This window comes from Scyliorhinus torazame, unplaced genomic scaffold, assembly GCF_047496885.1.
Source record: "Scyliorhinus torazame isolate Kashiwa2021f unplaced genomic scaffold, sScyTor2.1 scaffold_1054, whole genome shotgun sequence".
Taxonomy (NCBI): Eukaryota; Metazoa; Chordata; class Chondrichthyes; order Carcharhiniformes; family Scyliorhinidae; genus Scyliorhinus; species Scyliorhinus torazame.
The window spans coordinates 1-70,344 of record NW_027308781.1 but is presented as its reverse complement, the minus strand read 5'-3'; the positions used below and the strand labels follow the sequence as shown (position 1 = coordinate 70,344).

General features: G+C 48.2%; 1 protein-coding gene across 1 annotated transcript; it reads left to right on the top strand.

The window, feature by feature from the left end:
• Window positions 1-27,752: 27,752 nt before the first annotated feature.
• Window positions 27,753-64,425, top strand: LOC140406948 (sodium channel protein type 2 subunit alpha-like; the record flags this gene model as incomplete). The annotated part of the gene is made up of 3 exons (XM_072494788.1): window positions 27,753-27,830; window positions 29,795-30,247; window positions 64,299-64,425. Coding segments are annotated over exons 1-3 (658 nt in total), but the record flags the coding sequence as incomplete, so codon positions are not given.
• Between the last annotated feature and the right edge of the window lie 5,919 nt (window positions 64,426-70,344).

The window sequence follows — 70,344 nt, the reverse complement described above, 5'->3', positions numbered from 1 at the left end:
GGGAGAAGACAGAGAACTCCTTCTCCCTCGGATGGTTGAACCCCCACATGTCTATCCCCCTCACCTGCTCCAGAAAGGTGTTTAGTTCCCTTGCCATCACCGATTGTTTCCCTGATTTGGGACTGAATTTGTCCGTCCTTGGGTCATGTACACAGTTGAAGCCTTCCCTCCCATGATGAGTCGGTGGGTGTCTAGCCCAGGGATTTCTGCCATGGTCTTTTTGATGAGGTCTGCATCATCCCAGTTAGGGGCAAACACATTCACAAGCACCACCAGTGGCCCCTCCAGGACACTGCTGACCATTACATACCATTCTCCCGGGTCCGGCACCGTATTCGTCACTTTAAAAGTCGTTCTTTTACCAAACAGTATGGCTGCCCTCCACTCTCCCTCATACTATAGCACACTTGGCAGATCTGTCCCATCCAGCTCTTTCTCACCCTCAGTCGGTCCTTCTCCCTCAGGTGGGTCTCATGGAGGAAGACTATGTCGGCCCTCAGGCTTTTCAGATGGGCGAAGACTCTGGATCTTTTCACCGGGCAGTTAAGTCTTCTGACGTTCCACAATGTCCGGATAAATGCGGATTGTATGTCCCTCCCAGCTATAGGACCGCATACTTCTCACCCAGTTCAGAATTCGCTCCTTGTCCTGATTGTGGAGTTTTGCGATAATCCCCATGGGGGGGGGGGGGGGGCGGTCTCCTGCTTTGAGCCTTTCCTGGAGCGACCTGTGACTCTGGTCTACCTCTGGGGATTTGGGGAAGGTTCCCCCCCCCCCCCCGCCCCCCCCCCGATAGATTCCCAATGGTCGTTACACCTCCCGAGATCTAACCAGATCTTGGGGAGGTCGCCCAGGCAATCGAAATCTCCAGGTGACCGGTCTCCGTGCAGGGGCGCACCTGGCACTGTTGGTAAGGCACCCTGCCAGTGGCACCTGGTACCCTGGCAGTGCCACTCAGGTGCCACCCCGGTCACACTGCCAGGTGGTCAGGGTCACTGCCAAGATACCAGGCTGGCATTTTGCCTGTGCCAGGGTTAGAACATAGAACATACAGTTCAGAAGGAGGCCATTCGGCCCATCGAGTCTGCAGCGACCCACTTAAGCCCTCATTTCCACCTTATCCCCGTAACCCAATAACCCCTCCTAACCTTTTTGGTCACTGAGGGCAATTTATCATCGCCAATCCACCTAACCTGCACGTCTTTGGACTGTGGGAGGAAACCGGAGCACACGGAGGAAACCCATGCAGACACGGGGAGAACGTGCAGACTCCTCACAGACAGTGACCTAGCGGGGAATCGAACCTGGGACCCTGGCGCTGTGAAGCCACAGTGCTAACCACTTGTGATACCGTGCTGTCCACGGTTAGGGCCCGGGGTGCTCTGCCCCTGTGAGGTGGGGTGCGTTGGAGCCCCGAGGACTCCCTTTTCGGTGAGTTGGGGTGTAGGGGGGGGGGCTGTCCGGCGTTCCGAGAGATTGGGGTGCGATTTTAAAATGGCATTCCAATCTCTTCCTGCACTGAGGAATTCCGCAGGAAATGACGCTGAGCGCGGCCTTGGCGGAACGTTCCCTCGCACAGGGAACGACCGAGCTAATCCCAGCCAGAACGGGCTCGGATTTTGTTTTTAGTTAGATCGTGCCCAATATTTTTCTTTGTGGTCGTTATAAATGCGACCACAAAGAACTGTTTTTAAAAAATGATTGTTTAATGAATGCAGCGAGCAACTCGAATTTTCTTGTTGATTCCCAAATAGGAATTGAGGCCTCGGGGAGAAATTGCATTCCCAAAACTGGAAGAGATCTGGCCAGGAAACAAATTTGTGTTTCCACCGTCACTCCAAGTGATTGACAGCAACACAAAAGAACATTCTCCCAGTGGGACTGGTGCCACTGGAGTGTTGTCAGGTGCTGCTATGGCACCTCCCGACCCAAAGCCTTGACAGCTGTGAAATGCATGGATTGTGACCAGGGGAAATGGACCAGAATGGATTGAGGCAGAGACAGCAGCATATGGCACAGCAGAGCTGGAGGCTTTGCACGTAGGCTGCCTCGCTGTGATGAGGATTATTTGCGAGGAATTAATCTCTTGATTTTGTCTGAAACTTTAACAATATTTGATGCCCATAGATTCCTGAAACGGCTTTCAGAGGAGGAATTTATGGGTGTACACACCTTGATTGCCACCCTAAAAATATCTAGGGTGCACTCTTCCCAAACGGAACAAAGTCCCCGAGCGAGCGTGTTTAGCCACGTGTTCCCCGGCACTCGCAGTGCCGAGGAAGACATGGCTATTCAACGCAACACCTTTGAATAATGGGCCTGAACCGGGAACGCGCAGCCGAGGCCACACACAGCCCCGTTTTTTACAATCCGCCCGCCGGAACTCCCCGTTGCAACGAGAGATGGGGACGCCATTTTTAAATGCCGTCTTCATCTCCGAGGCCCCTAAACGACGCCCTGGCCTCCCCAATCCCCCACTGTCACACCCCCCCCCCTCCCACCACCCAACCCAAATGCAACATGGGAGGGTCCCTGGGCCCCCCCCCCCCCCCCCCCCGCAACACCCACACCGGGCAACCCCGGCCCGGTCGCATGCGTGCAAAAAATGCCACCATGGCACTGCCACTGCCAGCTGGCAGTGCCACCTGGGCACCTTGGCAGTGCCAGGCTGGCACACAGGTGGCACTGCGAGGGTACCCAGGTGACACTGGAGTGCTTCACAGAGGGGGAATCGGAAAATACACACTGAACTAAAGTGCCGGGTTTTAAGCGGCTTCTTTCAGCAGTCGAGGGAGTTGGAGAGGTGGAGGCATTTCCAGAGCTTGGAGGCCAAGAAAGGGAAGGGTGAGTCAGTTGGGGGAGTGGGGTGGGGGCGGTGGTAGGAATGGACAAGTAGCTAATGGAGGAAGAACAAAGCACATGGGAGGGAGCAGTGGGGAGCAGCCGAAAGTTACAGAGATAAGGAGGGGTGAGGTTGTGAAAAGAGCAAAGGATATCTAAATCGGAGGAGTTTAGGGTCTGAGATCCAATTTAAAGCAACAAAGTTTTTTGAAGACTAATTAGCAAGGAAGAATGCAATTGGACGAGAAAGGGTGCAGAGAAGATTCGCCAGGAGTGTTTGAGCTATGAAGAGAGGCTGGTTAGGCAGAGATATTTTCTTTGGAGCAGAAAAGGCTGAGGGGGGACCTGATTGAAGTGTACAAAAATATGAGTGATATACACAGGGTGGCTAGGAAGAAACCCCTTTGTAGAATGGTCAAAGCCCAGGGGACGTAGATTTAAGGTGAGGGGCAGGAGATTTTGAAGGGATTTGAGGAAAAGCCTTTTCACCCAGAGGGTGGTGGGAATCTGGAACTCGCTGCCTGAAAGGGTGGTAGAGGCGGGAACCCTCACAACATTTCAGAAGCATTTTGATGCGCACTTTGATGCACTATCAATTACCACAAAGACGCGAGTAGTGGAATAATCGAGGCTTTATCGAGCAAAGATGTTGTGCCTCCTGTAACTGGAACCAGAATGGCTGCAGCATCGGAGAGCACACACATTTATACGCCGTCTACTGGGCGGAGCCAGCGGGCAGAGATTTACCGTTGTACCTCTACTATACAGGCAGTGCCATAATACATGTAATATACCCACACACTTGAAATGCCCTAGCGTACCAGGCTACAAACCAAGTGCTGGAAAATGAGATTAGAAAGGATCGGTGCTAGATGGGTGCTGCAGACATGATGGGCTGAAGGGCCTCCTGATGGGCTGCTCTGTGGCTCTATGGCTTTATTTAAAGGTGCAGTGGTTTTGTGGATATGGAATGACTAAAGGATGGAAAACTAGTGCTGGACAGCTGTTTGTCAGGCTGGAGAGGGGTTAAATGTGGAGTCCACCAAAGGATCAAGGTTCAGATTTCTACTCTTTTTGATAGGTAGTACTGAGTCTCTTTTTAATTCATTTTTATGGGATGCGGGCATCACTGGCTAGGCCAGCATTTGTTTCCCACCCCTAATTGTCCGTGAGAAGGCGGTTTTGAGCTGCCTTTGAACCCCTGCAGTCCATGAGGCGTAGGTACACCCGCAGTGCTGTTAGGGAGGGGGTTCCAGGATTTTGACCCAGCGACAGTGAAGGAACGGCGATATATTTCCAAGTCAGGGTGGTGAGTTGGAGGGGAATCTCCAGGTGGTGGTGTTCCCGTGTGTCTGGACTGGGCACAACTTCAAAGCTTGAAGATGACACATAACTGGTACTTGTTGTAAACATGGAAGAGGATAGGAACAGATCTCAGCAGAGCATAGACTGGTGAATTAGGCAGGCATGCGGCTGATGAAACTTCAGTCAGAGAAGTGTGAAGTGATACGTTTTGGGAGGAAGAATAAGGAGAGAGAGAATGTAAAAAATCTTGGGCCATTTTAAAGTCGTTGGGGCGTACATACACATGTCTTTGAAGTTGGCAGGCTTTTAAAACGCCAGACAGGATCCTTGACTTTATAAATAGAGGCACAGAGTACAAAAGCTAGGAAGTTATGCTAAGCCTTTAACACTGGTCATGCTGTAGTATTGTGTTCAGTTCTTAACACTGAACTTTAGGGAGGGTGCAAAGCATTTCACTAGAATCTTCACCAGGGTAAAGATACTTCAGTTTGAAAAACCAAGGTTGTCCTGCTCAGAGAAGAGCAGGGGGAGATGTTTTTTAAAGTCTATTCATTGGGATATTCAATATTTTGCAAAAGAAATCCTCATCAAACAAACAAAAGCAGAAAGGTAGCTCTCGGTATCAATGCACAGCACTGGTTTAGCACAGTGGGCTAAACAGCTGGCTTGTAATGCACAACAAGACCAGCAGCGCGGGTTCAATTCCTGTACCGGCCTCCCCGAACAGGCGCCGGAATGTGGCGACTAGGGACTTTTCACAGTAACTTCATTGAAGCCTACCTGTGACAATAAGCGATTATTATTATTATTATTAAAACAATAGTCATTACACAAGTGGGAATGAACAAGACAGGATGATTCAGGGACAAAATTTCCTTCCACGGATAAATGACCCGTCTGCACCCAGACAGGACACGGGCAACAATTTAGACCAAGATCACACCCATAGTTTACAAACCGAATGACGGACAAAGAATACAATACCCCAATGTTCCCAGCGCTAAGGGGGAATCGACTAACTCTTACAGCGTCATTTGAACTCTTCTCCAGACCCAGACCAGAACGGGCCACCCTACACTTTCGAGATGGTTAAATAACAAAAACAAAGACAACACGACATCCTAGCACAACCCAATCGCAATGCTCAGCCTGGGGCCTCATCCGAGCACAACCCAATCGCAATGCTCAGCCTGGGGCCTCATCCGTGCACAACCCAATCACAATGCTCAGCCTGGGGCCTCATCCGAGCACAACCCAATCGCAATGCTCAGCCTGGGGCCTCATCCGAGCACAACCCAATCGCAATGCTCAGCCTGGGGCCTCATCCGTGCACAACCCAATCGCAATGCTCAGCCTGGGGCCTCATCCGAGCACAACCCAATCGCAATGCTCAACCTGGGGCCTCATCCGAGCACAACCCAATCGCAATGCTCAGCCTGGGGCCTCATCCGTGCACAACCCAATCGCAATGCTCAGCCTGGGGCCTCATCCGAGCACAACCCAATCGCAATGCTCAGCCTGGGGCCTCCCATTGAAGAAGTAAAAAGAGAGAAAAAATACGAGCCAACAGCAAGAATCTGAACTTCCACAATCCCATCTCCCAGCCCCAGATCAAAGGACAACACATATCAACGGGCCACCGGCACCTGTCCCCCCCCCCACCCCCACACCCCCAGAGGACAACAGGATGTCGGGGGCCCAGAACCAAAAGGAATATAAACTGGTCCCAATCGTAAAACAGGGCAAACCTACTCCAGGATGGTGGGCTGTCAGAGCGACCCCCATACCAGGGAGCACCATGGGTCAGAGGGACAGAGGCGCAGCTAAAAAAATAAAATAACTCTGACTGTGGGAGATCTTCCTCGAACCTAGTGAGGACAGAACTGACCTTACCACCCACACCCTCCACCCCTCCCCTCACTCCAGCTCTGCTCACCGCCCCCCCCCCCCCCGCACCAAAGCATATATATTAGAATAAAGAAACTGTGCACAAATTCCAAAATCAATATTCAGCTGAACATGATAAAACCTTATTAAATTAACTATGATGTGGAGATGCCGGCGTTGGACTGGGGTGAGCTCAGTAAGAAGTCTGACAACACCCGGTTAAAGTCCAGCAGGTTTGTTTCAAACACTAGCTTCCGGAGCACTGGAGCAGCGCTCCAAAAGCTAGCATTTGAAACAAACCTGTTGGACTTTAACCTGGTGTTGTCAGACTTCTGACTGTTATTAAATTAGGATAACCAACAGTGCATGACATCACACCCAAAATATTTACCTCACTGCAAACAGATAAATTGACATTAACAGACAACAGCATGATTATCAGGGAGTAAAGTTCAGGATAACAACTGAGGCAGTCATCAGGATAAAGAAACGCCACTGGCGCAGAAAGAAAGTGGGCATCCAGGATAAAGTAGGATCTGAAACGGGAAAAAAAGGATTCCAATGATCGGAGCACAAATTCCATTACTTCCAACATGCCGACTTGACTGAACCCAGGCGGTCAACTCCCTAGACTTCAGTAGTGGGGGGACGGCCTGGCCAGTTCGGGCGATCACATCACAGGAGAAAGACCACACAAACCCAGAGGCCGGAGGCCAACCTAACCCCAGGCCTCGCAGACAGGATTAAATGTGCTCCATTGAATTTGAGCTGCCCAGTCTCCAGATCGAGAACCCTGAAACATGGCCGCCAGATCTCAAACTCGGCTGGAAACTTCTCCGCCACCTGACTGGAGACACCAGGCACCACCGGAGACACCTCATCGGTCCCCCTTCACCCTCACCTGAACCCTTTAGGATAGCCATGCAACAAGAATCCAACCATGCTCTCTCTGCAACATGAACATCCGCGTGCGCCAACGCCTCCTCCATAAAGATGCCTCACAATTGGAAGCAGCCATCATCCGCCGATGTGAACTGCATCGTCAGAGCGGGAAACCCCTCAAAGACAGCTGAGCCACCAAAGACAAGGCCCCATCCCAACTCCCTCCCCTCATCATAATCGGCTATTCCCTCCTCCCTCATGTGTTTCCTTTTAAATGTATCTACACTATCCACTACAACCACTCTGTGTGGCAGTGAGTCCCACGTTTTCACCATTCTGTGGATAAGGAAGCTTACTCTGAGTTCCCTGTTGAATTCAATAATTTTTGCTGGGACAAGGGGAAAGAGAGGGCACCACTTAGCTCAGCTGACTAGACAGATAGTGTGTGGCTCAAATTAACACCAACAGCACCGGGCTCAATTCCTGTTCTGCCTGAGGGGGACTTCGGGCCTACCTCCTTCTCCTACCCATAGCGAAAAATCGTGGCACTTTCCTGTACTTAGGTGAAGAACTGCCAAGGACACGTCCTCGGGCACAGAAATCAGGACCAAAAATATGGGGGAAAGATTGGTGAGTGGGAATAATAGACTGCTCTTTCAAAGAGCCTGCACGAACACGATGGGTCAAATGGGGGAGGAGGGAATAGACCATAAATATCTGTACTCTCGGTGTGTTTTTGTGTGCATCCCTTAGACTTCAGGGGAGGAGGATGGGTGTCAGATTTATCCAGTGTGATGGGTGAGATGTTTCGCTGGTGTTAAGCTGTCCAAGGAAGTGAGAGTCAACATGGCCCAGGAATCATGTGAGTGGAGGGACCAGGGCCTGTATTTATATAGCATCTTTAATGCACTGAAGCTCCCCAAGGCACATCACAGGGCATTGAGCCACAGAAGGACAGGTGGCCAAAAACTTGGATTAATTGTTACATTTTAAGAAGGGCCTTCAGGCGAGAAAGTTAGAGGGGCAGAGAGATTTTGTGAGGGAATTCCAAAACTTCAGACTTAGGCGGCTGAAGGGATGCCAGCCAACGATGGAGCAATGAAAATCGGAGATGAACAAGAGGCCGGAATTCGGTGGACGTAGATATCTGAGAATGTTGAGGGTTAGAGGACGTCACAGCGAAGGAAAGGGTTGAGGCGAGAAAGGATTTGAAAAAAGGGAATGAGGGTTTTAAAATCGGAATGTTGCTGAGCTGGGAGTCAACATACCCCAGCAAGGGCAGGAGTGTTAGGCAAACGGTGCAAGTTGGGAGGTGGGTAGCTGTAACTGATCACTTACTGGAACTGACCACTAAAGACCATTGTTTCAGATTCAGGAGTGATTGCAAAAAATCAAAGTAACTGAAGGCCACCAGGGGGTACGACCTTTGGTTTCAATGACATATTCCAGGCCATGAGGATGTAGAAATATTTCTCCGTTGATTATGATGCAAGTATAATCTTAGGACAACTGTATAATGCTGATGCATGTCAACAGACTGTTGGCACAGCTGATACTCTACACAGGGGACAGTTGTGGTTTTTCTGTGTAGAGCTATGCTAGCAATCCCTTGTTCTGCTCAATATGTGGCACAAGAGAAGCTTGGCTCAAACCCAGGACAGCAGCTTCAATTTCACCCACTCCATTTGGACAATTTTGTGGACTGGCAGTCCAACAAAACTATTTGTAAATCCCGGAAACCGAGTGTTCGAGAAGTCACAACATTTTTCAATCATGTGAGCCTATCTCCTGACCTTGAGCTCACTTGTACTTGTTTCGTAACAGAGCATAACTTTTATTACTGTCAGGAAGTGCCCAGGGTCCCTTTTAACCTTCATCCAACTTGGGGCGGGCCGACAAAATTGAATTTCAACTTCAAGCGCAGACTGTTTCATGGGAAGAGGAGTAGGCCCTCAAGCCTCAATTGGATTCTGGCTGATCTGTAACTTAACCACCGCCTGGAGGTTCCCCTCCAACGCATGCACCATCCTGACTTGGAAATATATTGTCTTTCTTTCTCTTTCGCTCAGTCAAAATCCTGAAATTCCCTCCCTAACAGCAGGGTGGGTTTACCTACAATACATGGACTGCGGCGGTTCAAGAAGACAGCTCACCACCACCTCTTCAAGGGCAATTAGGGATGGGCAATAAGTGCTGGCCTAGGCGATGAAGCCCACATCCTGTGAATGAATAAATAAAACCTCCATCTACCCACTTTGGTTTAATATCCTTGCCTAATCTGCCAATCTGAGTTTTGAAATGTTCAGTTGACCCTCAGCCCCGTGCACTGTGGCGAGGAAGTTCCAGATTGCCACCTCTCATTGTGTGAAAATGTGCTTCCTGACATAGCCCCTGAACTACTACAATTTTAACCTTCGCCCTCTTTGGTACTGGGCTCCTCTCTGCCAAAGGAAATTGTAACACTCGATTCACTCCTTTAATCATCTTAATCACTCAGATAACATCTCAACCTGTCATACCCAAGAGAATATGTTTCGATATTTTACACCTTTTAACCCTCGTTTCTAATCTTAACTTGATTTTAACTGTGGTTAAAGATGTGCAGGTTAGGTGGATTGGCCACGCTAAATTGCCCTTAGTGTCCAAAAAGGTTAGGTGGGTTACTGGGTTGCGGGGATAGGGTGGAGGTGTGGGCTTAGGTGGGGTACTCTTTCCAATGGCCGGTACATACTCGATGGGCCGAATGGCCTCCTTCTGCTCTGTAAATTCTATAGTTCTATGTTAATTCTCCCCATGTTAAACGCTTTACAAAATGATAAAAATCAGGGGAAGCAAGTGGTGGCGTAGTGGTATTGTCACTGGACTAGTAAATCCGAGACCCAGAGTAATGCCCCGGGGACCCAGGTTCAAACCCCACCATTGTCTGGTTCACTAATGTCCTTTAGGGAAGGAAATCTGCCGTCCTTACCTGGTCTGGCCGACATGTGATTCCAGACCCAAAGCAATGTGGCAAATAGGGATGGGCAATAAATGTTGACCCAGCCTGCGACGCCCACGAACCATGAACGAATAAAAACAAAACGTAGCAAGCCAAGGCCAACTCGGTCCAAGGCCAACTCGAGATGGGTAACAAATGCTGACCTTGCCAGCGATGCCACATGAATGAATAAAGAAAGAAAAATCACGCTGATTTTGGGTGGATATCCATACTGCCCGTTGCGAGCAGGAAGAAATCACAGTGGGTCAGCTCTTGGCAGCTTGGTGCGGGTTCATAACCTGCAGTGTTATTGGGCTGTCATCAGTTTCTGACCCCTCAATATTTTGATCAGTAACTTAGTGCTTGCAGGTTGTTTCAATCAACAACGAAGCAGCTGAGAAGAGGGAGGGTTTAACTTGGCGGATTGGTACACAATATGGTGGAATTTTAAATACAGATGGAGGGTGAGAAGGTAAAATCAAACACTTGTGTTTTGTGCTTAAACAAAGGAGATTACAATGGGATGAGAGAAGAGCTGGCTACGGTAGAATGGGAGCAAAGATGTTATGGTGAAACAGTTGAGGAACAGTGGAGAACCTTCCAAGCGATTTTTCACAGTGCTCAGCAAAGTTTTATACCAACAAAAAGGAAGGATGGTAGAAAGAGGGAAAATTGACCGTGGATATCTAAGGAAATAAGGGAGAGTATCAAATTGAAGAAAAAAGCATACAAAGTGGCAAAGATTAGTGGGAGACTAGAGGACTGGGAAATTTTTAGGGGGTAACAGAAAGCTACTAAAAAAGCTATAAAGAAGAGTAAGATAGATTATGAGAATAAACTTGCTCAGAATATAAAAACAGACAGTAAAAGTTTCTACAAATATATAAAACAAAAAAGAGTGGCTAAGGTAAATATTGGTCCTTTAGAGGATGAGAAGGGAGATTTAATAATGGGAGATGAGGAAATGGCTGAGGAACTGAACAGGTTTTTCGGGTCGGTCTTCACAGTGGAAGACACAAATAACATGCCAGTGACTGATGGAAATGAGGCTATGACAGGTGAGGACCTTGAGAGGATTGTTATCACCAAGGAGGTAGTGATGGGCAAGCTAATGGGGCAAAAGGTAGACAAGTCTCCTGGCCCTGATGGAATGCATCCCAGAGTGCTAAAAGAGATGGTTAGGGAAATTGCAAATGCACTAGTGATAATTTACCAAAATTCACTCGACTCTGGAGTGGTCCCGACGGATTGGAAATTAGCAAACGTGACACCACTGTTTAAAAAAGGAGGTAGGCAGAAAGCGGGTAATTAACTTCGGTAGTAGGGAAGATGCTGGAATCTATCATCAAGGAAGAAATTGCAAGGCATCTGGATGGAAATTGTCCCATTGGGCAGACGCAGCTTGGGTTCATAAAGGGCATGTCGTGCCTAACTAATTTAGTGGAATATTTTGAGGACATTACCAGTGCGGTAGATAACGGGGAGCCAATGGATGTGGTATATCTGGATTTCCAGAAAGTCTTTGACAAGGCGCCACACAAAAGGTTGCTGCATAAGATAAAGATGCATGGCATTAAGGAGAAAGTAGTAGCATGGATAGAGGATTGGTTAATTAATAGAAAGCAAAGAGAGGGGATTAATGGGTGTTTCTCTGGTTGGCAATCAGTAGCTAGTGGTGTCCCTCAGGGACCAGTGTTGGGCCCACAATTGTTCACAATTTACATAGATGATTTGGAGTTGGGGACCAAGTGCAATGAGTCCAAGTTTGCAGACGACACTAAGATGAGTGGTAAAGCAAAAAGTGCAGAGGATACCGGAAGTCTGCAGAGGGATTTGGATAGGTTAAGTGAATGGACTAGGGTCTGGCAGATGGAATACAATGTTGACAAATGTGAGGTTATCTATTTTGGGAGGAATAACAGCAAAAGGGATTATTATTTAAATGATAAAATATTAAAACATGCTGCTGTGCAGAGAGACCTGGGTGTGCTATGCATAAGTCGCAAAAAGTTGGTTGACAGGTGCAACAGGTGATTAAGAAGGCGAATGGAGTTTTGTCCTTCATTGCTAGAGGGATGGAGTTTAAGACTAGGGAGGTTATGCTGCAATTGTATAAGGTGTTGGTGAGGCCACACCTGGAGTATTGTGTTCAGTTTTGGTCTCCTTACTTGAGAAAGGACGTACTGGCACTGGAGGGTGTGCAGAGGAGATTCACTCGGTTAATCCCAGAGCTGAAGGGGTTGGATTACGAGGGGAGGTTGAGTAGACTGGGACTGCACTCGTTGGAATTTAGAAGGATGAGGGGGATCTTATAGAAACATATAAAATTACGAAGGAAATAGATAGGATACATGCGGGCAGGTTGATTCCACTGGCGGGTGAAAGCAGAACTAGGGGGCATAGCCTCAAAATAAGGGGAAGTAGATTTAGGACTGAGCTTAGGAGGAACCTCTTCACCCAAAGGGTTGTGAATCTATGGAATTCCTTGCCCAGTGAAGCAGTTGAGGCTCCTTCATTAAATGCTTTTAGGATAAAGATAGATAGTTTTTTGAAGAATAAAGGGATTAAGGGTTATGGTGTTCGGGCCGGAAAGTGGAGCTGAGTCCACAAAAGATCAGCCATGATCTCATTGAATGGCGAGCAGGCTCGAAGGGCCATATGGCCTACTCCTGCTCCTAGTTCTTATGTTCTTATGCACTTTGTTGAACTACAAGAAACCTCTGGCTTGTGTAAAGATTCATTATTGACTTTTGTTCCAGGCCACTGAAATGGAGTTCATTGAAATGGCAGACATAAAGCCACATTTCCAACTGCATTTCTATACTGGCCTTAATGTCATATAACATCACAAGGTTCTTCAGAAAAGTAAAATTTGACATTAAAAATTTGGCACTTAACCAAGTAAAGAGACATTAGACCAGGTGACCACCACCTCGATCACACACATGGGTTTTAAGAAGGTTGGTCTGAAATGAAGAGGGGGTGGGGAGAGAGAGAGAGGTAAAGAGGTGGAGAGGTTGTGGGAAGGAATTCCTCGGCAGGAGTGGCCACCAGTGGCGGAGAGGTGAAAATCCAGCTTGGGCAAGATGCCAGGATTAGAGAACTGAAAAGTTCTTGGAAGTTTTTTTTAATTTCATTTTACCGGACGTGGACATCGCTGGCTGGGCCAGTATATATTACCCATCCTTAGTTCCCCTTCAGAATGTGGTGGGGAGTTACCTTCTTGAACCGCAGCAGTCCCTGAGGTGTACATACATCCACAGTGCTGTTAGGGAAGGAGTTCCAGGATTTTGACTCCGCGACAGTGAAGGAACAGCAATATCGGTTTGATTCCCGGCTTGGGTCACTCTCTGTGCGGAGTCTGCACGTTCTCCCCGTGTCTGCATGGGTTTCCTCCGGGTGCACCGGTTTCCTCCCACAAGTCCTGAAAGACATGCTGTTAGTTAATTTGGGAACTCTGAATTCTCCCTCTGTGTACCTGAACAGGCGCCGGAATGTGGTGGCTAGGGGATTTTCCCATTAACTTCATTGCAGTGTTAATGTAAGTCTACTTGTGACAATAAAGAGTATTACTATTACTATATATTTACAAGTCAGGATAGTGAGAGAATTAGAGGGCAACCTCCAGGTGGTGGGGTTCCCAGGTATCTGCTGCTCCTGTCCTTCTAGATGGTAGCAGTCGTGGGCTTGGAAGGTGCTGCCTAAGGAACCTTGGTGAGTTCTTGTAGATGGTACACACAGCTGCAACTGTTCGTTGGTGATGAAGGGTTTGAATGTTCGTGGAAGGGGGAGCAATCAAGCGGGCTACTTTGTCCTGGATGGGGTCAAACTTCTTGAGTGTTGTTGGAGCTGCACTCATCCAGGCAAGTGGAGAGTATTCCATCACACTCCTGACTTGTAGGGCTGGAGGAGGTTCTAAAGGGAACGGCGGGATGTGGACATGGAAGCATTGGGTAACAAGGATGAGGGTGCAAACTGAATTATCAGGGCAGAAGGGATAGCTGGGATAAACTGCATAATGTTGGACATTTCCAGCAGTTCAGTCTGTGCTTGAGGAAGGAAAGGCAGGATCGCGTGTGTTTTTTTTCTGACTGCTCCATCAGAACTGACCAACTGGTGAACTTTGATTGACTGCCACCTCTCGACACAAGATCGGAACAGATGGAAAAGACCATTCATCCCAATTGACCTCATCCATCCAGAATGCCAATGCCATCGGCTTCCCATTATAGCAGCAAAGATGTTTGGCTAATCAATCCAGTGTCCTGGACAGTGTGTCCTTGGTGGAATGCCGATCAATCTGTACCTCACAATGTGTACCAGAAAGAGAATGCTTCCCCGCAATTAGGCCATCGCTTCCCACCATGAATGCCGTGCCCACCTGTGCTGCTGATCTGGGGACGTTCCAGAACATTCTTCCTCTTGGGCCTCTGCCTACTATCTGCCCAAGGCTGACTGAGATGCTGTTTACTCCCTGACTTCATTATTACATTATCTTTATTTTTTGAGATTTATACACCTACTCACTGAAACAAGGACCAGCTGTTTGACCTTTCCTTGCTCTTCTAACTATAGGTCTCAGTCCCACTGAATTCGCATTGCTCATTTCTCAGTCTGAGCTGTCCCCAGTCATTTCACATCGCAGATCATTCCCGGCCCTGACAACCGTTACTTCATCACACCCACTGTGGGAGGAGTGTTTGTCATCAATACCAAGTTGTCCTTTAAAAATTGGAATGTTTAACATTTTCATGACTTAAGTGTGACTGAAAGCTGCATTTGGAACAATGCTCAGAGAAACAATAGATGTCACTGTCGAAACATTTTTGTTTCTGGACCTCTCAGAAGGTGAGGGCAGCACGGTAGCGTAGTGGTTAGCACAATTACTTCACAGCTCCAGGGTCCTGGGTTCGATTCCCGGCTGGGTCACTGTCTGTGCGGAGTCTGCACGCTCTCCCCCTGTGTGCGTGGGTTTCCTCCGGGTGCTCCGGTTTTCTCCCACAGTCCAAGGGTGTGCAGGTTAGGTGGATTGGCCATGATAAATTGCCCTTAGTGTCCAAAATTGCTCTTAGTGTTGGGTGGGGTAACTGGGTTATGAGGATAGGGTGGTGGTGTGGGCTTGGGTGCTCTTTCCAAGAACCGGTGCAGACTCGATGGGCTGAATGGCCTCCTTCTGCACTGTAAATTCTATGATTGCATAAATTGAATAGTTGGCAGATCTGAAACCTCCTGTGTGAGAGGTTGTGGAGTGGCGTTGCCTTCTGTCGACTGAGAGGGAAGATGTCAGTGTTCGCGGTTGGAACACCTTTGCTCTTTCTGTCACCCAGGCCCAGAGGCAAACTCCAACCAGAGTTTGGATGAGACTTTCAACCAGGGCCTGGTTTCCCCTCTCAGGTAGACGCAAGAGCGCCTCCTATCACGTGCCTCCTATCACAGGGAGTTCTCCCTCGTGCCCTTGTCAATATTTATCCTTTAATCAATGTCACTGAAACTGATGTTTGACTTGTTTACCTCAGTGTTGTAAATGGGAGTTTGAAAATTGCCTGCCACATTAGCTATATTGCAACAGGGAGGCCTTTTAACAATACTTCACTGGTTACAAACTGCTTAATGGTTTCCTGCTGCCATGAGAGGCATTATATAAATGCAAGATTCTTTTGTACAGCATTTTAATATGGTGAAACATCCCAAGGTGCTTTAATGGAGCGTTAAAAAACAGAATTTGACATCAAGCTGCATAAGCAGAAGAGCGAATAAACGTTTGGCCAAAGGGGTAGGTTTTACAAAAAATCTTAGAGAGTGATGGAGAAGCAAAGAGATTTAGAGGGAAAATTCTAGAACTTTGGACCCAGGCAGCTGAAGGCACAGCAACCAATGATGGCCTGATTAAAATTGGGAATGCAGACGAGGCCAGTATTGGAGAAATGCGGAGATCTCAGACTGTAGAGCCCGGAGGAACTTACAGAGATGAAGGAGGAGAGATGTCATGAAGAGGCTTGGAATCAAGATCCAGATTTTTTTTAATTGATGGGTTACAAGGCTGGGAGACAATGGAGATCAGTCAGCACAGGGGTAATGGGTGAACAGGACTTGTTGTACGTTAGGATGTGGGCAGTAGAATTTTGCGTTAGATTTTGGAATTTGGGAGTTGGGAGGTCAGTCACAAGGGTATTAAAGTAAACAGGTCGAGCAGTAGCAGAGGCACAATGGTTAGCACTGTTGCCTCACAGCGCCAGGGACCTGGGTTCGGTTCTGGCCTTGGGTGACTCTCTGTGTGGAGTTTGCACTTTCTCCCCGGGTCTGCGTGGGTTTCCTCTGGGTGCTCTGGTTTCCTCCCACAGGTGGATTGGCCATGATAAAGTTATCTGTTAATATCCAAAGATGTGCAGGTTAGTTGGAGTTACGTGGATAGTGGGGGGGAATGCGCCTAGGTAAGGGTGCTCTTTCAGTGGTTCAGTGCAGGCTATTTTTTAATATAAATTTAGAGTACCCAATTCATTTTTCCAATGAAGGGGCAATTTAGTGTGGCCAATCCATCTTTGGGTTGTGGGGGCAATACCCACGCAAACACAGGGAGAATGTGCAAAATCCACACGGACAGTGACCCAGAGCTGGGATCAAACCTGGGACCTTGGCACCGTGAGACAGCAGGGCTAACCCACTGCGCCACCGTGCTGCCCTCAGTGCAGACTTGATGGACCGAATGGCCTCCTACACTGTGGGCGTTCTATGGTTTGAATATTCCAGCAGCGGTTGAGCTGAGGCTGGACGGAATCAGAGACAGTACAGAGATGGAAGTCAAGGGCCTTGGTGATGAAGTCATAAGTTCATCTCGAGGTTAAATACAACACCATGATTGGGAAAGGCCTGGGCAGGGAGTTAGCACCTAAGGAATGAAATTTGCAGCAGAGACCAAAGACGAGGACCAGGGTATCCACCTCTCCCTCTTCCTCTTTCTCTCTCTCTCACTTCCTCACTTGCTGCTCGCATTCTCTCACTCACAGATACAATCTCAATTCTCTGTCTCTCCCACACTCTCACAATCTCGCTTCCTCACACACATTCTTTCTCCAACATTCACATTCTCCCTCTCTCCCACATACACTCACACTCTTTTTCTCTCTCTGTCTATCTGTCTGTCTCTCTCTCTCTCTTTCTCCATGCTGCCTTAAAAACCATCTGTCTACCCCTCTCTGTCCAATGTGGTTTGCTGGTGTCTATAGGGGTCAATGTAGTACTTCCCGGCAATGTACCTGTCCATTTTAGTCCATCAAGTGGTCACGTTCCCATTTGACTTTGCCTTGACATGAGGAAGGAGCACTTTCTCCAAACACAAAGTGGTTGCCACGGCGGTGTAAATCATCTCAAAGTGCATTGCTATTTCCACTCGAGTATTGCAGGCATGCGATGAGAGTGCCGAACAGCTTCTTACTGACAGATCAACAGTTTGGAATCCCTAATCTATCTTTGATGAGATAATAATGCAACCTGTTCTGAAATGGTGATCAAGGGCTGGACATAACTTTCAGAATGAACTGTTCCCTCTGCCTCAATATTATTTTTTTTAAATCTGGTTCGAAGATACTTGTTATTTTAGCAGGACATTTTCTGCCTTTGGGTACAGTCCCTGCAGCTGACTGTAAAAAAATGTTAATGGTGGGAGCGATAACATACTAACTGGAAAAGGGATATTTGCAGTGAACAACGGATTGTATTTATCCATCGCCTTTAATGTCGGACAAAGTCACAGAAATGTTACTGAGCGTCATAAGGAGTTGATGAGGGTCAGCACAGTAGCACAAGGGGCTAGCACTGTGGCTTCACAGCGCCAGGGTCCCAGGTTCGATTCCCCGCGAGGTCACTGTCTGTGTGGAGTCTGCACGTTCTCCCCGTGTCTGCGTGGGTTTCCTCCGGGTGCTCCGGTTTCCTCCCGCAGCCCAAAGACGTGCAGGTTAGGTGGATTGGCCATGCTAAATTACCCTTAGTGTCCAAAAAGGTTAGGAGGGGTTATTGGGTTACGGGGATAGGGTGGAAGTGAGGGCTGAAGTGAGTCGGTGCAGACTCGATGGGCCGAATGGTCTCCTTCCGCACTGTATGTACTATGTTCTATGAGAATTTTGGACAAAGGGATCATTTTAAGAAGTGTTTCAAAAGGGCAGGAGAGAAAGAGAGCGTGAAGTGTTCAATTCTTCTCTGTATGATTATGTGAGTCTGGTAACTGACCTATGCTCATTGTGCTTGATTGGTTAAGCCTGGGTGTGGACTCTGAGCAAAGAAAACCGTTATCACAGAAGCTACTAAACCTGTGCTGCAAGCATGAGGGCAGATATTTTGTGACTGCAGTGATATTTTTAAAAACCTGCTGCACACTTAGAAATTAGAGTCATCTCTGCTTTGCTCTGAGGTATATAAATACAACAGGAAGGTTTAGGAATGAAATTCCAGGGATTAAGGCCTAGACGGCGAAAGGTCTGGCTGCCAATTGCCAAACGATTAAAATCAAAGATACTCAAGTGGCCAGAATTGGAGGAGCACGGATATTTCAGCAGGTTTTAGAGTTGGAGGAGAATTACAAGGGAGGGAGCAGTGAAACCGTGGACATTTTAGATTAAGGTATTGCTGGACTATAGATCAGTGAGCACAGCTGTGATGGGGGAACAGGTCATGGGGGAATTTGGATACCAGTAACGGAACAAGGGCAGAAATGCCAAAACTGATTGAATGCTCAGATGTCTTATTGGTCAATAGTGTTAAAGGATGTGGAGCAATGGCAGATAAATGGAGTTGAGGTGCAGACCAGCCATGGTTTAACTGAATGGCTGAGGAGGCTTGAGGGACTGAATGACCTCCTCCTGTTCTCAATACCCCAATGTTCTGAGAAAGCAATTGAACAGTCACATGTAGAGAACCCCATACCGCTGCATGGTAGTGAATTGGATGGTGGCTCCATCCGCCGAAACCCCACCTACCTATTACTTAGCTTTAGCCTGGGCCACTGTGCAATTATGGGACTCCAGTGTCTACCCCTATGCCTGAAGCCATGGCCTTCTCCAGTGGTGCTGTCCAGCACAAGATCTGGTGGCCTCTGAATGCCCATTAGCTCTCGGTAGGTGAGCCTTCTGTTCACTGGGGTCTTGTTTCCAGGAGAAGGCTCACCATTGGCCTTTTCGCTGCCTGATTGGCAGTTGGTTCAGTGGGCCTTCCAGAAAACAGGCAGCATGGGTCTCCCACCAGCTCTCCAGCGGATAGGCAAGACCCCCAACATTTTAAGAAGATCCAGCCTCATGATTCAGAGACAAGAGTGCAACCCATTGAGCCATGGCTGATGTTAGGACAACAGGGAAGGATTCCTCCCAGATACTTCAAGGAACAGCCATGATTGAGGGAGTGCAGCGAAGGTTTACCAGACTGATTCCAGGGATGGCGGGATTGTCATATGAGGAGAGGTTGACGAGGTTGGGATTGTTCTCGCTGGAGTTCAGAAGAATGAGGGGGGGATCTCATAGAGATTTGTAAAATTCTAACAGGACTAGACAGGGTAGATGCAGGGAAGATGTTCCCAATGACGGGTGTGTCCAGAACCAGGGGTCACAGTCTGAAGATTCAGGGCAAACCATTTCGGACAGAGATAAGGAGACATTTCTTCACACAAAGAGTGGTGAGCCTGTGGAATTCATTGCCACAGGAAATAGTTGATGCTAAAACTTTGAATATATTCAAGAGGCGGCTAGATATAGCACTTGGGGAGAATGGGATCAAAGGCTATGGGGAGAAAACAGGATTAGGCTATTGAGTTGGATGATCAGCCATGATCGTGATGAATGGCGGAGCAGGCTCGAAGGGCCAAAAGGCCTCCTCCTGCTCCTATCTTCTATGTATCTTCTTGAATGAGAAAGCAGGCTTAGCAGGCCTCTGGTCCTGCCCCTATTGTTTATGAGTGCTGAATATACTCAACACCTGAGCATCCATTGACCCCTAGGGTAGAGGAATCCAAAGTTATGTTCTTAAATCCCAGACTCAACTCCTGAGGTCCTTCCTGATGTGACTCCTGGCTTATCATATAGTCTGCCTGGGTGCTTCCTCTGTATGCTGCTTGGGATTGGTGGGATCAGACACATAATTAATAAACCTGTCTGTTTCACAAATTGCCCGAATATTCCAAAAATACAACATGTAATGAACCAGACTGTATTGCGGCAAACATGAGTCACACCTTGGGCAGATTATATTAGTGTACAAATGAATGAAAACAGAATGAATCTCTGACCGCTCGCACAGGCTCACTCACACCTACATGGAACAATCTGTCTCCATGGCAACAAATTGCTAAATTAACACAAGGAGGGTAGTTGATGTGTTCTTTTCATTCTCAACTTCAAATGAGTTCCTTTGTAAAATGTCAGGGTTTATTCCTCAGTATTAGAATCATAGAATCATTGCAAAGGAAGATCCTGAAAGATTAATGAATGTGAAATGGATGCATATTCATATGGAATGCTACTGATATTTCAAATTCTCTCCTAAACTAGTGCTGTCCTGGGCTGCCATTCACATGCAGAGATTCTCAGGCACATATTTTCAATCCCTTCACCCATTTCCTCTCTGCCAACGGCACAAAGCCTGCCCTCGTCAGCGAAACCAGTGACGTCCGTTACGATATGCTTGTGTTCAAAGCCCGCCACAGCCTTTCCACCCTAGCACTCCAATCTCTCCCAGCCCTACAATTCTCCAAAACATTCTGCTCTCTTCCAAGTCTGGCCTCTGCAGCAACCCTGATTCCCATTGCTCCGTCACTGGAGCCTTCAGCTACCTGGGCCCTAAGCTTTGGAATTCCCTTTCTGAACCTCGACACCTCTTTCGATCTCTCCTCCTCCGAAATGCTCCTCAAGGCTTGCCACTTTTGAGCAAGTTTTGTGCTCATCTATCTAAATATCCGGCACAGTGGTTGGCACTGCTGCCTCACAGCACCAGGGACTTTGGTTCAATTCTGGCCTTGGGTGACTGTCTGTGTGGAGATGGTCTCCCCGTTTCTGCATGGGTTTTCTCCGGGTGCTCCGGTTTCCTCCCACAGTCAAACGATGTGGAGGTGAGCGGAATTGGCTGGGTAACGGGGATAGGGCGAGGGAGGCCTAGATAGGATGCCCTTTCAGAGGGTGGGTGCTGACTTGATGGGCCGAATGGCCTCCTTCTGCACAGTAGGCATTCTACGTATGCTTGGCAGCCCAGGCCAGCTCTAATTTAGGAGAGAATTTGAAATATCAGTAGCATTCCATATGAATATGCATCCATTTGACATTCATTAATCTTTCAGGATCTTCCTTTTGCAATAATGAGGAATTAATCCTGACATTTTACAAAGGAGCTCATTTGAAGTTGAGAATGAAAAGAACACACCAACTATCCACCTTGTGTTAATTTATCAATTAGTTGCCATGGAAACAGATTGTTCCATGTAGGTGTGAGTCAGCCTGTGCGAGCATGCCCTGCCGAAGCTGAGCTTACCTCACTTCCTGCAAGATCAGGGGGCCGTCTCTCAACCCCCACCGTGGTCTCCGGACCCCCCCCCCCCCCCCACCACCACCACCACCACCACCACCACCAATTCCAACTTACTTGTTAACGGGTCCACGAGCACCCCCTCACCCCATCTAAAAGAGCAGCCCCCCCTTTGGGCCCGATCTCCTGTACGGAATCCTGCCACCCTGGCAGGGCCCCTGCCAGCTTGCTAGGGTGCCCGGGTGGCACTGCCAGGGTAGCAGGCTGTCCGTGCTAAGGTGCCTGGGTGGCAGTAGGACTGCCAAGGTGTCACCCTTCTCAGAGAGGGACTATCTGCGTGGGCCTCCGATGGCCTAGGAGGCCTTCTCAGCAGCTGTTTTGCCTGATCTTTGTCTGGACCGGTACTAAATGGCATCATGGCGAGGCCTTCCAGGCCTGGGCCTTCGATCGCCGACACAGACTTATTTAAGTGAGGATAGCTGCTCACTTAAATATGCAAATCTGGATCCCACCTCTCGCGGGATTTAGCAGCATCGTCGCGTCCCGAGTCGAACGCGATGAGGCCATTCGATTGGATCCCAGAGCAATCCACAAGACTCTTAAGCCGACATTACTGTCACGATGATTCTTCCAAAATTTCTCCAGCCCCAGCACTCACACACAGCAACTTGTTTATGCAAATGTAACCTCTCTGATAAGGCGTCTCCACCTATTGCACCAGTTGATATTTAGCCCCGATGTCTATGATGTGTTGGGTGTTCTGGATCACATACAGGTCACCAACACTTGAAATAGTGCAACACTATTTTATTGAATCATTAACAGTTTAAACATGCTTAGACTGTGGGGTAATACGATACTAACTTTAACTAAGGACCTTTGCCTTGTCCTAACCAGTCGGTGTACTCGGCACATGGTGAATGTCTGTGTTGCAGGCTGTGAGCTCTGTCCTCCTAGCTAGCTGCAACTCAAATGAGCGGGAACTCTGATGCCCCCTGTCTTTATAGTGCGTGTGCTCTCATTGGTGATTGGCTGCGGTGTTGTGTATGTTGATTGGTCCCACTGTGTGTCCATCAGTGTGTGTCTGCACCATGATATACTGGTGTATATTATGACAGTCTATACATTGACATTTATTGACTGAACAATTTTGTGTGGATATCCTCTTTGCTTTATTGAGAGGCGGCCGACAAGGCAGCATTGAAACACAAAATAGGTTTCTTGAACTAAGGCGAACTATATACACTGGACAGCACAATTAATACACAGGCCTTGTTTCCACGACTCCCAGGCCTGAGGTTCTACCTCTCGCCGGTGTCCGAAGGATGGGCCTGGCTTCATTGCCGCCGAACGCTCCAAGTCATTGGACAGTGCCGCATCACCTGTTCCTCGTGAAAAAATGTTTGAAGGAAAACACCTTTGACCAAAAGACGATCAAGCAGTGGTCAGCACGTAATGTCCTCGAGGCCCTCAGGGAAAAGGAAACTGTGGAGGATGTTGGATGGTTCCCTGAGCAGACTGCCAGAGTCATCTGGCAGAACGCCTCATCACCAGAACTTTCAAACAAGCACCAAGACCTAGCTTGGCTGGTGGTGAGAAGGGCCCTCCCTGTCAGATTCTTCATGCACACCCGAAGGCTCTGCACCAATGCACGCTGCCCTCGGAGTGGCTGTGGGGGAAATGAGACGGTCACACACCGAGACAAATATCAACTGATGCTGGAAGGTCATCAACTCGGTAAAAGACGCTCTTTGGTCTGCCCGAAACTTGCTGATCTTCCAGTGCAAAGAATTGTCCTCGACCGAGTGTTGCAGACTGGAACATCCCAAGGTCCAGGACTACGTGTTGAGGGACGCACTCCAGCTTGGGACAGCTGTCGCCAAGGCACAATGGGGAAAGACCAGGGGCGTCATTCTCCGACCCCCCGCCGGGTCTGAGAATCGCCGGGGGCTGGCGTGAATCCCGCCCCCGCCGGTTGCCGAAGTCTCCGGCACCGGAGATTCGGCGGAGGCGGGAATCGCGCCGCGCCGGTTGGAAGGCCCCCCCCGCGCGATTCTCCGGCCCGGATGGGCCGAAGTCCCGCCGGCGTAAATTAAACCACCTACCTTACCGGCGGGACAAGGCGGCGCGGGCGGGCTCCGGGGTCCTGGGGGGGCGCGGGCGATCTGGCCCCGGGGCGTGCCCCCACGGTGACCTGGCCCGCGATCGGGGCCCACCGATCCGCGTGCGGGCCTGTGCCGTGGGGGCACTCTTTCCCTTCCGCCTCCGCCATGGTCTCCACCATGGCGGAGGCAGAAGAGACTCCCTCCACTGCGCATGCGTGGGAATGCTGTCAGCAGCCGCTGATGCACCCGCGCATGCGCCGCCTGGGGATGTCATTTCCGCGCCAGCTGGCGGGGCACCAAAGGCCTTTTCCGCCAGCTGGCGGGGCGGAAATTCGTCCGGCGCCGACCTAGCCCCGTAAGGTTGGGGCTCGGCCCCCAAAGATGCGGAGCATTCCCCACCTTTGGGGCGGCGCGATGCCCGTCTGATTTGCGCCGTTTTGGGCGCCAGTCGGCGGACATCGCACCGTTTCCGGAGAATTTCGCCCCAGGTCTTCCAACCAGTGTACACCAAGGGGCTGGTAACCGTTTAAAAACCCCCGGTCTGGGATGTTAACACTCAAATGTATAAAAGTATTGTCCCGCAGGGTGCAACATGACCGATGTAAATAGTTTGGAAAGAATTGAAATGTAAACATTGAAATGTGTGTAATGTCACCATTATTGAATTCAAGAAAGTCAAGTAAATCTGGACTTCTTGAGAAAATGTAAATATTATCATATTAGTGTTATGACAATTTGAAATTTTTTGTAATGTTTATTTTTAGAGATTTTATGAATAAAGTATTTTTTTTTTAAACTGTGACCAAACCCTAATGGCCTGATCCATGCCTAAACACCTTACATTCGCTCGCTGTGTCCTCATAGGCTCTAGGTCTGTCAGGTGGCCCGTGAAATATTGCCCCTTAAAGGGGCCAAGCTCCCACACTTTTCCATGGTGTTTCTCCATTTCAAGAGAACAAAGAACAAAGAAACGTACAGCACAGGAACAGGCCCTTGGGCCCTCCAAGCCTGTGCCGACCATGATGCCCTTGGTTACTGTTGAGAAGCATTAGCTTCTTCGCTCTGAACTGACTGACTGATTGGTCTCTTGTAGATGACTTTAGCTTTAACATGATGAGTTAGCATTGGGTTTCCCTCCTGGTCCAAGCTTTCCTTCCATCCCCCTCGTCAATCAGTGGGAATTCCAAATCCAGCCACAGAGCAGGGAAGCAGCCAAAATGAGACACTTCATAAAGCATTAATTGAAAATAAAACAAGAGATACATGGGGCGTCATTCTCCGACCCCCCGCCGGGTCGGAGAATGGCCGTTCGCCGCCGTGAATCCCGCCCCCGCCCCCGCCGAAGTCTCCGGTACCGGAGATTGGGCGGGGGCGGGAATCGGGCCGCGCCGGTTGGCGGGACCCCCCGCTGGATTCTCCGGCCCGGATGGGCCGAAGTCCCGCCCAGAAATTGCCTGTCCCGCCGGCGTAAATCAAACCTGGTATTTACCGGCGGGACCAGGCGACGTGGGCGGGCTCCGGGGTCCCCGGGGCGATCTGACCCCGGGGGGTGCCCCCACGGTGGCCTGGCCCTCGATCGGGGCCCACCGATCCGCGGGCGGGCCTGTGCCGTGGGGGCACTCTTTCCCTTCCGCCTCCGCCACGGCCTCCACCATGGCGGAGGCGGAAGAGACTCTCCCCACTGCGCATGCGCGGGAAACTGACAGCGGCCGCTGACGCTCCAGCGCATGCGCCGCATTTCCGCGCCAGCTGGCGGGGCAACAAACGCCATTTCCGCCAGCTGGCGGGGTGGAAATCCCTCCGGCGTCGGCCTAGCCCCTCAATGTTGGGGCTAGGCCGCCAAAGATGCGGAGCATTCCACACCTTTGGGCCGGCGCGATGCCCGTCTGATTGGCGCCGTCTTTGGCGCCAGTCGGCGGACATCGCGCCATTGGGGGAGAATTTCGCCCATGGTAACTGAAGCCGTTCCTTGTGACATTGGGTTAAGGGACGGTCAGCCATGTCCAATCACTAGTTATGGGAGTCTGTGTGCAATGTAGTGATGAACGCGTCACTCTTAATATCATCACATTAACTGTCCACTCAAAGACTAAAGATTTAATTGAGCTAAGAGGAGCTTTTCTTCTCCTTAGTAATAATTCCCGGGATAATTATGGAGGAGAGCGATGAATCATTCCATCTTAATTCAATAAAACACTGAACGCCCCCCCCACCCCTCCCGCCCATTCGCCTCTCCTCAATGCACCGTCCAATTCATTTTTTAATTAAGTCACCTCCATTGCAATCCATTCCCGGTATTAATTGCTGCCCATGACAGGAGTCTTAAATTTGCCCTTTTACGACTTTGAACCCGTGACCCCTCTCGCCCGCCTCGTGTTGTTGTCCTTGAAATAATTTCCTGGATATCGGACAATTCCTTTCCGTGGTCTGTTTGGTCAGACCCAGACCCATACGCTGATTCCAACACCAACTTTGACTTACATTATATTATAACACCTCAGAAGAAATCTCATGGAGCTTCACACTAAGGAATGTTAGCGAATGCAATTTTTTAAAGCTTTTTAAAAATGTATTTTTACGGGATGTGGGCTTCACTGGCTCGGCCGGCATTTGTTGACCATCCCTAATTGCCCTTGAGAAGGTGGTGGTGAGCTACTTTCTTGAACCCGCTACCGTCCCAGTTATGTAGGTACACCCACAGTGCTGTTAGGGAGGGAGTTCCAGGTTTTTGACCCAGCGACAGTGAAGGAACGGCGATATAGTTCTAAGTTGGGGTGGTGAGTGACTTGGAGGGGAACCTCCAGTTCCCATGTACCTGCTGCATTTGTCCTTCAAGTTTTCTAGTTGGTCGTGGTCATGGGTCTGGAAGGTGCTGCCTGGAAAGTGCTGACTAAGAAGCTTGCTGAGTTCCTGCAGTGCATCTTGTAGGGTGTACACACCGCCGCTACTGTGCGTCAGCGGCGGAGGGAGTGAATGCAGAAGGGGTGCCAATCAAGTGAGCTGCTCGGCAGCACTGTGGCGCAGTGGTTAGCACTGCTGCCTCACGGATCCAAGGACCCGGGTTCAATCCCTGCCCCGGATCACTGTCCGTGTGCAGTTTACACATTCTCCCGTGTCTGCGTGGGTCTCACCCCCACAACCCGAAGATGTACAGGGTAGCTGGATTGGCCACGGTAAATTGCCCCTATTTGGGGAAAAAATAGAATTGGGTGCTTTAAATTTTAAAAGATCAAGTGAGCTGCACTGTTGATGGCGTTGAGCTTCTTGAGTGTTGTTGGAGCTGCACTCATCAAGGCAAGTGGAGAGTATTCCACTACACTCGTGACCTGTGTCTAGTAGGTGGTGGACAGGCTTTGAGTAGTCAGGAGGTGAGTTACTCACCGTAGGATTCCTAGCCTTTGACCTGCCCTGATAGCCACAGTATTAATATGGCTAGTCCAGCTCCGTTTCTAATCAACGGTAACCCCCAGGATGTTGATCGTGGGGGACTCAGCGATGGTAATGCCATTGATTGTCTTGGGGCGATGGTTTCAGTCTCTCTTATTGGAAATGGTCATTGCTTGGCACTTGTGTGGCGCGAATGTTACTTGCCACTTGTCAGCCCAAGCCAGGATATAATCCAGGTCTTGCTGCATTTGCAGATGACTGCTTCAGTGTCTGAGGGGGTCACAAATGGTGCTGAACATTGTGCAGTCATCAGGGAACATCCCCACATCTGTCCTTCTGTTGGAAGGAAGGTCATTGATGAAGCAGTTGAAGTTGGTTGGGCCTCGGACACAGCCCTGAGAAACTCCTGCAGTGATGTCCTGGAGCTGTGATGATTGACCTCGAACCACCACAACCATCTTCCTTTGTGCCTGGTATGACTCCAACCAGAGGAGAGTTTTCCCCCTGATTCCCATTGACTCCAGTTTAGCTAGGTCTCCTTGATGCCACACTCGGTCAAATGCTGCCTTGATGTCAAGGGCAGTCATTCTCACTTCATTTTTGCAATTCAGCTCTTTTGTCCATGTTTGAACCAAGGCTGAAATGAGGTCAAGAGCTGTGTGACCCTGGCGAAACCCAAACTGAGCGTCAGTGAGCAGTTATTGCTGAGTAAGTGCTGGTTGACAGCACTGTTTATTTTTCTGATGATTGAGAACGGACCGATGGGACGGTACTTGGCCAGGCTGGCTTTGCCCTGCTTTTTGTGTGCAGGCCCTGGCAGTTGAAGTGATGGATTGATGAAAATGGTGGCCGCGCAAGGGGCCAGAATCAGAATGGGCTCGGCCGCCAATGGCTTCCGACTGTCACGGCCCCCAGCCGATGGTCAGCTGTGCCAGTGCTGTGCTCAGCAGGTTTGTGACCTCGAATCTACTTGTGAATACTTACCCACTGCCCACAGAAGATCACCTCTCCTCTTCCTCCTCTTCCCCCCTCCTCAGAGGTGAAGTGCGGGCCCTCAGTCTCATTGAGGGCTTCACATCTCCACATCTCAGCCGTGCTCGATGCTGTTATAGGCACGTGAGCCTAATGCCTCCTCAGTCTCTTGGCCTGACACTCTGGTATCACCATCTGTCCTTGACTGGTTACCCGGCGATCCAGCAAGTTCCAGGGTCAACTCCTCTGTCCAGTCTCAGAGACTAAATGTCAGGAGTGCCTCCACCAGTTTTCACCTCCTCCTGGTTATTGTGGGTCTGATTCAGCGGCAAAAGGAGGGACACAGATTTCCCAGCACAATGAGCACTTATTCAGGTGGGAGCCCATTGGCTCCTAATTGGGTGTCCCCAAAGCCCCCTCCATACATCCGCTCTCAAGGGACATGGTGGGCGTGAGTGAAGACAGATTTGGCTGTCGTCACAATGGAGCCATACGTCATAGGGTAGCTGGTGCTGACGCTGCTAGCTGCCAGTAACTGGTGGGTCACTCCCTCACCATTTCACACATCATCCAATTGCCAGTCCCAGAGAGGAGAGCGGAATGGAACACTCACCCAGGCAGAGTAAAGGGAGTCATTGACCCGTTTGTGGTACTCCACGTAGGATGGGGTGGATGTCTCCACGGCTGCTGACCTCCTCTGCCATCTCCGTCCCAGCTTTCTTGGCAGGTCGATGCCCTCCTCCTGCCCCAATGGAAGAGGACCTCCTGCCTTGCTCTTGCAGCCCAGAAGAGAGAGCGCGGGGAACGTGCACCTTCCCTCTGGCATGTTGGCTGCAGCCTCCCAGCCTGCTTCTTGAGGCCTCGGTTGAGACTCTAGTGTTTCTAAGGAATGTTGACCTCCGGCATAAGTCGGAGGGGTGCACACTGTAAGTAAAGGTGTCTTAACGATTAGTGAGATAGCAATTGTAGTCTTCAAGACAGGGTGGAATGCAGGGCTCGCAGGCTTTTCAAAATGGTGCTGACATCTGCCGCTGTGTCAGGTATGTCCTCAACTTTTGGAAGGACCCCATGTCTCCAGGACACTAATTAACCGGATGTCCACGATCACGGTCTGCTTCCCGCATTTTTCTCACGCAGCAATGGCATACATTCCATTGCCATCATTGAGAGTCGCGCCACATACACTAAATTTAGTCACAAACATTCCATTGCAACTGAAAGATAAGAAGAATCATGAAATCCTAGAATCTCCACAGTGCTGAAGGAGACCATTCGGCCCATCGAGTCTGCACTGACCCTCCAAAAAAGCTCCCTACCTAGGCCCACTCCTCCGCCCTATCCCAATAACCCCACCTAACCTGATCATCCCTGGACATTAAGGGGCAATTTAACATGGCCAATCCACCTAACCTGCACATCTTTGGACGGTGGGAAGAAACCGGAGCACCCGGAGGAAACCCACGCAGACACGGGAGAAAGTGCAAACATCTCATATACAGTCACCCAAGGCCGGAATTGAACCCTGGTCCCTGGCGCTGTGAGGCAGCAGTGCTAACCACTGTGATGTTAGACAGCACACTGGCTCAAAGTCAGGTCCAAATATAAATAGTAGCTAACCACTAATAAATTCAATAAGGAATTCCGGAGAAACATCTTTATCCAAGGAATGGTCAGAACGTGGGACTGGCTAGCTACCACAAGGTGCAGTTGAGCTGAATAGTGTAGTGCATTTAAAGGGAAGCGGAATAAAAACATGGCAGAGAATAGAAGGATACACAGAGTGGAGATGAAATGGGGGCTGGAGGAGGCTCATAGAGAGCATAAACACCAGAATAATGGTCATTGTCAGTTCTGTCAATTCCACGTAATCTCTCCAGTGACGTTCCAAGAGAAAAATGAAAGTAAGAGAAAACACTGATAACCTCTGCCCATTTTTTTCCAGGTACTCAACCTCTTCCTGGCCTTGCTCCTGAGTTCCTTCAGTGCTGACAACCTCAGCTCACCAGATGAGGATGGGGAAATGAACAATCTCCAGATAGCCTTTGCCAGGATCCATCGTTTCTTCAAATTCATAAAGAGGGCCATTGTGCATTTCTTCCAGAGCATCTGCAGGAGGAATGAGCCCTCGCCCGAGGGGAAAAACATGGTGGAGCTCCCGACCTACGTCTGCAATCACACCGAAACCGAGATGGTGAAAGAGTCGGAGAGGAAGGACGGGAATGGCACAGCCAGTGACGTTGGGAATAACGGGACGGCAATGGACACGAACAATGAGTCCACAGCTAAAAACTGCAATCTGGCGGAGAGTGTTCCCATCGCAGTTATTGAGCCAGAGTTAGAGTTCTGTGAAGAGGAGGAACAGAGCACCTTTACGGAAGTCGCTGTTAGTCAAGAGGTAAGAAAATGGTCTTCCTTCACTGAGGCTCTTTGATTTCTTCCGTTGTAGGAAAAAGGTGGCTTTGGGCCTATTGTTCCTGAAACTGGTCTTTTCTTGGGGAGAGGGCGGTTTCTCTTTCCCTTATATCAGGGTCTGTTGAAGACTCATTGATCGTTTTGATTCACCAACAACTCTTATAATCATGTCACTCAACCACCAAAATGGTAGAAAGTGAGTTAAAGACAATTCTTATTCCCCCATGTTTACACACTGCAATAAAGTTTCAGACTGATAATCCAGTGAGGTCAAATCCCACCACAGCAGGTTAAGAGTTTGACTATAATTTTTAATTATTTATTCTTTCATGGGATATGGACCTCGCCGGCTAGGCCTGCATTTCTTGCCCATCCCCTAATTGTCCTTGACTGCTTGATGGTAAGTCACCATCATTAACCTTTCCGGCAGTCCCTGTGCTGTTAGAGAAGGAGTTCCAGGATTTGGCCCACTGAAAGTGAAGGGACGGCGATATATTTACAAGTCAGGATGGTGTGTGGCTTGGAGGGGAACTTGCAGGTGGTGGTGTTCCCAGGTATCTGCTGCCCTTGCCCTTCTAGATGGTAAAAGTTAAGAGTTTGGAAGATGCCGTCGAAGGAGCCTTGGCAAGTTCCTGCAGAACATCTCTTAAAGAAATAAATAATCTTTATTGTCACAAGTAGGCTCACATTAACACTGCAATGAAGTTACTGTGAAAAGCCCCTAGTCGCCACATTCCGGCGCCTGTTCGGGTTCAGCTGGTGCAGGAATCGAACCCGCGCTGCTGGCCTTGTTCTGCATCACAAACCAGCTGTCTAGCCCGCTGAGCTAAACCAGCCATGAAAATGCATACTGGTGCCACTGTGTGTTGCTCATGGAAGCTGTGATAATTTAAGGTGGTGAACAGGGTGCCTATCAAGCAGGGCTGCATTGTCCTGGATGATGTTGAGCTTCTTGAGTGTTGTTCGAGCTGCACTTATCCAGGCAAGGGGAGAGTATTCCATCACACTCCTGACTTGTGTCTTGTAGATGGTGGACAGGCTTTGGGGGGTCAGGAGGTGAGTTACTCGCTGCAGAGGGAACTTCAGAAAGAAATCTAGATGAGCAAAGGTGACCATGAAGCTGTTGGATTGTCACAAAACCTCAACTGGTTGACTCATATCCTTTAGGAAAGGAAACCTGCCATTATTGCCCGATCTGCATGGCCAGTGAGTCTAGGCCCAGTCTTGTGATTTTGGAGCAATGTTTCCCAAACAATCCTACAATTTGAGTGGTATGGGAGTGCGGGGTATGGGAGTTGCTCATCATGTCCAATTATTTTGTAGACCAATAGAGAATGATTGCTATGATTAGTCAAAAGGGGCAGAACGGTAGCATTGTGATAGCACAATTGCTTCACAGCTCCAGGGTCCCAGGTTCGATTCCGGCTTGGGTCACTGTCTGTGCGGAGTCTGCACATCCTCCCCGTGTGTACGTGGATTTCCTCCGGGTGCTCCGGTTTCCTCCCACAGCCAAAGATGTGCAGGTTAGGTGGATTGGCCATGATAAGTTGCCCTTAGTGTCCAGAATTGCCCTTAGTGTTGGGTGGGGTTGTGGGGATAGGGTGGAGGTGTTGACCTTGGGTAGGGTGCTCTTTCCAAGAGCCGGTGCAGACTCGATGGGCCGAATGGCCTCCTTCGGCACTGTAAATTCTATGATAAAAAAAAGCACCGTTTAATAATAATACTAATAATTATCGCTTATTATCATAGATTATCATAGAATTTACAGTGCCGAAGGAGGCCATTCGGCCCATCAAGTCTGCACCGGCTCTTGGAAAGAACACCCTTCCCAAGTTCAGCACCTCCACCCTATCCCCATAACCCAGTAACCCCACCCAACACTAAGGGCAATTTTGGACACTAAGGGCAATTTATCATGACCAATCCACCTAACCCGCACATCTTTGGACTGTGGGAGGAAACCGGAGCACCCGGAGGAAACCCACGCACACACGGGGAGAATGTGCAGACTCCGCACAGACAGTGACGCAAGCCGGAATCGAACCTGGGACCCTGGAGCTGTGAAGCAATTGTGCTATCCACAATGCTACCGTGCTGCCCCTATTGTCACAAGTAGGCTTCAATGAAGTTACTGTGAAAAGCCCCTAGTTGCCACATTCCGGCGCCTGTTCGGGGAGGCCGGTACGGGAATTGAACCCGCGCTGCTGGCCTTGTTCTACATTACAAGCCAGCTGTTTAGCCCACTGTGCTAAACCAGCCCCATTGTGGCCGTTTTACAAAGAGCAATTCCTTTGTTCCTCAAAACTACAAGTTGGCAAATATGGTGAGGCTGTGTTTTTGAACTAAAATGTTCTGAAGAATGTAACGAAAGTGTGTTGGTCACAGAGCTAAGTCCCTAGTATAACAGCTATTTCTGAGGTGCATTTCTTAAAGTTACATGGATGGATTGGAGAGGCTGGGACTGGTTTTGGGGAAGAGAAGATTGGGAGGAGAGACATAATTATGAGGGGTATGAACGAGCCATAGGATAGGGATAAACAGTTCCCATTGGTGAAAGGATTGAGAATCAGAGGGTGCAGATTTAAGTTAATTGGCAAAACAACCAAAGAAGACATGTGGGAAACGTTTCGTTATTGCAGTGCGTGGTTAGGATCTGGAATGCACTGCCGGAGAGTGTGGTGGAGGCAGCTTCAATCCAGCTTCCAAAAGGGAAAAGTATTTACAGAGTACTGTAGTCAATGAGGAGTCCCGGAAAGCTGAGTCAAAAGTAGTTTATTTCCTACTCACAGCTAGAAAATACAGCAACAGAGCGACACTCCAAATCCCATCCAGGACCATTCTGAGGTGCCAGATCCTTCCTGGGTCGGCTTTTGTCTCGGGGAATTAATGACCCTCTGTTAGGTCTCCGCCCTTCAGCGGGGGAGCTCGTACTCCACAGGTCCCACAGGGAGATCAATCATGTCATCCCCCTAGGCCTCGTGGGGGTTATAGGTAAGAGGCCTCGGAGCAGGGATAGCTGACTTCTTGCCAAGAGTCAGCACGGAGTCAATGAACCAAATGGCCTCACCTTCTGTAACCTATGATTCTACAACTTGTGCCTTCAGGTTGCATTGGATCAGCCAGTTTAAGATGGAGCACTGTACATTATTCATAGATCAGACCAGGGGACAATTCCTGTCCCCGCACACTCCTGACCTTCAATATCATTATGCTATCTTGAGGACTAGTAATCCAGAGACCCAGAGAGTTGTGGGTCCCAGGTTCAAATCCCACCACTGCAGTTGATGAAATTTGGTTTCATGGCCATCCAAATATTGATTGAATTCATTGTCAATTGTTGTAAAAACCCATCTGGTTCACTAACGGGGGCACAGTGGTTAGCAACTGCTGCTTCACAGCTCCAGGGTCCCAGGTTCGATTCCCGGCTTGGCTCACTGTCTGTGTGGAGTCTGCACGTTGCCTCTGTGTCTGCGTGCGTTTCCTCCGGGTGCTCCGGTTTCCTCCCACAAGTCCCGAAAGACGTGCTGTTAGGTAATTTGGATATTCTGAATTCTCCCTCCGTGTACCCGAACAGGCGCCAGAATGTGGCGACTAGGGGTTTTCACAGCAACTTCATTGCAGTGTAAATTTAAGCCTACTTGGGACAATAATGAAGTATATTATCTATTTATTTAATGTCCATTAGGGAAGGAAATCTGCTGTCCTTACCTGGTCTGGCCAATATGTGACTTCAGACCACAGCAACGTGTTTGACTCTTAACTGCCCCTCCAAGGCAATTAGGGATGGACAATAAATGCTGGCACAGCCTGCGACGCCCCCATCCCATGTACGAATAAAGAAGAGATATACTTTCCGATGCTCATACTGCTGACCTGATCATCCAGGAAGCAGGAAGCAGAACACAGTCCACAGCTGGCTGGTCCTTGGGAAATGCTAGAAACTGACCTGAAAGTGACAGGCAGGCTATAGGCTGGGGAACAATAGTTTAGGAAAACATCAGCATTATACAAAGGACAGGATGAAGCCATCAGGCAAACATTCACACACCTCAGCAGCTGTATTGGGGTGTGCAGCTGTGCTTTGGTAGAGAGAGAGGCACAATAGTGGAGTCAATAAACAGCATGTGACACAACATTATAGAGTGTGCAGGTCCTACACTCAAAGCAAATATTAGTATAAGTAGAGATTAATTTTTCAAGGGAGATCCTTATCAGTTTGCACAGCATTGGAAAGTAATTGAACTTGCCATTAATTGGGGGGGGGCATGGTGTTATGACTGAATTATTCATCACAATATTTGCTACCCAGCTTATTGATTTATCTTGGCTTTAATGTAAAGAATAATGTCAAACTATTAGTCTGTGAGGGGCAGTCAGTATCTCTCTCTCTCTATTTTTTGTATTCATTCATGGGATGTGGGTGTCACTAGCCAGGCCACCAATTATTGCCCATCCCTAATTACCCTTGAGAAGGTGGTGGTGAGCTGCCTTCTTGAGCCGCTGCAATCCATGTGCTGTTTGGGAGGTAGATCCAGGATTTTGACCCAACAACAGTGAAGGTACGGTGATATATTTCCAAGTCAGGATAGTATGTGGCTTGGAGGGGATCTTCCAGGCTTTGGTATTCCCATGTATCTGCTGCTCTTGTCCTTCTAGGTAGCAGTGGTCATGGTTTTGGAAGCTGATGTGTTGCTCTGTTTGGTTGTTTCTTAATATGGCGGTCAATATCCTCGCCTTCCTTAATTCTAATTACGTTTGCTCTAGAGTCGCCAGGTATCTTTCGATACCGCCACAAGGTTCAAACCCGAATACTGATCAAAGAGTCGGTACACCAGTTAGTTAGTTCAATGTCAAGACACAGGAATATCTACTCATGCACGAAATACTACAGACTAAACTATCACTGCTGCTAAAGCCAATACTTAGCTTCGGGCGCCCACTCAGTCAGAGGAACAATGGCCGTTGTTCGGTTCTGAGGCTGCTGGGGTCGAAGTGGTACAGGGGAACAGCTAAGGTCGTCCGTCTGGTCGCGAGCGTTGACCTTGGACTTACTTGCTTCTGGTGCAGCTGGTGGACGGGTCTCTCCGCTGTGAGAGCCGAGTCCAAGGGAGCGATTCTCTCTTGGGGCCTTCTTATACCCGAAGGGGGCTTCGCGCGCTTTTGGACGGGCCTTGAACTTGGCCCCAATTAATTGGGCCGCTTCTTGATCACTCGTATTGATCTTGACCAATAAAGGGGTGGGTGCCCTGATGGCTGGGCATGTCCTAGGTGGGCATTGGCCTGCTTTGTTTTCTGCTTTCGGTTTGGTGAACTGGCGCCGCGAGGTCTGGGGCCAGATCGGTTACGTAAATCCCGGAGATGGGCCATCCGTATGCTGATGGGCCTACAGTTTCAGTCTCGCCTGTGAGCTGTTTCTCCAATATGCAGACAGGCTCTGTGCCTGCTTGCTTTCTTAACATTGTCTATTTTTCCCTGCAATCTTTGCAAATGTCCATTTTGTATTCTGGAAGTGGCCATCCCAGATGGCTACAGATGTCAAAGGAGCCTTCTTGAGCTTTTGCGGCGCATCTCGTAGATGGTACATGCGGCTGCCACTGTGCGTCGGTGGTGGAGGGAATGACTGTTTAAGATGGTGGATGGGGTGCCAGTCAAGCGGGCTGCTTTGTCCTGGATTGTGTCAAACATTTTCAATGTTGTTGGACATGAACTCATCCAGGCAAGTGGAGAGACTCAATGGGAATCAGGGATAAACTCTCCACTGGCACAAAAGAAGAAGATTTGGGGTCAATCATCTCAGCTCCAGGACATCACGGCAGCAGTTCCTCAGGGTAGTTTCCTCGGCCCAACCATTTTTAGCTGCTTCATTAATCACGTGCCTTCCATCATAAGGTCAGAAGTAGGGATGTTTGCGGATGACTGCACAATGTTCAGCACCATTTGCGACTCCTCAGATAATGAAGCAGTCCATGTTAAAATGTAGCAAGACCTGGGCAATATCCAGGCTTGGGCTGACAAGTGGCAAGTTACATTCGCGTCACACAAGTGCCAGGCAATGACCATCTCCTACAAGAGGAGATCTAACCATCGCCCATGACATTCAATGGTATTACCATCGTTGAATCCCCCACAATCAGCATTCTGGAGGTTGCCATTGATCAGAAACTGAACTGGACTCGCCATAATAATACTCTGGCTACAAGAGCAGGTCAAAGGCTAGGAATCCTACAGTGAGTAACTCACCTCCTGACCTAACCAAAGCCTGTCCACCATCTACAAGGCATAGGTCAGAAATGTGATGGAAAACTCTCCACTTGCCTGAATGAGTTCAGCTCCAACAATCTTCAAGAAACTCGACACCATCCAGGAAAAAGCAGCCCACTTGATTGCTCCTCCTTCCACAAACATTCAAACCCTTCACCACCGACAACAGTGCCAGCCGTGTGTACCATCTACAAGATGCACTGCAGGATCTTGCCACGGTTCTGGTTTAGCACAGTGGGCTAAACAGCTGACTTGTAAAGCAGAACAAGGCCAGCAGCACGTGCCAGCCTCCCCGAACAGGCGCCAGAATGTGGCGACTAGGGGCTTTTCAAAGTAACTTCATTTGAAACCTAGTTGTGACAATAAGCAATTTTCATTTTTCATTTCCTTAGACAACACCTTCCAAATCCATGACCACTGTGGTAGTACCAGGTATTGCGGTACCTAAGAGGCTGATGACCATTGGTTAGACCCAGGAGTCTACCATTGGCTGTTATTACGTAGCTCCGCCCTGACAGGCAGAGTATAAGAGATGGTGCCGTCCCAGCAGCCTTCACTTTCTGTACCGAAGCTGCTGGGGAACAAGTTCCAGTAGATTAAAGCCTTCAGTTATGAAATCACTTTGGCTTGAGTGTAATTGATCGCGCATCAACCACCTAGAAGGACAGGAGCAGCAGAAGCTGGGGAACCTCACCACCTGAAGGTTCCCCTCCAAGTCACTCACCAGCCCAGCTTGGAAATATATCACCGTTCGTTCACTGTCGCTGGGTGGAAACCCTGGAACTCCCTCCCTAACAGCACTTTGGGCATATCTGCACCCAAGGGCAAGCAGGGATTCAAGAAGGCAGCTCACCGCCACCTTCTGAAGGGCAACTAACCCTAACCCTAACCCTAACCCTAATGGTGGCCTAACCAGCAATGCCCACATCCTGTAAATGATTTTTTTTTGAAAGCTACACTCTTGACTTGTGCCTTACAGATACTAGAAGTGAGTTACTCACCACAGGATTCCTAGCCCCTGACCTGCCCTTGTAGCTGCAGTACTTTTCTGTCTCAACCGGTTCATTTCCTGATCAATGGTTGCCCCCTGGATGTTGATAAGTAGGGATTCAGCGATGGCGATGCTATTGAATGCGAGGTGGCGATGGTAGTCATTGAAGTTCATCAGAACTCTCTAACTGCAACCATTAAATTCAACCCCACTTTAAGGAGGAGAAGGGACAGAGGAGATTTACTAGAATGGTACCAGAAAGAAATTACTTCAGTTACATTGAGGGACACAAGTTGATATCCTTAGAAAGGCGGGGGGTGGGGGGGGGGGGGTTGTTTCCAGTTAACTCAGTTGGCTACATGACAAGTGTGTGGCTCAGAATAATACCAATGGCACGGGGTTCGATTCTCCCTTCCAGCTAAGGTAATCTAGCGGCCTTCCTCTTCACCCAGTTCCATCATAAAATCTCGGCCTAACCCCTCAAATAATTGAGGCTGACACATGAAGATGAAGGGGATTAAATCGAGGTGTTTAAAATGTCAAAATGTTTTGATGGGCTAAATGAGGAGAATTTGTTTCCAGTGTCAGTAACCAGACCACATGGATTAGAGTGACGGAGACAGAACGCAGAAAAATAATTGTGTTGTTATGATCTAAAAGACACTGCCTGAGATGAGTCAATAATGACATTAAATAAATATTTGAACGGGAAAAGAGCAGTGTGCTGGGATTAATTGAAGAGCTCTTTCCGGCACGGTTGGCCGTGGCCGCCTGGCCTCTTTCTGGGCCCTGTGATTCCGTAGCAAAGAGCTGCCCCTGAGTTCAGGAAGCGGTATCTCCGAGGCAGCGCTGTCCCACCTGACGATTTGCTCCCACCCACGCCGCACAGCAGGTGTGTTATTTAAGGTGTGACAGATGCTTTCATCTGCTCCACTTCACATGAATGAGAGCGAGAGCAGGTGGACGTGGCCTGGCGGCTGCTAAATGGCTGCTTAAATCACTTTCTCTTCGATGGAAAATCTTTTGTTTTCCCCGCACCATTCAGTGCAATGATTCTTCAGGTTGTTTAGGTAAAATCGAGTTATGTAAGATATTTTGTTCAAAGCACCAATTTAGCTTGATCTTTTTGTTATCCAGCGCTGAGCAACTTTACGCCAATATTTTGAAATTCGTTTGTTGAGCCTTTTCTTGGGAAGTCCGCAGAAATATTGAAAAGCGTGAACAAAATGGGGGTAATAGGCGATTTTGTATCACCCACTTTTTAGTGTCAGCTGTGACTTGCTCAGTAGCCCACTCACCTTTGAGTTCAAGTCTCACTCCAGGTCTTGAGCACAATAACCAAAGTTGACCCTTGTTCCGCAATGTAACCAATCACTGTTTGTCAATCACTTGGCCGCAGAAAAATACTTTTCACTGTACTTTGGTACATGTGACAATAAATCAAATCAAATCAGTGCAGTGCTGAGGGAGCGCTGCGCTACCAGAGTTGCCAATTTTCAGATAAGATATTAGCCCGGGGTCCCAGCTGCCTGCTCGGGTGAGTCTAAAAGGTTCATGCCGCTATTTTGAAGAAGAGTTAGCCCCAAAGTCCTGATCAATATTTATCCCCTCACTCAATGTCACAGAATAGATAATCTGGTCACGATCACATTGCTGTTTGTGGGAGCTTCCGGTGCACAAATTGGCTGCTGCGTATCCTACATTTCAACAGCAGCTACTCTTCAAGAAGTGCTTCATTGGCTGAAAAGCCCTCAGGGCTCCTCCGCTGGCCATGTGTCTAAATGCAAAACTTCTTGTTCACCTTTGTTGTGGAGAGTAGGCTCACACGGTTGGATAACCCTCCCATCCTCGGGTACCAATGATGGAAGCCCGGCCGGGGAATCTGGGGCAGTCTCAGGATAAGAGACTAATCATTTAGGTCTGAGCTGAGGAGAAATTTCTTCACTCAAAGGGCGTGAATCTTTGAAATTCTCTACGAGCGAGGGTGCGGATGCTCCATTTGTCGAATGAGACGGGCAGACTTTTGATCTCTTCAAGAATCAAGGGATGGTAGGAGCGGATGTTAAAGTAGAGTTGAGACAGAGCGGCCACGATCATATTGAATGCTGGAGCAGACTCAACCGGCCGTGCAATCTTCTACTGCACCAATTTCTTATCTTCTTTAGATCATTTGGAGGCATTCTGTTCAGCATCAGTGTTTCAATTATGTAACAATAGTGACATCCAGGCAAGAAAGGGAGGAGTTTATAATCTAGTTGGGATTCAGACTCTGATTGATATGGGCAGCACGGTAGCACAGTGGTTAGCACTGGTGTTGCGATTCCCGGCTTGGGTCACTGTCTGTGCGGAGTCTTCACGTTCTCTGTGTCTGCGTGGGTTTCCTCCGGGTGCTACGGTTTCCTCCCACAAGTCCCGGAAGATGTGCTTCTTAGGTGAATTGGATATTTCACCATAGTGTGACGACTGGGAATTTTCACAGTAACTTAATTGCAGTGTTAATGTAAGCCTACTTGTGGACACTAATAAAGATTAATATTATTGTTATTGATCTTTGTCGCTGAGTATTAGCTTATTAGCGATTCTAATTAATATGCAACATAGTGCGACCTGGTGACCTGATTTCAGAGCACTGCTGGCAATGAGAATGATGCTATTGCAGAAGCACTGTTGCTTAGAAATTGCGATCACAAGATTAATATTTGTCGGCTGGATGTACAGATTAGCATGGATAGAAGAATGGCTGGCAGACGACAAGCTGAGATAAATAACGCATTCCCATTGAAGTCACCCCATGCAGCCACGAAAGCCAGCGGGGCGGGGGGGGGGGGTGGGTGGGGACGTGGTGGTGGGTGGTACTACTGGCGGGGGGAGACAGAGAATCCCGCCGCCTGCGAATGGACTGAGAATTCCGGCCAATGACTTGGATGAAGAGACTGAGATTAATGTATCCAAGTTTGCTGATGTTGGAAAGCGAGGTGGAATGTAAGCTGTGAGGATGATACAAAGAGGCTGCAAAGCGATGCAGGCAGATTCAGTGAGTGGCCAACAAGGTGGCAGATGGAGGATAGAGTAGGGAAGTGTGAGGTTTTTCACTTTGGTTGTAAGGATAGAAAAGTAGAATATTTTTTGTGAAACTTGTACGTGTTGATATTCAGAGACTTGGGTGTTCCCGTACAAGGAACAGAAAGATTAGCCTGCAGGTACAGCACACAGTTAGGATAGTAAATGACATGTTGACCTTTATTACAAGGTGATTGGAGTACAAGGATGAAGACGTCTTGCTACAATTGTACAGGACTTTGATGAGACCAGCCCTGAAATACTGTGCAGAGTTCCGTTCTCCATATTTAAGGAAGAATATACTTGCAATGGAGACGGTACAGAGAAGGTTCATAACAATAATAATAATCTTTATTATTGTCACAAGTAGGCTTACGTTAACACTGCAATGAAGTTACTGTGAAAAGCCCCTAGTTGCCACACTGTTTGGGTACACAGAGGGAGAATTCAGAATGTCCAATTCACATCTTTCAGGACTTGTAGGAGAAAACCGCAGCACCCGGAGGAAACCCACACAGACACGGGGAGAACGTGCAGACTCGACACAGACAGTGACCCAAGCCAGGAATCGAACCTGGGACCCTGGCGCTGTGAAGCAACAGTGCTAACCACTGTGCTACCATGCCGACCATTGGTTTGGTCCTTGAGATGAGAGGATTGTCACCTGCTGAATAAATTGGTCTATATTTTCTGGAGATTAGAAGAATCAGAGGCTATCTCATTGAAACATTCAGGGTTATGGAGCGGCTGGACCAGGTAATAACTGAGGCATTATGTCCCCTGGCTGGGTTGTTGATCCTTGGAACTCTCTACCTCAGAGGGTTGTGGGTGAATCATCACTGAATACATTTTAGGTTGAGACAGACCGATTTCAGGGGTGGGATTCTCCAATCCCGCGGCAGTGTGTCCACGGCGTCATAAACGGCGTCACGTTTTACGCCGGCGTAAACGGGCCACTGCGCACGCCGCTGGAGCGGTTTGCGCCACTCCAGCTGCCGTTCCCAGCGCGAACTGTGCGCCGCGGGATCCGCGCATGGGCAGTGGCGGCAGCGCCAACGCACGCATGCGCAGTGGCCTCCTTCAACGCGCCGGCCCCGACGCAACAGGACTACAGGGGCCGGCGCGTAGGAAAGGAGACCCCCAGCCAGAGAGGCCGGCCCACCGATCGGTGGGCCCCGATCGTGGGCCAGGTCACTTCGGAGTGGAGTTGGAACCCTGGATCAGCCATGCTAGTACTGAATGATGGAGCAGGCTGGACAGGCCATGTGTTGTGTTCCTTCTCCTACTTCTTATGTTCTTAGTGCAGGGCACCAAGATTGAAAAGGGTGGGAGGGAGCACAATATAAATCCAAGACTAATGATTAGTTAACTGTAAGTTTGAGTTTTATAACAGTAATTAACAGAAAAGACAAGCCACAGGAAATCTCGTTAATCTATGAGGTAGCTAAGTAGCTGTCCCACACAGCCGAATAACTCTTTCACAAACACCTACGGTGTCTGGCCTTTTTGAAACAGGCCAGCACAGACCGCATCATCTAAAAGGTGAGGGAAAGGAGGAAAAATGCAGCACCCTGCCTCTTCCAGATCACTTCAGTGTAAAAATATCTTCTTCGCAAAGAACAAAATAATCTTTTGTGGGATTCCTGAGTATTCGGCAGGGTCAGGCAGCTGGGCGTTCCCTGGCAAGCGTGGGATCTGAACGTTGCTGAAGGTTTAGTGACGGAGCTGGGATCAAAAGTTTAAATGAAAAACAAACACAAAGCATAGTATTTTTAGCAGCATGGCCTCACACACCATGTCATGTTCTTGAGGCTGGTGGGCAACCGTAAAAGGGAAGGTTTGCTCCCTTTGATAACCCTGTGAAGAACAAGCACCGTCTTTGGCTCATCCTGAGGGAGTTCTTGGCAGAGACTGCGTTTGATAATGTGACTCATTAAACTGTGTGAAGCTGCCATCCTTGAAGCAATGAATAGCTCCAAAGCGACGCAGCAAACGGAAAGCGGCTTTCGGTGATAATGCGTCAATCTTCCTACCCCTACCTTCTCCTTGACTCCTCATCAAGTTCCCCAATTAACTTTGGCTAATCTGCTCTCTGTGTCCATGAAATCAGGTTAACACCACCCTTTCCTGTGGTATTGATTTTCAAATGTAATATCCCTGCCCCCACTTGACCCCCCGACCTCCCTCCAGGATTTTGAGACACAAACTAAAGGTGCATCAAGCATCCGACACTGCCACCGACATTACCCAACCTGTTTCACCTCCTGGACATTCCTTCAAAGAGTAATCAAGCAGGAGATGCACAGGGTGACAGGCAACCCTCACACAAACTGAAATCCAGTGTGACTTTGCAAAGACGTTGAGAGGGTTTAGCGTTGCTATGTCAGCCGTTCACAACTGTACCTCACATCCCTCATGCACCATGATTCCCTCTCGTAGCTCAATGCTCTGATATTCGCAACCAATCGCAGCGCTGGAACTCACATCTCATCCATCATCAGGGGAGGCAGTGGCGTAATGGTATTGTCACTGGACAAGTAATGCAGAGACCCAGGGTCATGCTCTGGGGACCCAGGTTCGAATCCCACCTTGGCAGATGGTGAAATATGAATCCAATAAAAATCCAGAATTAAAAGTCTAAAGGTGACCATGAAACAATTGTCGTTAAAAACCCATCTGGCTCACTAATGTCCTTTAAGGGAAGGAAATCTGTCATCCTTACCTGGTCTGGCCTACATGTGACTCCAGATCCACAGCAATGTAGTTGACTCCGAATTGCCCTGGGGGATAGGCAATAAATGCTGATCCAGCCAGCGATGCCCACTGCCCATGAATGAATTTTTAAAAAATCAAGACATGTTTTGTTTAGTCGCCAGTGCTTTTTATCTGTCCGGGCATAATGCAAGTGAACTCGACTGATAATTCCACCAGCCTGGAAAATGTAATTTTGCAAATGAGAAAAGACCCATTAAAGGTCCATCCCTTTATTCAAATAAGATGGCCATTCATCTAATTTTTCTTTTTGTTGATTCATTGGACATGGCCATCGCTGGCTGGGCCAACATTTATTGCATTGAACTGTGTGGCTGTTTCAGAAGGCAGCCATATTGCTTTGGGCCTGGAATTACATGTCCAGGTAAGGACAGCTGATTTCCTTCCCCGAAGGGCATTCGACTTTTAATTCCAGATCTTTACTGGATTTATATTTCACCATCGGCCTAGCTGGGATTCAAACCCAAGTCCCCATAGCATTACCATGGGTCTCTGGATTACGAGTCCCGTGTCAATACCTGCAGGCCCTTTGTGAGGGGGCAGCACGGTAGCACAAGTGGCTAGCACTGTGGCTTCACAGCGCCAGGGTCCCAGGTTCGATTCCCCGCTGGGTCACTGTCTGTAAGGAGTCTGCACGTTCTCCCCGTGGCTGTGAGGGTTTCCTCCGGATGCTCCGGTTTCCTCCCACAGTCCAAAGACGTGCAGGTTAGGTGGATTGGTCATGATAAATTGCCCTTAGTGCCCAAAAAGGTTAAGTGGGGTTATTGGGTTACAGGGATAGGGTGCAAGTGAGGGCTTAAGTGTGTCGGTGCAGACTCGATGGGCCGAATGGCCTCCTTCTGCACTGTATGTTCTTTTTACAGTGCATCACAGCTTTTCACAGTAACTTTGACTTGTGACAATAAAAGATTATTATTATTATTAGCTCCGTAGTTTAACAACCTGACTTCCAAGTTGTAAGTCTCTCCATAGCAAGGCTCCCAAATCACCCAAAACCATCCAAATCTTTAAAATGCAAGAACACAATTTAGCTTTTTAAGATTTCACTCTAGTGATTGCTGGGTTTGCTTTCCTTGCTGAACAGTATTTATGCTAATTCTCATACAAAGGTGAACATGGTTTGATTCAATCTTTGTCAATGAGTGGGCTAAGTATCCAGTGAAGAATGCCATTAAACATTGTAATTACAGTGAAGCCTAATTGCGGGCCCAGCACTTGCAGATAAATCTGATTTGCCTGATTTTCTTGCTTTGAAAGCCAGTAGTTTTACTTTCAAATTCTGTTCATAGGTAAGGAAATAGTTTTCCCAGAGTGTTTCTGCTCCCCACCTTGGACTGCCTAACGGTCAAAGCCAGCAATTTTCTGAGGGCTCAATAGTGCTCCTCCCGTTGACTGACGACCAAGTGGAAATAAGAGATATCCCAAGTCAAGCCACCAAGTTGTCCCATCATTCCAAGGCCTCAGCAAAATTACTGAAGCTACCACCCATTGACTTATGCTCAAGGTAGTGAAATGGGCAGACACATGGCAAATGCAGTTTAATGCAGATAAGGACAAAAACCTTTTAGTAGGAAGAATGAGGAGAGGCAATCTGAACCAATTTGTAAATGTTTTAAAGCTATTCAGGAAGAGAGAGACCTGGAGATGCGTGGTCACAAATCTTTGTAGGTAACGGGACAGGGCTAGAAAGCCGTTTTTAAAAGATAGCATGTGGTAATTTTGGCTTGATGAACAGAAGTTACAAAGGAATAGATTATAAGTGAAAGGACGTTTGGTCCCCGTTGGAGTTATTGCGTTTAATAAGGCTTATCCCTATTTTCAGTTCCTTCTATGCCTCCCACCCACTGCCCCACCGCAACCTGTAACCTTCTCCAGTTCTAAAACCTGCCAAGATCTCTGAGCTCATCCAATTCTGGACTCATGGCCATCCCCCCAATTTCCATCGCTACACCATTGACAGCTGACCCTCCTGTTACCTAGGTCCTAAGCTCTGGAATGTCCTTCCTAAACCTTTCCAACTCTTTGCCTCTCTTTTGTTTAAGACACTCCTTAAAACCTTCCCATGTGACCCAGCTATTGGTCATCTTGCCTAATATCCCTAATGTCTCCTTCTGTGTCAAATTTCGTTGCAACTGCTGCCTTACAGCGCCAAGAACCTGGGTTCGATTCCGCGGAGCCTTGGGAGACTGTGTGGAGTTTGCACCATCTTCCCGTGTCTGCGTAGGTTTCCTCCTGGTGCTCCGGTTTCCTCCCACAGTCCAAAAATGTGCAGGTTAGGTAGATTAGCTGTGCTAAATTGCTCCATAGTCACTGTCTGTGCCGAGTCTGCACGTTCTCCCTGTGTCGGCATGGGTTTCCTCTGGGTGCTCCAGTTTCCTCCCACAAAATAATCCCGAAAGACGTGCTGTTAGGTAATTTGGACATTCTGAATTCTCCCTCTGTGTACCCGAACAGGCGCCGGAATGTGGCGACCAGGGGCTTTTCACAGTAACTTAATTGCAGTGTTAATGTGAGCCTACTTGTGACAAGAAAGATTATTATTATTAAGATGTGCAGGTTAGGTGGTCTGATTTGATCTGATATAATCCTCCATTCCAATTTTCCACCTTGTCCCCATTACCCTTGATTCCCTTACTAATTAAAAATCTGTCTATCCCTGCCTTGAACATACTTAACGACCCAGCCCCTCCAGCCCTCACCATTCGCTGTTGCTGGGTCAAAGCCCCTGAACTCCCCACCAGATAGCGGCTCAAAAAGGCAGCCCACCACCACCTTCTCGACGGGAACTAGGGATGGGCAACAAATACTGGCATAACCAGCGAGGGCCACATCCCATAATAATGCTAAACACATGTTGTGCCTGGATCCACCAGTGGGGCTGTGCTGGCTTGACTTAAACAACCCAGTTTCAAACATGTCATAAAAGGGAAATAATGACAGCTGCTGAGTAAGTCCATGTGGCCAGACTATTGATTGCGCTGTACCAGGATTGCATCAATTACCTTCCCAGTCTGACTGAAAACATTGAATAACGGTACAAGGGGCTTGTGCAAAGGTGTTCATTTTCCACCAGCGGATGAAGAATAAGGGTGATTACAAGAACAGTTTACTGTAAGAACGACAAGATGTTACCATGGCAATTGAATCAGTGGTGGCCACTCTGTGACTTTGCCCACATACTCTCAGTGAAGGCATATTGAGACAGGCACAACCTACAAAAATTTAAGAAGCTTTTCTGATGATTAGATATTTCTTAAAATTTTGCTCGCCTTACATTTCCAAAGCTGTCGCATAATCCTAACCTGGCCACTTCCTATGTAAGAATTCTTTCTCTTGCTATAATGCGCTGACGGTCATTTTGTTTCCTGCCTTATTTATTCACCCACAAGATCAAGAGAGCTTGTATGTAAGGCCGGGTCTGCAATGGGGGAAAAAACATAGCCTTTTGGGTTGATAATCCCAGGGCACTCACCCTCCTATTATACGAGCCTCAATTTTATTAACCAGCCTTTTATGTGGTAACTTATTACATGCTTTCTTTCTTTAAAAAATATTTTATTAATTCGTGGGATGTGGGCATCACTGGCTACACCAGCATTTATTGCCCATCCCTAATTGCCATCAAGCTGTTGGTGGTGAGGACATGTTGGCTCAATGGTTAGCACTGCTGCCTCACAGCACCAGATGCCCAATTTCAATTCTGGCCTCTGGCGACTGTGTGGAGTCTGCACGTTCTCCTTGTGTCTGCGTGGGTTTCCTCCGAGTGCTCCAGTTTCTTCCCACAGTCCAAAGATGTGCAGGTTAGATGGATTGGCCATGCTAAATTGCCCCTTATTGTCCAAAGATGTGCAGGTTAGATGGATTGGCCATGCTAAATTGCCCCTTATTGGCCAAAGATGTACAGGTTAGATGGATTGGCCATGCTAAATTGCCCCTTATTGTCCAAAGATGTACAGGTTAGGTGGGGTTAACAGGGATGGAGTGGGGCAGTGGGCCTGGATAGGGTGCCCCTTCGGAGGGTCGTGCAGACTTGATGGGCCGAATGGCCTCCTTCTGCACTGTGGGGATTCTATGGATTCTACCAAGCTGCCTTCTTGAACCTGCTGCAGTCCATATGGTGTAGGTACACCCACAGTGCAATGAGGGAGGGAGTTCCGGGATTTTGTGCCAGCGACAGTGAAGGAACGGTGATATATTTCCAGGTCAGGATGATGTGTGGTTTGGAGGGGAACTTCTTAAAATCCTTACAGACAACATCTACCTCCATCATCAAGCTTGTCTGTTAATTCATCAAGAATGTTAATTAGATTAGTCGAGCACAACTAAATCTGTGTGGGCTCTCCTTAATTAACTCAAACCTCTCCAAGTGCATGTTGCCTTTTCTCCTGACTATTCTTTCTAAAACATTACCCCTCTGTTGGTAAACTAACTGGTCTGTGGTTGCTCAGAATCCACTTACATCCCCCCACAGCGAGGGCAAGGTCCAGACTGTGATGCCTCGCGAGATCGTGGCATTCCGAGCATCGCAAATCCTGTGAGAGGCCTCTCGTGAGATTTACCGGCCTCGTCGCGTCACCAAGTCAGGTGCGACAAAGCGTACGATTGCGCCCTATCTCTCTGTTTGACCAATGAAACTATTATATTCTTTAATGCAAAAGTCTGCCAACACACATACTCAAAGACATATTTACCCATACACACAGACCCGGCCACTATCACGCACGTACCCACACAGTACCGTGACTGTCATCTGTCTATTTACAAAGACTCACACTTGTGGAAATCACAATAAGATATACTCACACAGATGATCAGACAGTTCAGGTCAGGAGATGTACAGACATGTGGTCACACGGATACACACAATCACATGCAGGCACACGTATGCATCCACACTATGTCAGAAAGAGGACAACACAAAAAAAACATAAGTTACAAAGATGCACAATGCGACACGGACACACAATGGCAGCCCTCAGTCACTCCATCTAGCTCACTCAACCAGCCTGACACATGGGAGTGTGCAACCACAAACCCGCTAGGAGACTGCGGGATGTCTCCCCGACTCGCAGGGCAGCAATTCCTGGATAGAAACCTAACATTGCAGGCGACATTGCTCACTCCTGTCCTGTTCTGTTCCAAGGCCTTGGCACCATGGTAGCCATCTCATTCCACAGAGCATTTAATCATCTGTGCCTGAATATAACAAAACGTAGATCCAGCCCACGCATTTGTTCTCTCCATTCTAGAATACCAACCACAACTGCCTTTCATTACAGCACCTGACTGTTCTCTAAATATGTCCCTGACTGTCTCCTCAATCAGCTGTCATAGCAACAAGCTCCAGCTGCTGATCACCCTCTATGTAACAAAATACATCCTGATACGCCCAGAACTTGATCTTCACAACTTTTTCTCAGCAAATCCCACTTGGAGACACATGTTTATCCAATTGTGCTTTAAAGTATTTAATTGACACCACACAAACAGCCTTTGCTATCAGTCTATTTCAGTTCTCCCTTACCACTATGGAGAAAAATGTCCTTGCTATTTATTACTAACCTCCCCATGAGGGAAGATTACTCTTCCTATTAAATGGTCTACCTGTGAACACAGCAGTAATGCCTCTCGGCCTTCCAAAGAGCCCTGCCCCTTTATTGTGCTTTCCATCGCCTTGAAGTGTTTCAACCTTTGGAAATGACAATATCTATAGCAGAGATAGAGGAGCATCTCAGAAATGGTCACATGATGAAGAAGTATCTGCTGAGCAGGATAAGGCGGAAATGTGAGGAGGAAACGGCGGATGGGGAAAAATTAGATTCAAAAACATGGGGGGTTTGAGAGTAGAGAGGGAGTTCCTAGTTTTCAGAGAGCACATGGACCATAAGAAGTGAAGGATGGTGTTGGAGGGGGAAGTAGGGATCGAGCATCAATCCCTCACAGTGTGCATTTCAAGTCATTTTCCTGAGCAATGATACTCAGGTAGGTTGGTCTGTTTGTAAATTGAAGGTGATATTTGTGGAATCTGGACAGTGGTCAGCAGGACTTGGGGCCACATTTTGCTGGGAGCAACCAATTAAGTCCTTGCTGAGGACAGAGGCTGCCCTCAATAGTGGTTGGCCAATCAGAGAGCCAGCAACTCACCAGCCTCAGCAGTACTACCAGGAGCAGTGGCCACTGCATCTTGAGGAAGAGGGTGCATTGATGGCTGTGCACCTCACACCAGGTAAATGGGTTCTGGGAACACCAGGGGTTAGGCCCATTAACCACTGGTTAAGTGTCAGCGGAGTTAGGAAGAGGCCCTTAATTTGCCACTTAAGTGACTCAATTGGGCTCCAGGTGGGTAGGCTGTCTGGCATCGTCCCAGCCACTGGCAAAATAGCATGATGGCAGGGCAGCAAGGTGGCGCAGTGGGTTAGCCCTATTGCCTCATGGCGCCGAGGTCCCAGGTTCGATCCTGGCTCTGGGTCACTGTCCGTGTGGAGTTTGCACATTCTCCCCGTGTTTGCGTGGGTTTCGCCCCCACAACCCAAAGATGTGCAGGCTAGGTGGATTGGCCACGCTAAAATTGCCCCTTAATTGGAAAAAAAGAATTGGGCACTCCCAATTTATTTTAAAAAAGAAAAGAAATAGCATGATGGCTGAAAGCCACCTGTTGCGTTCCTTCAATATCTGGCCAACCTTCACCTCTCCCAGAGCATTGTAAGTAGCTCTGGAAATTTTCGAGCAGAGATTACAGAAGACAGGACTCATATGAACACCAGGCCGGCCCCACGTGGAGTATTGTGTCCAATTTTAGAAAAGATGTGAAGGTTTTGGAGAGGGTGCAGAAGATTCTGACTAGAACCTCCCTTAGGAAGAGGGTTTGAATGGATAGACCGGGGAAGCTCGGGTTGTTCCTTTGAAAGCAGAGGAGGCTAAAAGAAGGTTTCATATGAGTGTTTAAAGCTATGAAGGGTTTAAATAAAGTAAATGAAGAGAAACTGTTTGCAAGGAGACATCTAAGTGATTTGGCTAAAGAACCAGAGGCGACATGAGGAAAATCTTTCCACGCAATGAGTGGTTAGGATTCCGAATGCACTGCCTGATCGGCTGGTGGATGCAGGTTCAAACGTAACCTTCAAAAAGGAATTGAAGAAATAGCTGAAGCAGAGAAACGAGTGGGGAGTGGGACACATTGGATTGCTCTTTGAAGGTGCATGTCTTCAAAAAATGCTTCATACTTGATGGGTTGGCTGTTTTTTGGTGCTGTACAGGTCGATGGTTCTATAAGGAAACACTGGGGGACATTTTGAGCTGGCGAACCGATAGCAAGGTCCCGTGGCTGGCCACCGCCCCTGTTGCATCACAATTCATACCCCCACCCCCGGATTTTCTGGAATACCCCCAACAGTATTCCGAAATAAAGTGATTCCCCACAGAGACCCACTAAATAAGGAGAGCCCCCCCAAGAGACGACTTAAATAAAGAGACCCCACAGAGATGCCCCAGAAAAGAGACCCCTGTCAGAAAGCCCCACAGAAAAGAGACCCCTGTCAGCAAGCCCCACAGAAGAGAGACCCCTGTCAGGAAGCCCCCCAAAAGAGAGACCATTAACTGGAAGCCAGAGAGAAGTCCAGACAGAGGAAGTCAAAAAGATCACTGCTTTTAACACTTATTTGGGCAATACACCTGCTAGCTCAGACACAGGAAGCAGCACCTGACAATTCCTGCACAGAGAAAACCAGCCAGCTGTGTTTAAACCTCCTCAGATCTTTGATCTGCAAGCCATTCATTAATTTCTCTTTGATATTGATTTTACCAGGCTGTGATTGACAGCTCCCAGACACCCCAGCTGTCAGCATTGTTCCATTCATCTTCCTTCACGGTTGAGTAACTATGATGTGGTCTAGCCACAATGTTTATGAACATCAAGCTTTGATTGACAGCTCCTGGACCACTTCAAACAGAATGAAGTGCTTCCTAATCACCTCCCTTCACGGAAACTGACAGCACTTAATGCTGTTCTTGATGTGGTTTACTTCTAACTATCCTCTGAAAAGGCCTCACAAGCTGTGGTGCATGATTTAACAACAATAAAACAGAGTCCCATTTTGAGCATGTTTAGCCGACCCCACTATTAAATGGGACTCTGCTTCATTTCGGGGCCTTGGTGAGGAACGCCCAGCCGAGGCTGCACTTAGGCTAATTTCCTGCACTAATGAGCTCAGCTCGCCAGTGTAGGAAGAGATGGGGGAGCCATTTTAGGCTCCAATTCAATGCCCTAGCTCACCAATTAGGAGTCACTGAGCCCCCGCATCCCACTTCATAAGGGCAGGGCACCCCCAGGTCCACCCCTGGCACAGCCATGATGCCACCTGTGCACCTTGGCACTGCCAGCCTGGCACCCTGGCCGTGCTCTTGCCAGCCTGGTAATGCCCCACCAGCCTGGAAGTACCACCTGAGTACCCTGGCATTGCCAGGGTGGCACCCAGATGGCACTGCCATGGTCCCCTGGTGGCACTTCCATGGTGGCAGAGACACTGTCAGGGTGCCAGGCTGGCAGTGCCAAGGTGCACAGGTGGCATCAGGAGTGCCAGGGTATAACTCTGCCCAGAGCCCGACCACCCAGGAGCTCCCAATTGTCTGGGAGACCCCCCCCCAACCCAAGTACTGGTATATCTGGTCCACATTTGTGGAAAACAGTGCTAAACCCCACTTCAGGCCGCCGAGGCGAGGCCGTTACAATCCCGGGCGCTGCGTAACTCCAGCGCAGACATATTCAATGAGACTAACTGCTCCCTTGAATATACAAATCTGGATCTCAACCTCAATGGGCAGGACCCAGACCGCGACATCTCGCGAGATCTCATTAGATGTTGCGAGGTGTGGCGAGGCTGGTGAATCTCACGCGAGGCCTCTCGCCAGGTTTACCAGCCTCATTGCATTCCGAGTCGGGAGCGATGAGGCCGATAGATTTCGTCCAAGATGTGTGTCCTCTTTATAGGGCGATCTGCCAAGAGGGTCATGTGGCCCCAAGCAGAGACCAGGGTGGGGGAATCACCCTAACAAGCGTAGGTTTCTGTATCAGTTTGATCCTGGAAGCTGACTTACAGCCATGAGATTGGAAGCCAATTATCGCTTATCCTCACAAGTAGGCTTCAATGAAGTTAATGTGAAAAGCCCCTCGTCGCCACATTCCGGCGCCGGTTCGGGGAGGCCGGTACGGGAATTGAACCCACACTGCTGGCATTGTTCTACATTGCAAGTCAGCTATTTAGCCCACTTTGCTAAACCAGCCCCTCATCGCATAAACATCGCAGTTGTTATTTATCTAGCTGGTGAACAGGAAATATTATACAAGCCATTCAGTTCAAGCGCAATTAGGAATGGTCAACAAAAGCTGGCCTTGCCAGTGGCACCCACAAACTTGGAACAAATATGAAGACGTCATTGATGCCAACTCACACAAGCAGATTTTCAGACATGTGATCAGAGAGGTGAGTGTTAGGGAGCATCTTCAAGGAGAGGTGGAGAGGCTTGGGCGGCAATTCTAGAGCTGAGGGCCCAAATTACTGACCACATGGCCACAATGAGATGAGGGTTAGTGAACCACTGAGACCTGGGAATGCTGTGGGGCTGGAGAAGGGCACAGAGTTAGAGAGGGGCCAGACAATGGGCGGATTTGAACACGAGGCTAAGAATTTTAAAATTCACGCTTTGCCGATATGAAGTGGACAGGGTTAGCGGATGAATGAGGCTTCGACTGAATTAGCATACAGGTAGCAGAGTTTTCGATGATCGCAAGCTTTTGAAAGCCGGAAGGACCAGGGATCATTGAGGAAGTACAGGGGAGTTTTCCTGAACGGCCCTGTTATTTTTCTCTCAGTCAACGCTACGGAAATAATGAGTTGTTGCTGCTTGTGAGACCTTGTTGTGTGCAAAGTTCCTGTTGTATTTGCCCACATGTTTACACTCGTGGGGGTGTTTAGGACCAGAGGGCACAGTCGCAGAATAAGGGGGTGCTCGTTTAAGATCGATTTGAGGAAGAATTTCACTCTCTTGGGCAGCACGGTAGCATAGTGGTTAGCACAGTAGCTTCACAGCGCCTGGGTCCCAGGTTCGATTGCCCGCTGGGTCACTGTCTGTGCGGAGTCTGCACGTTCTCCCCGTGTCTGCGTGGGTTTCCTCCGGGTGCTCTGGTTTCCTCCCGCAGTCCAAAGACGTGCAGGTTAGGTGGATTGGCCATGATAAATTGCCCTTAGTGACCAATAAGGTTAGGAGGGCTTATTGTGTTATGGGGATAGGGTGGAAGTGAGGGCTTAAGTGGGTCGGTGCAGACTCGATGGGCCGAATGGCCTCCTTCTGCACTGTATGTTCTTTGTTCTTTTGCGCTCAACCAAAGTGTGCCCACAGATGTTGACATCATTCACCATGTTGGAACGGAAGAGATTTAAACATCTGTTTTGTACTCCTCTGAGATACTAAAACAGGAATAGACCCCTGTCAGCCCTAGCTCAGTTCGGAGTGCCCTTAGGTTACCTTTAGGTTAAAAGGGAAGTCGGGAGCACTGAGAGGCTGTGGGGAGGGGGAGGAGATTTGATGGACATGGAGGCGAGTGAGATGGAGGTGTTGGGAAGAGCTGGGGCCTTTGCGGTTTCTAAACCGAAGGAAATACTAACTCATCCAGGACTCGATGGTGGAAAGGCAGTTAGCAAAACATGTTATCTGTCATATGATAGACAAGTGGTAAAATTAATTGGCAATGTCGCCTCCAATCAGCGCTTTTTTGCAAATGGAATGAACCGAGGAAGATGGGGAGGAGATGAAGGGTTAATCAGTTCTGAAACGCTCTAATCACTGCACTTCTACTCCTATTGTCTGCTTTATTGACTGTCATATCCTCAACACACGCTATTCTTTTCCCCAGTCCCATTAACAAATGAGATGTTGAATGTTGTCAGTAATTGATTATCTCTCTCACTCACTTTTGGAGTTTAAGGTTTCCTGCAGAGAAAAGAAAGAAAGAGAAATTTGCATTAATATAACACCTTTCACAACTTCAAGACAATACAAAGTGCTTCACAGTCAGTTTAAAAAATCTTCCATTTATGAAGAGCCTTCCAAAGCCACGGTTGGGATTCTCCGTAGCGGGTCCGCCCCGTTCCCGCTGCTAGTGGACGGGGCCGTTCGCTGCCGGCGGGATTCTCTACTCCCGTCACATGTCAATGGGATTTCCCATTGACGACACCCCATGCAGCCGGGAAACCCGCTAGCGAGGGTGCGCTGCCGGAGGATGTAGAGAATCCCGCCGTCAGCAAACCGCCGGAGATTCCCGCCCCACGTCCCAAAGTGTTCCTCCGGCAATGAAGTACTTTTAAAATGTTGTCACTTCAGGCATGTGGCAACCAATTTGCACAAAGCTCACTCCCTCGAACAATATTGCGATAATCAGCGGATAATCAGTTTTTCTTAGTGACTTTGGTTTAAGGACGACTAATGGACAGAACATCACCGATTCAAACGAGTGTCAGAATCTTTCACGTCCTCCTGACGGTCCGATGGAGCTGTGCTTTAAAGGAATTTTCAATAAAACCTCAGTACTATATATTGGAGTGGCAGCCTCCAAACTTGTGCTCAAGTCGCTGGGGTGGGTCTTGAACTCACAACCTCGCGATTCAGAGGCAAAGGCACTCCTAGCTGATCCATGGCTGACACAAGTCCAATCCTGCTTTAGTGTCTCAGGCAGCTAAGAAATAAGTTGCCCCGAGGAGTAAGAAACAGATATTGAAATCACTGCCATGCCATCATGGGGAATGATGTCTGAACCCAACATCTGTTGGGCCAGTTCAGTTGACCCAAAGGAACTTGTATTTGTACTATACCCCCCGTGACCTCAGAACGGGGCCAAAGGACTTGACAGTCCACGAGGTACTTCTTTAAAGTGTCGCCACAGTGGTAACCTGGGCAATTACAGCAAACAGTTTGCACACAGCAAAATCCCACAAGAAACAACGACTCCTTCTTTCAGTAATGCTGGCTGAGAGAAAAATAATAGGGATGCTGAGGAGAACTCCTCTGTACTTCATCAAAAGAGTGGCACGGAACCTTTCACAACTACTTGAGAGGGCAGTGCGGGCCTCGGTTTAAACTTCACTGTATTTTTTCATTCTTTTGAGGGATGTGGGCTTCACTGGCAAGGTCAGCATTTGTTGCCCATCTCTAATTGCCCTTGAGAAGGTGGTATTACGCCGCCTTCTTGAACCCGCTGCAGTCCATGTAGTGTAGGGACACCCACTGTGCTGTTAGGGAGGGAGTTCCAGGATTTTGACCCAGCGACAGTGAAGGAACGGCGATATATTTCCAAGTCGGGATGGTGAGTGACTTGGAAAGGAACTTTCAGGTGGTGGTGTCCCATGTCTCTGCTGCCCTTGCCCTAGATGGTGGCAGTCGTGGGTTTGGAAGGTGCTGCCGAGGGAGCTTTCGTGAGTTGCTGCACTGCATCTTGTAGAACAAAGAACAAAGAAAATTACAGCACAGGAACAGGCCCTTCGGCCCTCCCAGCCTGCGCCGATCCAGATCCTTTATCTAAACCTGTCGCCTATTTTCCAAGGATCTACTTCCCTCTGTTCCCCGCCCGTTCATATATCTGTCTAACTGCATCTTAAATGATGCTATCATGCCCGCCTCTACCACCTCCGCTGGCAAAGCGTTCCAGGCACCCACCACCCTCTGCGTAAAAAACTTTCCACGCACATCTCCCTTAAACTGTCCCCCTCTCACCTTGAAATCGTGACCCCTTGTAATTGACACCCCCACTCTTGGAAAAGCTTGTTGCTATCCACCCTGTCCATACCTCTCATAATTTTGTAGACCTCAATCAGGTCCCCCATCAACCTCCGTCTTTCCAACGAAAACAATCCTAATCTACTCAACTTTTCTTCATAGCTAGCACCCTCCATACCAGGCAACATCCTGGTGAACCTCCTCTGCACCCTCTCTAAAGCATCCACATCCTTCCGGTAATGTGGCGATCAGAACTGCATGCAGTATTCCAAATGTGGCGGAACCAAAGTCCTATACAACTGTAACATGACCTGCCGACTCTTGTACCCAATACCCCGTCTGATGAAGGCAAGCATGCTGTATTCCTTCTTGACCACTCTTATCGACCTGCGTTGCCACCTTCAGGGTACAATGGACCTGAACTCCCAGATCTCTCTGTACATCAGTTTTCCTAAGGACTCTTCCATTGACCGTATAGTCCGCTCTTGAATTGGATCTTCCAAAATGCATCACCTCGCATTTGCCTGGATTGAACTCCATCTGCCATTTCTCTGCCCAACTCTCCAATCTATCTATATTTTGCTGTATTCTCTGACAGTCCCCCTCGCTATCTGCAACTCCACCAATCTTAGTATCATCTGCAAACTTGCTAATCAGGCCATCTATACCTTCATCCAGATCATTTATGTATATCACAAACAACAGTGGTCCGAGCACGGATCCCTGTGGAACACCACTAGTCACCTTTCTCCATTTTGAGACACTCCCTTCCACCACTACTCTCTGTCTCCTGTTGCCCAGCCAGTTCTTTATCCATCTAGCTAGTACCCCATGCGACTTCACTTTTTCCATCAACCTGCCATGGGAAACTTTATCATTCGCCTTACTGAAGTCCATGGGCCCGATTCTCCACTCCCGCGCCGGTTGGGAGAATCGCCTGGGCCGCCACAATTTCCCACGACGCCGGTCCGACGCATTCCCGCGATTCTCCCAGCCCTTCCCTCATCAATTAACTTTGTCACTTCCTCAAAGAATTCTATTAGGATTATCCCTGCTACCCTTCTTAAACAAAGGGACAACATTAGCAATTATCCAGTCCTCCGGGACCTCACCCGTGCTCAAGGATGCTGCAAAGATATCTGTTAAGGCCCCAGCTATTTCGTCCCTCGTTTCCCTCAGTAACCTGGGATACATCCCATCCGGACCTGGGGACTTGTCCACCTTAATGCCTTTTAGAATACCCCAAACTTCCCCCTTCTTTATGCCGACTTGACCTAGAGTATTCAAACATCCATCCCTAACCTCAACATCCGTCATGTCCCTCTCCTTGCTGAATACCGATGCAAAGTACTCATTAAGAATCTCACCCATTTCCTCTGACTCCACGCATAAATTCCCTCTTTTGTCTTGGAGTGGGCCAATCCTTTCTCTAGTTACCCTCTTGCTCCTTATATACGAATAGAAGGCTTTGGGATTTTCCTTAACCCTGTTAGCCAAAAATATTTCATGACCTCTTTTAGCCCTCTTTATTGCGTGTTTGAGATTTGTCCTACTTTCCTGATATTGCTCCAAAGCTTGATCAGTTTTAAGTCACCTAGATCTTATGTATGCTTCTTTTTTCATCTTAGCTAGTCTCACAATTCCATCCGTCATCCATGGTTCCCTAATCTTGCCATTTCTATCCCTCATTTTCACAGGGACATGTCTGTCCAGCACTCTAATCAACCTTTTCTTAAAAGACTCCCACATTTCAAATGTGGATTTACCCTTAAACAACTGCTCCCAATCCACATTCCCTAGCTCCTGCCGAATGTTGTTATACTTGGCCTTTCCCCAATTTAGCACTCTTCCTTTAGGACCACTCTCGTCTTTGTCCATGAGTATTCTAAAACTTACGGAATTGTGATCGCTATTCCCAAAGTAATCACCAACTGAAACTTCAACCACCTGGCCGGGATCATTCCCCAGTACCAGGTACAGTGTGGCCCCTTCCCGAGTTGGACTATTTAAATACTGCTCTAAAAAACTCTCCTGGATGCTCTTTACAAATTCTGCTCCATCTACGCCTCCAACACTACATGAGTCCCATTCAATGTTGGGGAACTTAAAATCTCCCATCACAACCACTCTATTGCTCCTGCATTTTTCTATAATCTGTCAACATATTTGTACCTCCACTTCATGCTCGCTTTTGGGAGGCCTGCCATAAAGTCCCAACAATGTTACTGCACCCTTCCTATTTCTTAGCTCTACCCATATTGCCTCAGTGCTCAAATCCTCCATTGTGCCCTCCTTTATCACAGCTGTGATATCATCTCTGACCAGTAATGCAATTCCTCCACCCCTTTTACCTCCCTCTCTATCCCTCCTGAAGCATCTACACCCTGAGATATTTAGTTGCCAATCTTGCCCTTCCCTCAACCAAGTTTCAGTAATACCAATAACATCATATTCCCAGGTACTAATCCAAGCCCTAAGTTCATCTGCCTTACCTGCTACACTTCTCGCATTAAAACAAATGCACCTCAGACCACCTGTCCCTTTGCGTTCATCATTTCTTCCCTGTCTACTCTTCCCCTTAGTCACAATTAGTTTATTATCTAGTACCTTACTGGCTTTAGTTGCTGCCTCTTTACTGACCTCTAACTTCCTAATCTGGTTCCCATTCCCCTGCCACATTAGTTTAAAACCTCCCCAACAGTGTTAGCAAAAGCACCCCCTAGGACATTGGTTCCAGTCCTGCCCAGGTGTAGACATTCCGATTTGTAATGGTCCCACCGCCCCCAGAACCGGTTCCAATGTCCCCAAAATCTGAACCCCTCCCTCCTGCACCATCTCTCAAGCCATATATTCATTCTGACTAATCTTGAATTTCTACTCTGACTATCTCGTGGCATTGGTCGCAATCCTGAGATTACTACCTTTGAGGTCCTACTTTTTAAACTTATCTCCTAACTCCCTAAATTCTGATTGTAGGACCTCATCCCGTTTTTTACCTATATGATTGGTGCCTATATGCACGACGACAACTGGCTGTTCACCCTCCCCCTTCAGTACGTCCTGCAGCCGATCTGAGACATCCCTGACCCGTGCACCCAGGAGGCAACATACCATTCGGGAGTCTCGTTTTCGACCACAGAAACGCCTGTCTACTTCCCTTACGATTGAATCCCCTATGACTATAGCCCTACCAGTCTTTTTCCCATCTTTCTGTGCAGCAGAGCCAGCCACGGTGCCATGAGCCTGGCTACTACTGCCTTCCTCTGGTGAGTCATCTCCCCCAACAGTATCCAAAACGGTATACCTGTTTTGGAGGGAGATGACCGCAGGGGACACCTGCACTGCCTTCCTGCTCTTTCTCTGCCTTTTGGTCACCCATTCCCTGTCTCCCTCACCAATCCTAATCTGCGGTGTGACCAACACACTGAACATGCTATCCACAACCTCCTCAGCATCGCGGATGCTCCAAAGTGAGTCCATCCGCAGCTCCAGAGCTGTCATGCGGTCTAACAGGCGCTGCAGCCGGGCACACTTCCTGCACATGAAGGAGTCAGGGGCATCGGCCGCGTCCCTGAACTCCCACATTGAGCACGAGGAGCATAACACGGATCTGGGATCTCCTGCCATTTTTACACTTTACCTTAACTGATTACAAATATAACATCAAATAATGAATAAGTGAAAGGAATAAAGATTTTATTTACCGGGTGTAGGTGGTACACACGGCTGCTACTGAGCATCGATGGTGAAGGGAGTGAATTTTTATGAATGAGGTGCCAATCAAATGGGCTGCTTTATCCTGGATGGCGTTGAGCTGCACTCATCCACCCTGCACTCATCCCATCAAATTCCTGACTTGTGTCAGTCTGGAATTTTGTCTTATGTCTCCTGGTGTGAGACTTACTGACTGAACTGGGCTGTCACAGGACAGTGACCTGGACGCTAGGCCCCAAAATACCAATCACAGCTGACATATTTCCGGGGAGCTATTTTTCTGAAAGGAAGTGTTTCCTCTGAGGCTGTGTCCCTCACATCAGTCAGCCACAGTGGCTCACGGCAAGTACCACCATCATGCTGTTGTTCCTCATGGGGACCTCCAACAGCCCAGTCCCACCAAACTGAAGGAGTCTCCCACTCCATTCTTGATTCACCAAGCCCGTTTCTTCCTTCCAAAGGGAACATTCAACAATTTGCGATTTTTTTTTTTTTTTTTTGAGCATTGTACCTGCTCCAGTTGGAACTAATTTCTCCAGCTCGGAAGAGGGGCAATCACTCTGTGCCTTTGAAAGGTGCTTTGGAGAGGGGTTGGCGAAGAGTGAAATCAATGTTTCCAGCACCGAGCATTCTGAGTCTGTACAGAGAAACCCTGCAGAATTGAAGTGAGGCAATAAAGTGGAAAGGGTGGTGGACAGGATCCAGATCTGTCAATTGTACGGTGGGGATAATTGGTTTGGATGGAGAGTTTTGTTACAGAGTTTATGGAACAAACTTTCAGATACTGAAGGTAACGCTGTGCTTATTTATTTTGTTGATCACAAAGAGCTTGCTAGAAGAGACCTGAAGGTTAAAAAGAATCAGCCCCTATTGAGCTAATCCAATCCTAATCTATGTCCTGCTATGACTGGAAAGATTGTTGACTGCAGTGAGCACCGTACCAGGATAGAATGATGCTGGTGTGATGACCGATGGATGATTCGGCGTCTTTCTGGATTATCTTTGTGAATCTGAACGTTTTCAATGCAGAGTTTTCACTTTGAAGGTGAACTGAATAGGACAAAGTCCAGAATGGAACAGGTCGTATTTGATCTCGGGGCTTGATGGGTGAAAAACAATCTGTAAAATGTTGTTCCACAGGTTAGCAAGGCCTTAGAAAAAAACAAGCACACCAGGCTTTGTTTCTAGATAGATAGAATCGAGGGAGAATTAAGCTAAACCTGTATCAAACCTTGGTTAGACCACATTTAGAATACTGTGTGCAGTTCTGGTCACAATATTCTAAAAAGAGTATTGAGGCACTGGAGAAGGTGCAGAGATGGTTTACAAGGATGGTATCAGAAATACGAGTTGGGAAAGGATTGAAAAGCTGACTCTCCCTTGAAAAACAAAGTCTGACGGGTAACCTAATAGAGGGGTTTAAAATTCTGAAAGGTTTTGATAGGGTGGACACAGAGAGAATGTTTCCTCGCATGGGGAGGAGTGTCACTGGAGGACGTCAATACAATACAGTCACCCAGAAATCCAATGGGGAATTCAGACAGGAACATCTTCACCCCGAGAGTGGTGGCAATGTGGAACTCACTGCCACAGCGAGTGGTTGAAGTGAATTTCATTTAAGATGAAACTAGAGATAAAAGTGAGGAAGAAGGGAATAACAGCTGGCTACGATGATAGATTTAGATGAGGAAAGATGAAAGGAAGTTTGAGTCGAGCATAAACACCAGCATGGACTGGTTTGGCCTGTTTCTTTGCCACACAGCCTATGCCATCTGTGTAACCCTCTGAAAAGTCAGGATGCACAAGAGTCTGAGGCGAATAAGATAGATGAGCACATGAGAGTGTGGCCCTCAGACTGAGGTAGCAACTGACATGGCGGACAAAGAAATACTCACACAAGATATTTTGTACAACTCATTCTTTATTACTGTTTAGAACAACGCTAAACTGCTCTTCAGATATTTTGCACAAATTACTCTTCATTAATTCTTTAAAAACTAGATAACCACTGAACTGCTTTTTATTCTGCTGGTTGAGGTGCTGATTACTTGTTACAATGAACCACAAGACTTGCGGCTTAGACTCAGATATTATCCTTTGCTAAGTGAGGTGACCAATCTCCCTTCTTACGTTGGACTGGTCTTCTTCCTGTCTGTGTTCCGGGCTCAGGGTGGTCTTCTTACTCGATGGTTGGTCCCGCAGGTCTCGACGCTGAGGCTGTTAACTTCTCCCTTTTTCATCCAGTTTCTTCAAACATTGAGAAAGTTCAGTACACGGGATGTACAGGGATGACCTATTGCCCGTTTTCCTCAATATTAGCTTGCAAAAACAGTGCACATCTGCTGGCCTTGTTTTCTTAGTACATCTTGCCGCACTTGCTCGCAAAAGCAAACTTCCTCAAGCCTTGTGTTCTGTAAGGTTGGCTGCTTTACAGACGTTTAGCTGTTGATCATCCGGCTGCAAGGAAGAAAGGAATAGAAAGATAACAATAAAAACTTGCATTAATTGGAAGTCCGTGTACACCACATCAACAACATTACCCTCATCAACCCTCTCTGTTACCACATCAAAAATTGAACCAAGTTAGTTAAACAAAATTTTCCCTTAACAAATCCATGTTGGCTTTCCTTAACCCTGCATTTGCCAAGGAGTATTAACTTTGTCCCGAATTATCATTTGTAAAAGCTTCCTTCCACCGAAGTTAAACTGAGTGGCCTGTAGTTGCTGAGTTATCTTTGCACTCTTTTTTGAACAATGTTTGCAGTTCTCCAGTTCTCTGGCACCATCCCTGAGTCTAAGAAATACTGGAAAGTTATGACCAGTGCTTCCGTACATTCCAGTCTAAAATTGGCCAAAAGACAATGTTATGCCAAAGCACCTTGGTGGACAGGATATGTTTCCCAATCTCGCTTCCCTCAGTATCCTTGGGTGCATCTCATCCGGCCCTGGGGCCTTATCAATGTCCAGACAGCCTAACCAATACCCACTCCTCATCAGTTTAAACCCTTCTGAACTACCTCCTCTGTCACCATGACCTGAACCGCAACCTTGGTAAAGGCAGGTTCAAAGTATTAATTTAATACAAAGAACAAATACCTCCGCCATGTCCCCGCCTCCATGTTCAAATCCCCCCTTTTGGTCCCTAATTGACCCTATTTCCTCACTTACCACCTTTTTAATATTGATATGCCTGTAGAAGACTTTGGGATTCCCTTTATGTTAGCTGCCAGTCTCTTGTCTTAATATATCTTTGATATTTTATTTGTTTTTTCAATTCCCCTCTGAACTTTCTAGCCTGTTTCTCGCTTGCATTATCCACTCTCCACGCCACCCACCCCCCCCCCCCCCCCCCCCCCCGCTCCCCCACCCCCACCCCCACCCCCTTGTTTAAACGTTCTTACTCTGGATTGTTCTCTTTCCTTTTCCATTGACAGCCTAAACCTTATGATACAATGATCACTGTCTCCTAAATTATTCCACAACGGACACTTGATCCAATTATCACACTTCATTCTCAAGAACAAGGTCCAGCAGTGCCTCCCTTCGTATTGGACTGGAAGCACACTGCTGTAAAAAAATCTTCGGAATTCTAGGAACTCTTGCTCTCCTCTGCCCTTCACACTAGTACTATCCCAGTTGGATAACTAAAGTCCCCCATTATATTCTGCATAGCTCTTGCACCTCTCTGTAATTTCCTCTGTAATTGCCTGACCACTGTCCTTCCTTTCAGTAATGTTTCCCAATCTATCATAGCTAGTTCATGCCTCATACCATCATAGTTACCTTTATTGAGATTCAGGACCCTAGTCTTCGAATCAACTACTTTACTGTTCACCTTGATAAATCTTATTATGGGCACTCATCCCCAAGGGTTCCTCTACATCCTTCCTCTAGTTGATGGCCTATAGACTACACCAGGTAATGTAATTACACATTTTCTGTTCCTTAGTCCCAGCCAAATAGATTCTGCCCTGACCCCTTTGGGACCACCTCTGTCTCCAGTGTTCTCCTCAATCAATCCTACCACCCCTCGCTCCTTTCCTTTTTTTCCTAACTTTCCTGAACACCTTATCCAGGAATATTTAACACGCAGCCTTGCCCTGCTTTGAGCCAGATCTCTGTTATTGCTGCAATGTGGCTAAAATAGGGCTTCAACCCACTGATCTTATTTATCCACGCATTCACTAATTTACACAGTAACCTTTTTTCAGATATTATTATTCGCCCCCCCTGACTCTGAACCCACCGTAATACAAGCAAATGTTGTTGGAATTATATTGCATACAGCCTACAGCATGGAAACATCCCATTTAACCCAATGTCTCTATGATACCGTTGTATGCTACAGGATGAAAACTCTTTCAGTGTTTCAGAAGATTATCCTGTAATGAGTCTCTAACTGAAAGAAGTGTAGCTGAGTTCTTGTTAATGGATCCAGTCAGTGTGATCGGTGCTTTTCTTCTCTCTGTAGAAGATGGATGACCTCACCAGTTGTTCTGAAGCAAGTACGGTGGATATAAGAAGCAAAGGAGATGACGATGAGCACATTTCCGAGCAGACGGAGGAGGCTGTGGAACCAGACGAATGCTTCACAGAAGGTAGGTGCCAACTCAGCCCAGAGAGGCTTATGGGATTGGTGAGCAAATAGAACTCAGTTGAGATTCAGAAACAAACTCCATGGGTAATGCTACCAACCAGGGTTTACATACCCTTATGAATCCTTCATGTGAATGTTAAAGTCCCAATAGCCGCTGCTTGTGAGATGCAAGGCTGCTAAGCTTCCATCAGATGGCCATTTTGGACAATCTCCAACAGCTGTGTGTTTTAACGGGCAGCCTAGATTATAGAACCATCTCGACCTGGCCTTGGGCAGTCTGGTCCAGCTGGCTGTTTGGCACTAATAAGGACACTGGCAGAGTGGCTCGCATGATACCCCCCACACTTGCACAACTTCAGGTGAAAATAGGGTGTAAGACTGATGTGAAACTTTGGAAGCCGCAGATAAGGACACCAAAACTGCACAATACTCCAGGTGCGGCCTCACCAATGCCCTATGCAATTGCAGTAAAACATCTCTATTCCTGTAATCTGCTATGTGAGACCTTGTCGAAAGCCTTCTGAAAGTCTAAATAAACCACACTCAGCTCTACTAGTTACATCTTCAAAGAATTCCAGTCGATTTGTCAAGCATGATTCCCCTGGATTACACCACTGCTTTCCAACTGCTGTACTATGAAACCTTTGCCAATGGACTTGAGCAACTTCCCTGCCACCGACGTTAGGCTCACTGGTCTATAGTCCCCTGCTTTCTCTCTATCTCCCGTTTTGAATAGCGGCGTTACATGAGCTCCCCTCCAATCTGTAGGGACCATTCCAGAGTCCAAAGAATTTTGGAAAATGACCACCAATGGATCTTCTATTTCTCGGGCCACTTCCTTAAAGACTCTGGAATGAAGATTATCTGGCCCTGGAGATTTATCTGCCTTCAATCCCATTCATTTCCCCAAAACAATTTCTCTACTAATACTAATTTCCTTCAGCTCCTCACTAAAACTTGTGTTTCTCAGAACTTCCGCTACATTATTCATGTCTTCCTTTGTGAAGACAGAAGTAAAGTGTGAATTTAGTTCCTCAGCCATTTCTTTGTTCTCAATTATAAATCCCCCCATTTCTGACTGTAAGGGGCCTACATTAGTTTTTAACAATCGTCTTCTCTTTGCATACCTATAGAAACTGTTACAGTCAGTTTTTATGTTCTCCACTGGCTTCTTAATCAATCCCTGTGTCTGCCGTTTCTGAATTTTAAACTGTTCCCAATCCTCAGGACTATTGCCTTTTCTTGCTAATTTATATGCCTCTTCTTTGAATCTAATACTTTCTCTAATTTCCCTTGTAAGCTCTCTAGTTCTAGATTCCTCTACCTTTTTGGATACAAAATTGGCTTGGTGACCAAAGCCAAAAGGTGGTTGTGAAGGGTTGTTTTTCAAACTGGAGGCCTGTGACCAGCGGTGTGCCTCAGGGATCGGTGCTGGGTCCACTGTTATTTGTCATATATATTAATGATTTGGATGAGAATTTAGGAGGCATGGTTAAAAGGTTTGCGGATGACACCAAGATTGGTGGCACAGTGGACAGTGAAGAAGGTTATATAAGAATGCAACAGGATCTTGACCAATTGGGCCAGTGGGCCGATGAATGGCAGATGGAGTTTAATTTGGATAAATGTAAGGTGATGCATTTTGGTAGATCAAATCAGGGCAGGACCTACTCAGTTAATGGTAGGGACTTGGGGAGAGTTACAGAACAAAGGGATCTAGGGGTACAGGTTCATAGCTCCTTGAAGGTGGATCACCGAGGAAAGGGTGGTGAAAGCATTCAGCATGCTAGGTTTTATTGTTCAGAATATTGAATACAAGAGCTGGGACGTCTTGTTAAAGTTGTACAAGACATTGGGAAGACCACACATGGAATACTGTTTTCAGTTCTGGTCACCCTATTATAGGAAGGATATTGTTAAACTAGAAAGAGTGCAGAAGAGATTTACGAGGATGCTACCAGGACTTGGTAGTCTGAGCTATAAGGAGAGGCTGGATAGGCTGGGACTTTTTTCCCTGAAGCGTAGGAGGCTTAGGGGTGATCTTATAGAGGTCTATAAAATAATGAGGGGCATAGATAAAGTAGATAGTCAACATCTTTTCCCAAAGGTAGAGGAGTCTAGAACTAGAGGGCATAGGGTTAAGGTGAGAGGGGAGACCAGAGGGGAAATTTCTTCACACAGAGGGTGGTGAGCATCTGGAACAAGCTGCCAGAGGTGGTGGTAGAGGCGGGTACAATTTTTTCCTTTAAAAAAGTTAGACAGTTACATGGGCAGGGTGGGTGTAGAGGGATATGGGCCAAAGAGGAGCAGATACGTGGGTACCCCACCACCTGGAGGTTCCCCTCCAAGTCACTCACCACCCTGACTTGGAAATATATCACCGTTCCTTCACTGTCGCTGGGGCAACATCCTGGAACTCCCTCCCTAACATCACAGTGGGTGTACGTACATCACTGGGACTGCAGCGGTTCAAGAAGGCAGCTCACCACCAGCTTCTGAATGGCAATTAGGGATGGTAAATGATTGCTGGCCTAACCAGCGACACCCAAATCCTAGAAATGAATTTTTTTTAAAATCCTTTGCCATATTTTTCCAATTTGATGACATCTATCCTTTCCCAACTGTTGGCCAGAATCTTGATTGCTAATAGAACAAAGAACAAAGAACAATACAGTACAGGAACAGGCCGTTCGGCCTTTCAAGCCTGCACCGACCATGATACCTGCCTAAACTAAAACAGCTTGCACTTACGGAGTCCGTATCCTCCCATTCCCACGCTATTCATATATTTGTCTCGATGCCCCTTAAATACCACTATCGTTCCTGCTCCCACCACCTCCCCAGGCAGCGCATTCCATATATTTACCACCCTCTGTGTAAAACACTTGCCTCACACATCTTTTCTAAGCTTTTCCCCATGCACTTTGTCTCCTAGTACTTTTCTCTCCTACCCGAGAGCATCTGACTATCCACTCTGTCCATATCAGTCATAATCTTGTAGACCTCTATCTGGTCGCCTCTCAACCTTTGTCGCTCCAGTAAGAACAGACCGCGTTTATCTAACGTCTCCTCATAGCTAATGCCCTCCATACCAGGCAACATCCTCGTAAACCGTTTCTGTACCCTCTCCAAAGCTTCCACATCTTTTCTGGTAGTGTGGCGACCAGAATTGTACACAATATTCCAAATGAGGCCTAACTTAAGGTCCTGTACAGCTGCGACATGACTTGCCAATTTTTATTTCAATGCCCCAACTATGAAGGCCAGCATGACGTATGCCTTCTTGACCACCTTATCCACATGTATTGCCACTTTCAGTGATCGGTGGACATGCCCAGATCTCTCTGCCTGTCAGTACTCGCAAGAGTTCTACCATTTATTGTGTAATTCATCATGCATTGGACCTTCCAAAGTGCATTACTTCACACTTGTCTGGATTAAACTCCATCTGCCATTTCTCCGCCCAAGTCTCCAACCAGTTTATATCCAGCTGTATCCTCGGACAATCCTCTTCACTATCCGCAACTCCATCAATCTTTGTGTCGTCTGCGAACTTACTAATCAGACCGGCTACATTTTCGTCCAAATCAATTATATACACCACGAGCAGCGAAGGCCCAGAACTGATCCCTGTGGAACGCCGCTAGTCACAGCCTTCCATTCAGAAAAAGCACCCTTCTAATGTTACCCTCTGTCTTCTGTGCCCAAGCCAGTTGTGTATCCACTGTGTTTCCACCAATGAAAAAGAAAGGAACGTGCATGTTTCTCATATCCTCGGGACATTCCCAAAAAACTCTAGAGACAAGTATGTACTTATATGACGCATCGTTGCTGATTGTAAGCGGAGGGAAATGCAGTTGCCACTTTGCACCCAGCAAGTTCCCACAAACATCAATGAGATAAACGACTCGTTTGTCTGTTTTTCATAGAATTTACAGTGCAGAAGGAGGCCATTCGGCCCATCGAGTCTGCACCGGCTCTTGGAAAGAGCACCCTACCCAAGGTCAACACCTCCACCCTATCCCCATAACCCAGTAACCCCACCCAACACTAAGGGCAATTTTGGACACGAAGGGCAATTTATCATGGCCAATCCACCTAACCTGCACATCTTTGGACTGTGGGAGGAAACCGAGCACCCGGAGGAAACCCACTCACACACGGGGAGGATGTGCAGACTCCGCACAGACAGTGGCCCAAGCCGGAATCGAACCTGGGACCCTGGAGCTGTGAAGCAATGTGCTAACCACTATGCTACCGTGCTGCGTTTTTGACTGCTGTGAGTGAGGACATTGGGAAGAACGCCCCTGCTCTGCCTCAAATACTGCTGTGAGACTTTGCACATTCACCAGAGAGGGCAGACGGGGCCTCGGTTTAATATCTGTATCCAAAGAGTGGCACCTCTGACAGTGCAGCACTCCCTCAGCCTAGATTAAATGGAAGTAGGTTTGATTTGCTGAAACACAGACAGACTGGATTTGAAGACACAACCTCCCAATGTGAGAGTCACTGACTCAATGCTGATAGTTTAGAAACCCCAGTGAGTAATGCTAGCTCCAAACAGAATGGGTGCAGTATATCATCAAACAGCATCCGTTACCAACAAGTGCGGATTCGGGCGGCTATTTCGTGCCTGTGTTTTATATTAGTTGCAAACACCAGTGAAATAGTGAGCAAACCTCCCTGTTCTGACACATTGCAAACTCAGAGATGAGCAAGCTGATTGATAAATTAACCCCTGCTAAATCTCTCACAGCAGTTTGATGCAAACAGCATCGAGTGACATTGGCTCACAGTTTTGTCAATGTGTCAGCCACTGAACATTGATGGAGCTGGCTGCCATGCGGAAATTGTATTGAACCCCAGTTAAGCTGCCAATGTTACATTCAGAAAATGAATGCAGACAGTGACTGAAGACTACATGCCCTCAAGATTAAACCCCGAGTTCTTAGCTGGAGCTTCTGTGGGTAGTAATCTTTGGGTCAGGAATGGGTGTGGGTTCAAATCCACTCCAGGGGCATGGTCACAGATTCTAGGCTGAAGGCCCAGTGCAGTGTTGAGAGAGTGCTGCACTCCTAAAGGTGCTGTCTTTCATATGAACCGTTAAACCGGGCATACGGTAGCACACTGATTAGCACTGTGGCTTCACAGCGGCAGCATCCCGGGTTCGATTCCCTGCTGGGTCACTGTCTGTGCGGAGTCTGCACGTTCTCCCCGTGTCTGCGTGGTTTCCTCCAGGTGCTCCGGTTTCCTCCCACAGTCCAAAGACGTGCAGGTAGGTGATTGGCCATGATAAATTGCCCTTAGGGGTGGGGGGTGGGGGGTGGGGGGTGGGGGCGGGGGTGGGGGGGGTGGGGGGGGAGGGTGGGGGGGGGAGGGGAGGGTGGGGGGGGCGGGGGGGGGGGGCGGGGGGGGGGGGGGCGGGGGGGGGGGCGGGGGGGGCGGAGGGTGGGGGGGGGGGGGGGGCGGGGGGGGGCGGGGGGGGGGGGGGCGGCGGGGGGGGGGGCGGGGGGGGGGGGGGGGCGGGGGGGGGGCGGGGGGGGGGGGGGGGCGGGGGGGGGGGGGGGGCGGGGGGGGGGGGGGCGGGGGGGGGGGGGGGGGCGGGGGGGGGGCGGCGGGGGGGGGCGGAGGGGGGCGGGGGCGTGAGGGGCGGGGGGGGGTGAGGGGCGGGGGGGTGTGAGGCAATTAGTTGATTTGGTGACGGTTGAATTTCAAGCAGTGACACAATGGTAGTGGACAGCTTATAGTGCCTTAATTTACTCTAATGGTTGTAGATGTGGGATGCAGTGCTGTTTTATTTGAAGAGGAAGTGGTACCTGTGCACCCCGTTGCATCACTGAAGTAAACTCACAGAAATGACCATCAACGTTATTGTCGAATACCATGCCAGATTTTCAATGCCAGACTGAATTAACCTGTG